We start from the raw sequence: 72,089 nt of genomic DNA, 5'->3' as shown, positions 1-72,089 counted from the left end.
CAAGAAATGTTTAAGAATAAAAATAAAGACAAAACATGTAAGGGAAAAAGTGAATGAAAACCGCGCGCGCGAGTGATGCGCAGATACTTTTGGGACACAGTGTACACCTTTACCTACCTTGAAATCGTTAAATTTTTCCAAGTTTCTAAATCCACGTCACTTGTCACTCCGGGGACGGTGCACTAAGGAAAATTATGTAATAATTTATAATAATATTCTGCGAATTAAATTTAAAAGTAATCGTAAATCTTAATCGTTTATATAATTAATTACAACAGTAATTACCCAATGATCAGGAATATCAAGTAGGAAAATATTATTAAGGACGAGGAACGGGGAAATCATAATGAATGGGCAGATTACTCCATACAATAATATTTTCTGAAATTTGCCGTCTGCTCCAACAATTGAAAGGATATCATCAAAATCTGTGCATTTTTGTCTTGGATCTTGTTTTCTCTAATTAATTAAGGCATAAATAATTAGTATATTAATTAATAATTATTTAACTTTGTACATAATTAACTTTCACCTCTCCTTCTATTATGCCGTTTTTTCTCAGTGGTTCCATTTCCGGGCTCACTTTACTGTACAATTCGTCCAGATCTGGAAAAGCTAAGGTCTGCTTTTCATTCTCCTCTGTTGGCGTCGTCATGTTTAGATATGTGAAGGATTTTGACTCTTTCTTATTGTTTTTGTCGTAATAAACAGATCAGAATAATATTTTTGTCCTTATGCAGCCAATCTTACTCCACAGTTAATTATGAATTGAGTAAGTATGAATATAATTAATTATATGATAGAAGAAGATCAAGTCTAGCAAATCCTGTCCAACGTACACTCACTCGTGTAGAGACCAATTAACTCGCACTATAAAAGCTTCATCTCATCAGCATTTATCCTCATCATCATCCTAATTGCCATTGCCATTTATTTATCATTTAACCCACTTTGTTAATACAGTGCAGAGCATGACAAGTTTTTTTCAATGTATAATAAAGTATACGTGATATTGAAGTTGATTGATGACAACAATCTTTGGAGAGTGCTTGTGTATACCATGCTAAAAATAATGCTAATACGAACTTTTTTTGTTACACGTGTACAAATAAGTGCTGCATGATCATACATACGCAGATCATGATCATATAGATATATGTTCAAAGTTAGCGTATGTACGTATGTATGCTAACAAAAAATTGATGTCCTCTGCAATTTCTTTACACGATACGATATATTATATGTTGATGCGCTGTTGCGCTAGCGGGGATGGTTGTGTCGGGTGTGTGTGATTAATTCAGTTGGTTATAATAATAATCTTGCAAAAAACAAGCAATTGTTTCTTCTTCAGTAAGCAACCCTGATTTGACTTTATAAGTATATAATTTATGTATCCTGTGGTTTTTGCACGAGTTTTCCCATCAATGTCACCATTGCAGACTTTTTTTTATATGTGTACAATCATCGTTGCTCTTGCTGCGGAAAGTTTCTACACCGCTGGGGGCCCGTACTACAAGGACGTCATCCAAGAAATAGTGTGAAAATTTGAGTTGGCTGTTTTATACGTTATTTTGGGTAGGGATTTCGAAAATGACCATTATCACACTGTGCCAGAAAAAAAAAGTTGGGAAAAAAATCATTCTTTTTGTTGTTATGTATACTACTAACGAGGAAAACCTTTTTAGTGCCCGTAGCTCCCAGCATAACCACTATATACATTCCACGTATTTTTTAATACTAGTCCGATGATGTGACAAAATTTACGTGTTTAAATGACATTTGGTCACGTGGTGACGACTTTTCTGACGCAAGGAACGGTCACTTTCGCCATGCTTTTAGGCTAAAAGCATGGCAGACTTCTCACAATACGTTGCTCGGTCATCTCGCTTGTGAAATCGTAACCACAAAAAAGCCAAATTTAGAAATATTGACGAAAAGTTTTAAATTTGAAAAAAAATATGAAATTTTGAAAAAAGTTTAGAAATTTGAAGACAATTTAGAAATTTTGCAAATTGTCCAATTTTTAAAAAACTACATAACTTTTTTCAGGATTTCAATATTTTTTTTAATTTCAGATTTTTTTATTTAAAACTTCTTTGAAAAATTTCAAAAATTTTCAAATTTTCAGATTTTTTTTTCAAAATTTAAAACTTTTCGTCTATATTTCAAAATTTTGCTTTTTGGGGTTGCGATTTCACAAGCGAGATGATCGAGCAGCGTATGGTGAGAAGTGTCCAACGCTGATAAAAAGCATGGCCGAGAGTTGCCGTTCCGCGCGTCAGAAAAGTCGTCAGCACGGACCCAAATATCATTTTAACACGTAAATTTTAAAATACGTCGAATGCATGTAGTGGTTATTCTGGGAGCTCATGGCACCAAAAAGGTTTCCCTCGTAAACCCAAGGAATGGTGTTGGGACAAAAGAAGTGAAAAATATCGTGGGGTGTGGCTGTAAGGATTTGATGGGCGTTGTCGTTGGGAAAAAAAATTTTCCCGACGAATTTCAAAATTTCCCGAAATTTCGCGAATTTCAAAATTCCAACGATGGGGACGTATTAGGGTTGTTGAGTAAATCTGCGTAAACCTACGAAAATTACATTCATGGAGAGAACCACTTCGTTCACTCTTACATTAAGTCTAGCTGTACCCTCTGTATTGTAAGCAAAATGGTTGTCTCATATCCTGCTGATGGTTACATCCGTAGGTTATAAACGGACCGCGATTTGAACTTTTTTTATCAACAATTTATGTTGATAAAAATATTCTATTAACTTGTGGTTAAATAATATAGTTGAATAAACCAGACTGAATGTTATGTTGTGTCAGTTGCATGAACTTTTCAAAAGCTGAATTTTATACAACCCGTCTACATAATTCATTATATACGTACGAGTCAAGACATGGGGAAATTCTTTCTTCAATTTAAATTCAGAATTCATTGTGTATAAAATAATCCCATTAAAGTACAATCGAACAGTTCTCAAAGTTACCCAGATACTCAATACAGATTATCTACGAATTTTATATCCAGTAGACAAACCCGTAATCAAATCGAGAATCTTGAATAATATATTCTTAATAAGAATAGCCCAGACTCCGTCTCTCTGTCTGTCCGTCCGTCTGTTTGGCGCAACGCATCCTTTCAATGTAGAAGAAAATTACTATTCCTTCAATGTATAAAAAAATGACTATTAACGGATAGCAGCAAGGATTGAACTTCCAGCTGGATGCCAACACATGTTGTTAACATCCCGACATCCCAACATCCCGCTAGACATCCCAACATCTCACTAGACATCCGGATATCCCATCATCCCGACATCACAACATCCCGTTACACATCCAGTCAGACATCCCAACATCTTGGGATGTCGGGCTGTCTGGCTGGATGCTTAATTCTCGGCTTCCTGAACATCCCGGCTATTCTGGACTGCCCGGTAGGTCAATACAGTCTTGACTACCTATACTGGCGGTTGCCTGGTATGGAAATCGTGTTACCAGGTGTACCAATATAATGGTAGTAAATACCAAATACAGTAAAACTATGTACGTGGACGTCACAAGAAAGGGGAGAAAGAAGGTGGGGCGTGCGGGGGAAGGGGTCGAGTCCCGTCTTATACACGGGCAAATGTCTAGTAAATATATACTTGCCTTTGTAACCTGAATTTATGGTATCCTTGTAAAGCGGCTGGACAACGAAAAGGTAATATTAAATTAAAATCGTTTGAATTTTTTTATGGTAATGCTTTTACATAACCACCTATTCCAAGAGTCTTTTTTCGTCATTAATATTAAAGTACTAACGAGGAAAATCTTTTTGGTGCCCGGAGCTTCCAGCATAACCACTATACACATTCGACGTATTTTTTAATTCTAGTCCGGTGATGTGTCACAATTTACGTGTAAAAATGACATTTGGACACGTGGTGACGATTTGCCTGACGGGCGGAACGGTCACTTTCGCCCATGATTTTAATAGCGTGGGGATACTTTTCACCACACGCCCTCGCTCATCTCGCTTCTGAAATCTCAACCCATTTACTCACGACCGGAAATTTTGAAAAAATATCTGAAATTTCATAAAAATTAATTTTTAACACAATCCTGAAATTTGGAAAATTGTACAATTTTTTTTAAATGCATTTAAAGTTTTTTTAGAATGTCAAAATTTTTCAAAATTTCAAAACTTTTCTCAAAATTTCAAAAATTCATAATTTTGAAAGGTTTGGATCTTGGGGTTTTTGAAATTTTGTGAAAATTCTTTAAATTTTGAAAAAAATTCGGAAATTTTTAAAAATTTTGAAATTCTGAAAAACTCTTCTGTATTTTTTTAAATTGTACAATTTTCCAAATTACAGGATTGTGTTCAAAATTCATGTTTTTGTCGAAATTTAAGATACTTTTACAAAATTTGAGGTCGTGAGTAAATGGGTTGAGATTTCAGAAGCGAGATGACCGAGGGGCGTGTGGTGAAAAGTATACCCACGCTAGTAAAAGCATGGGCGAAAGTGACCGTTCCGCGCGTCAGGAAAATCGTCACGACGTGTCCAAATGTCATTTTTACACCTAAATTTCGACACATCACCGGACTAGAATTAAAAATAGGTCGAACGTATACAGTGGTTACATATGCTGGGAGCTCCGGGTACCAAAAAAGTTTTCCTCGTAAGTATGTATCCAACAATCGTTTTCTTCTTATCGTTCCTTACCATCGATTTTTTGTTTCATAACTATATTTTCCACATTATGCAAACTCGTTTTTGGAATCACAAATAATAAATTTCTAAACATACATTCAACACGGGTTTACTTTCTTCGTATATTTCCTTCACATAGAACTTTTTTCTTTCCTAAGCCTTCCTTGGACATTATACATTTACAATCTTGTATTACTAACGTTTCACATAAATTCCAAGAAACCATGAACACCCCTGCTCTACTAAAATGTCTGAAGGCGTATGCAGAAATTTATGACAGGATAATTCCAATCCCAATATCCTGGAACATAAAGAAGACAAGATTCGATTACAGATTGAAACATGGACAACTTCTAGTGTGGTATTTCCAGCTCTCAGTTACTTTCTTCACTGCATGTTTCTGTGCTTACATCTGCATTCAATCCGTGTTCGTGAAGGACTCCCACATTCCCGTTTATGTCAGCATAGATGAACTTTTTTTCTTTTTGGTGATTGGTGTACTTGGGTTTTGTGGAGGCCTGGTGACAATTTTTTATGGCCCAGTGGTATGCTCTGCTTGGGACAATTTTCGAGTTTTAGAAAAGTTTCTAACATCCGGCACGGTAAGGCGGCCCTACAGAAATGTTTACTTTGATGACTTCTTTAATGTGCTCGCTGTAATAATCGCTTATGTGAGCATCATTGCTGTTTTGATTGGAAGTATCACCATGATTATCGTAGAACTCGATCCTTTCTACTTCGTTCTTAGGAACATTCTGGACGACAACGCGCTCTTACGTAATTGGGGAAAGATAACAGTTATGCGCTACACAATAATGTGGATCAGTTTATATGAAACTTCAAGGATTGCACTGCTAGCGTTAATTATATGCACGACGTTCGCCCTGATACTCATTACGTTGGTTGATGTTTTAAGCAATAGCAAATTAACACTGGTTATGTCGTTCAAAATCCATAATATTGCACATCTTGTGCTCCTGTTGTGACAAGAATATACGGATGTTGTCACTCTGGGTTTATTAGCTACGTTGCAATTATGCGGGATTTTGTCCTTCTTCATCACCGTCGTTGGATGGAAGGTTTTACCCATCTATTTGTACGTATGGTCTCCAGTATTCTCCGTATGTATACTTGTAATGGTTCAAGTAGTCTTTATCCCATTCACCTATTTGCACGAGGGAAGCAAACGCTGGATAATGGATATGAAACTGCAACCCCTTTCCATTCCGCCTGTTGCATTTAGAAACATCTATAACCATCGCAAGTTCGTCATTAAAAAGCTGCACACACTCCGACCTTTCGCCATTTATGCTGGACTGCAAAATCACAGATTATTTTGTCTGAGTAAATCTACGAAAATTACATTCATAGAAAGAATCACTTCGTTCACTGTTACATTAATTCTAGCTGTACCCTCTGTATTGTAAGCAAAATGGTTGTCTCATATCATGCTGATGGTTATATCCGAAGGTTATAAACGGACCGGGAGTAGAACTTTTTTTATTAACAATTTAAAATAAAATAAGATAAAAATATTTTATTAACTTGTGGTTAAATAATATAGCTGAATAAACCAGACATCAATTGAGTTTACCTCAACGCAAGAAATGCATCAAAGAAATTAGGTTGTAATCATAATAAGAGTTAAGATCCGGATAAAATCACAAACCGCAGAAACCATTAACCATTAGATGTGCTACATTACATCGTGCTACATACCTAATTTTTGGACAAATAAATATCAATCACATCAGTTATTGAGTTCAGTAGTGCCGTACTGCACACTATGGCACGGCGGCTTGAATAACTGGCAGAAAATAAGTAGTGTGCATTATCTAATACCTTATCAATTACTGGAATTATATATTAAATTTAAGCCCATTTCGCCAAGTAGGAATTTTGTGGCATTCTTTGAGACACGGAACTTAACACATGCAACATAGGGCGGAACTTTGAATACCTCATAACAAGCCATGTTTGAATAGCGAGTGCTACATCACACCCAACAAAGGGTGCATTTAGTGTTTTTTTGTGTGCGTGTAATTTCTGGACAAATTTTGAGTGAAAATGCCCACCAGCCACCACTACTACCATACGGACGGGGAAACGCCCACAGCCACGATGTCTCTCATCCTCGCATTAATCCTTATTTGGATCTTCGGTCACCTCCCTTCCGGGGCGAAGGAACGATGGACCATCTTCACTCCCCCTATCGGTGTTTGGATATTGGTCATACTTGGCAATATTTGATTTTTGGTATAACAATCTCACCATATGGTTCGGTTCGAGTCAATTTTCATTCATTATGGATTGGTTTGTCTAATATTGTGCCGTGCCAGGTTTTGTCTAACATTTTACCAGCTCCACCGGATATTATCCCGGCCGGGCGGCGTCTCCCTCAACCAATTGAAGCACATTTTCACAACATTTCTGATACGATTTTGGGGACGACCTTGGTGAAGACTCTGGTCTCTCACCCATCCATCCACAATTCTTGCATCCCATGATCATGCCATATTATAAAAATATGTATAATTTTAAAGATATCCTTATCAGTATTATTCATAAAGAGAATGGGAAAGTTAATGTAGATGAATACCAGCAGATTATATCCAACCTTTCATTCGTTATATCATATAAGTAAACCAGTACACTAGAAACCTTTTGTAAATTGAAGCCAAACTAGTGTAAATCCAATCATCATACTACCCACACGTATGTTTTTCACAAAATTAAACATTTTGATTTATTGTCACAAAAAACACGGTAGACCTAAATTCCTAACAGCATTTTTAATTTTAAATCTAAATTTTATAATGTAACGGCATTATGTAATTATAATTTCATTTTTTAGCCTGATGAAGCTAAGATAAATTGCGAAACGCGTCGCGAGTTTATCACAATTTGGTTGGAATTGTTTTCTTCATATATCAAGTTTTAGGAGGAGGTTGACAAAGAAAATAACATCAGTGAAGAAAATAACATCAGACAATAACATAGTAAAAAACCAAGCACCGTACAACCATTAAGCTTTACTACAAGTTATTTTGTAACATAGGGAAGAAGTTGCATGCATGCTGGACAGTATGTATCTTACATAACTGTGTGAGCAAGCAACGAATCTCCGCAAGAAAGAGAAATGCTTGTATGCATTATTAGTGCATTTGTATATGCAAGAACTGGAGGAGAAACCCAACTCAAGTTCTGCATCTCTCACTCAGTCTCACACACACAAATAAGTACATGCAGAGCATGTATTGGAAGCAGTCAGTATCCGTAGTTTCCATTCACACATTACAATTCTATGCAATGTAGTAACTTGTATGTATGTGTGAATGGATGCATGTACATAGAATGGATGTATGTACATTGTATGCAAGTGTGTAGCTTTATGTAACATACAGTTTTCATCTTTGTGTGCAGTTTGCATGCAAAAGTTTGCATGGAAAACTGCATGTGGCCGTTTCATGCCCGCGTCTCTTTCTCGTCCGACCTGCCACGACGGGTATAAATACGGTCACGGTCATGACCACCACCACCACCACCACCAAGCGAGTAGGCTTATATAAATTTAATTAAATTATAAAAATTAATCTCAATTTGCCTCAATGTGAGGCAATTGAGACGAATAAATCTTAACTAAATCTTAACACAACTTAATCTTAATAATGATTAATTGTACTAAAAATAATGTGAAACATAGTTATAGGAACATTGAATAAATTTCATCGTATTATTGTGTTAATTTAACCTCTTGTGTCCGAGTACAATTATTTTGCAACACTTTTACACACAACAAAATACACACTAAAAAACTCATCAAATCATAATATCACTATTTTCTTATGAATTCCAACACAAGTATTGCCACATTCTTCCATTTATAGATAAGTTTAATTGGAATTACATTATTACTGCTTAGTTGGGAATTTCTTTGGGGAAGAATCATTACAAGCGTTAGATTGAAGTTATTTTTATTCTATCTAAATTAAAAAACCAGGAAGAAGAGTAACATGGAAATAGCAAAGGAGTAAATGGATTGGATTATATTAATACGTGTAAGGAATGTAAGGAATGTAGGAAGTATGTATGTATGATTGCACGGAGTTTGTACTACTACAATGTGATATTTAATAAAAGGAATGAATGACTCAAATGAAGTAGTACCGAAATAACATAGTTGTAATGCGGTTGGCCCACTACATACTATGGTAGAAATTTTAAAATTAGACGTTTTCTTATGATTTTTCCAGATATTTAAATTGTCACTGATCAGTCAATTTTAATATGATTCCAAAAACGAAAACGGTTTTCAAAACCCTGGACCATAGGGAAAATTTTGAATTCTCAGATTTTTACAAATATTGCCACGTCCCCTAGAAATTTAGGTCACAAGGTAAAAAAAATTGTAAAAAGCGTCCAATTTTAAAATTTCTACCATAATATCCCATGAGTACATATCACGGGCTAGAAAATCGAAGCGAAAACGGTTTGTCAGCATTTTCTAATAAAAATCGTAATCGAAGTAATAATTGGTTTAACTTAATGGTAACTGTCATAAAAAATCAGCCTGTGTACCGGTACATATATGAAGGGGTAGATTGTATATTTTTGCATCACTACGATCTTGTATTTATTATTATTCTCATCTCATATCGCATGCTTCCAGTTGTGAATACATACTTGTAAGAAAATTATTTTTCTCATAAGTTTTGGCACTGTCGTGCGAAATAGGTTTTGGACGGAAATATACAACCATGGATTTGCAATAAATAAACGATGAATTTTATCTTACAGACTGATAATGCCTGTTGAAGGCAAGAGTTGATAGCAATAAATTTTAGATTGCTTTTTTAACCATTTTTAACCATTATGGCATTATCAGTAAGCTTGGGAATAAATACGGGCATAAATAAGTAATTATCGTTATAATGGACGTCTACTGCTAACTTTATTTGTTTCTTGAAGCGATATTAAATAATGTCTGGTAAATAATAGAAAGTTGGGCAGATGATTTTATACAATATTATATCTATAATCACGTTTTCCGAGAATAATGCTCTTAATTTGGTAGAGTTGTCATGTCCTGCTGGCCCAATGTTCCACATCCTTTTCTTTAAGCAATTCCGATTCTATTCCGATAGAGTTTTTCAGTTAAGATAAAAAGAAGGTGACTTATACTGAAACTATACGTCGTAAAATTTGTCTGCAAATTCCATGCCATTGGAAGTTATTAGGAGATCGAAACGAATGGAAATATTTTTATCAGTTCAAGTTAATCAACTATTCCAAATGTTGAAAACTAATCAATTCAAGTCAACTAAATCGATTTGTGTCGTCCAACAAATAAGCTAGACTGTCGTTACATCCTAAATTTTTTTACTGTGGTCATATGGATGATAGATACGTTAGCTAAAATTTGTCTAGGGGCAAGATTTTGTTTGGGCGTGATAATGTTTCACTTAAAGGAATCCGTAGTGAAATCCAAGTCCCTCTTTGTTAACGTCATGTCCCAGTTATTCGACCCTGTAAACGCATCGTACTCCTCTCTGGTGCGTGTACTCGCAGCAACGTCACTTCGTACCCACGCCTTCACGGTCAAGCTGGGTGGAAAGTATGAAGTACTGAAAGTATCAAAGAGGGTAACTTTTGCCCAAGTTGTTGCCCTTTTAGCTGTCCTACTTCATCTGATTTTAGCCCTGGGATGGGTAAAAATAAATTGGAGTAAAACGAAAAGTTGGCAATTAATATTGGTTTCGTCATTCCTTGTAATATTTATCGGGACGGCTGCTGGTTTATTTGTGCTGGGTCTTATCCGGGAGGAAGTTGTGTTTCTGTTGAATATGGCAGAGCTTCTGGAAAGGACATATTTGCCGAAAGGTATGCGTTTTGGACAACATTTTGAATATTATATTTTAGAATGGCAAAAACTTTTATGAAATTTAAATTTGTTACTCGTTCATACACAGTCACGGAATGAATGGTAACGAATTTCAATCAGAGGTCGACGCCGACCAATTTTCGGCGGTGTCGGCGGCGCGGCGCGGCGTCCCAATGTTAAAGGTATAGGAAAACGGATTTATCGGCGGCGGCGGCGCCTAAGATGCTACCGGCGTACGGCGCGGCGGCGGCGCGAGATCGGCGGCGTCGACCTCTGATTTCAATTTCGTAGAAAACATTGTGCATATTACTTTGGTGACAAATATTGTAAAAAAAAATGTACTCAACCCGTTGGAGTTACTATGAACGTTGACAATTTTCCCTATAGTAAATTGAGTGGGTATTAAAAAATGGTATTTTAAATTCAGTAATTTCTAAGATTGTCGATTTTTTGCAAATTAATTTAATTCAGGTTCACACCGTTACGTTCGCCGCTACTTTATCGTAATTTGGATCCTAGCCATCATAACGATGACTATTAATCCGGCCGCTGTTTGCTTCTCGGCTTTCGCCAAACCTTGCACACCACCAGCATTCATTTCGATGGCGCTTGTCCGTTGTGCGATGTGGGTCGAGGAGGAACCAGGAGATAATATGTTGAAAGGGATCCTCTCCATAATGACGGGTTACATGGCAGCAATTATCGCAAACGTGGCGGTATTCGGGTTTATTATACTTCTGCTTTATCCCGTGGAAGTTCAATTACTTGTAACAAACTGGATTACAAGGTGGGAATAATTTTATTTTTAAAAGAGCTTATATGGCGCAAATAATATATGGAAATGATTACCTGGTACAACTACAGATATTTTTAATTGTGACGCATTTTTTAAATCGGTGTTTTTAAATATAATTAAACATAATGGGGCGGGTGTCCTTCCTCAACAAACCAATAATGACCCCTAAATAGCGACCCTTAAAATAAGGGTAATTGCAAGATTTACATAAATTATAGTGTCATATGACTTCAATCAATCCGATGTGATTTCCGGGACACTGGTTGTGTGGTTAAAGTTCTCTAAAAATTTATTTTTCTTTTTAGAAAACTGGAATCAGAGACCTTCAAACCTAAGATACTTCTGCAATATAGAATTCTCCAATTATTTTCCCGCCTGCATAATAATGTCTGGATAGACCCCATCATTTCGATACAAATCGGTGGGATTTCATTGGTAGAAAGTACCTCACTCTACGTCCTGATCACGTCCCGGGATCAAGTGACGTTATCCATCGTTGGGATGTTTGCCATTATTACGATCGACTGCGTCATTGTGCTTCTCTGCTTCATCAAAATACTTTCGTATCCATTTACAAAATCTGTCGACCTATTGGAGCTAGCTAGGCGGGGAAAGAGCAATAAAATGTCCAGGTGGGAGGACAAATTTCTGAAGTCTTGTACCCCCTTGAAAGTTGGGATGGGAAATGGCGCATTTTTTGATCGTTTAACTTCACTCGTAATTTCCAAGTGGAGCACGGATAACCTTATTACGTTTTTGTTCATGTGATTTTTAAGGGTTATAAGTAGTCCGAGTTTTGAGAAAAATGTTCGTGATTAATGGATGGAATTAATTTTCTAATGGTAAATTGTACTTAAATAAAATTAGAATGGTATGGAAAAGCATGAGAATAAAGGTGTTACCTTATTTATTTCGAAATTTGACATGAATGACTGACTCAATTAAAAGTATCGGCCATTAATTAGTTCAATGAAGTAATTGAAGCCAAATAAAAAAATTCCAGTTTGTAATTAATTGGAGTAATTGTAATTAAATATGATTTGATTAAATATGACCCGATTTTGGTGCCCTTTGGATATGCTGTGGTAGTCGATGAGATTAGAAAAAGTGAAAGGGAGGTTTTACTCCATGGCCCCATTTGCGCCCGCCACACCCCCTTGAATGCGCGCCCCATAGCAAATTGCTTTATCATATGGATATTAAACTAATTTTTTTTGAAATTTTGAATATTTTATTATTTTTTATATTTCGAAAAAATTGAAGTTTTCAAAAAAGTTATAGTAAATTCCAACAGTTAATTACATTACAGATACTAAAGGTGATCACTGATTTTGTGGAAAGACAATTTCGCAGGTTGCATGCGAACGCGTTATCCAACTGGCGCCAAATTTGGTGCACACCATCACCAAGGTCACAGCGACACATGTGCCAAGTGTCGAAATTCTATTTTCAAAAATGGGCCGTAAAATTAACCCCAAAGTGGAAGGGTCGGTGAAGACGCTTTCCGAAGCTAGTTTGACCGCGAAGGGTATCGAAACGATAGTACAAAAATCTGAAACTCATCTTATCGTCTGAATCATATAAGATAGTGTCACTTCACAAAGAAAACGACAACAATTACTTGCATCCGGAAGTTTTGCGGATGAAAAAGCTACCCCTTAAAAATGAAGATTTTTGCTCAATCTCAAGAAAATCAATCAGTAACGGTCAAGAAAAATATCTGGACCAGAAACATGGTTGCAAAGCAATGTCAGACATCCAAGTAATGGATAAACACAAGCAGCAACCACAAATTTCGTAAAACCGTTCAGATATAGGGACAACTTTATGAACGAAAAGTGCGTTGCCGCCCAAGCATAAAAACTGGAGAGATGATGCTCTACTTGCGTACTCATGCACTTAAAGAGTCCAAATTTGTCACGACATTGAACTAGAGGCTTATCTTCCTTGAATACAGCAACGGGGCACCAAAAATTTGCTGTACATCTCACAGGAAATGAGTAGAAATACTCGTGCATAAAAATTTGAAAAGTTGTTGGATCGATTCATAGTGGTTGGTGCAACGTCGAACCGTGGGGTGTAACCACTGATATCCCATCGGTCGAATGCAAAAATTATCCTCATCCAGGTCAAGGACAATGTTTTACAAAAAATTCCAGATTTTTATAATCAAAACCTGGACCGTGGGAAGCAGCAGAGAGTGACAACCCTTCTCCGCGATATGTGCCTATATACAGTCACATTGACCCCACCGTACGCCCAAGATATTAAATGAAGAACCCAATGACTTTGTGTGATTATTCAGGGAACTCCGTTAAGTCACCTTACAACAATTTGGTGGATTTTATCCCTTCAGATAACCAAAACAGAAGAATTTTAAAAGGAAGGAATAAAAATTATCCTTTCTTCGGAAAGTCTAAATGGCGAGTGGGATCTTGTCACCCCTGAAATGTGTCAAAAGGTGTTCGAGAACTGGAAACTAAGCCTCAGACTTGTTGCTAAGATGGGCGGACAACATATTGACAATATCAAAACAATTCGTCGTCGACGCCTTCAGGCGTTGCAGGGTAATTTATGCTTTCCACAAAATCAGAGATCACCTTTAGTATAATTAATTCCAATGAAAATACCGTTATGTATAAAACCGCCAATTCTACTACCAACCATCCATTCGTTTGGAAAATGAGGGTCAATCACTAAACGCACTTAAAAATTCCGCCTCAACCTCCACCCCCAATCCTACTTCCAATCTTACCCCATCAACCAACTTCCGCGCCATTTTAAATCCAGCGCCACAATTAACCTCCATTTCATCACCGAACCGTACACCTATAATAATTTCCACACTGTATCCATCCATAACCTCAATCTCTACACCCACCTCAATTCCCCACGCTACCCCAATACCGCCATATGGCACTATGCCGTCAATTTCAAAATGTTCAATTTCAAATCCACCGCCCACACTAATCTCAACCTGGTCATCTACCCTTATCTTTCTTCCCATTTTTATCTCTAGACCCATACCAACATGAGTTTCGAATTCCAACTCGATCATCCCGCCACTCAATTCAAGCACCAATCCCACTCCGACCTCCACTCCTGCGTAGATTCCTCCTCCTTGAATGGAGGGAAGAATACCGACGTTACTGCAATCAATTAAAAATATAGTATGATTTTGTAAAAATGTGGGACATTGATTATTAAAAATATCTGTATTTGAATGAGTGGTTATTCCAGCCTGAAAATATTTTTCGTAACCTTCAGTGCAAATAAGGGTTTGAAGATAATCGTGTAGATGGAAGGTTTGATACGATAGGATTATTCCAGCATCTTCCGGACTCCAGAAATGGACACCTATTTTTTTAGGCGGAATACAAGAAATGTAAAATCTGTGTTCTAATTGGTTACACACATTACACTTATAATTTACTATGACAAATAAACTACACCGTGTCCCAAATGTATCTGCGCTCGACAGGATATCCTTCTTGTGATAATGTTTGAATCCGCACTCGTATGTTCACGAGATTGCATGACATTTGAGGCCATTGGGTCAAGAAATGTTTAAAAATAAAAATAAACACAAAAGATGTAAGGGAAAAAGTGGATGAAAACCGCGCGCGCGAGTGATGCACAGATACTTTTGGGACACAGTGTATGCATTGCAAAATATATGAAAGAAAAGCTGGCGACTATTAAAATCACATAGCACTGAAATTACAATATTTTGAATAGTGTGCTTATCACAAGTGGGCATTACCTGGTAACACTGCAACAAGTTGGAAAACTGTGGCAATGAATATACAAATTTTTGTGATACTACTCATTAAATATATTTAACAAGCTACTAGCCACTCTTTCACTTAATCATATTTTTAAATAACACAAATCACAAATATTATTAAACTAAAAGCGTAACTAAATAATCTGTACACAAATTACAATACTCTGCACTAACTTTTTTTAAATTAATAAGTAGTTATAATATTAATAATGATTTATTTATTGTCAAAATATATGCCGCCTTTACTGTAAAAATAAGAGCAAACTCCATTAAATGGGAAAAACTTAATCTTAAACTTTTATACATATTTAATAAAAATTCTATATTAATTAGTCACTTAATTTGGTAAAAATAAGATACAAATTTACGTATACACGATCACTTTGTACAAAATTTTGTAGTCTGCATATTCACAACTCGTTTTATGGGAAGGGTACTTTTGGCATATTGTAAACTGAATGGGGGACTTGCATTACTATTGAACAGAATAAAGAGAAGGGTTACCTTTAAATATTTATAGAAACTTTCTCTATTCCTCAGTTGAAGGTGAAGTGTAGTATGTAAGGGTTCATTGTAGGAACTCCAGTGGAGTTTCCACCATGAAATTGCAGGTAATTCCTATATATATGTAGTATATGGCTCAATATAAAAGAATGAATATATGTATAATCGCTATACTAAAGAAATGTTTTATTGCTCGTCTGATAGAGCAATTATATTATTAATACGTACACCACTTTATACAAGTGTATCACACCTGTAGATAGATACATATTTTTATTATAAGCGACGAAATTATGTTACGAGGGAGTATTTTTAAGTAGTGTCCATCTATACCTTAGAGATAAGATAAGAATCTGGAATGTCATTCATTCTAATCCTCGTACCGAGTGTAGATTGTGTACCAAAAATCATAACATTCCCATCACGCATTCTCTCACAATTTTACCCCAAAGTCACATCTTACGAGCAAAAATGGAATTTTCGAAAATTGAGATCCGTTCCACCATACGCTTTTTTGCACTACAAGGTGAAACTGCGATAGAAATTTATAAAAAGTTGCAGAAAGTCTATGGAGAATCTCCTCCATCGTATAAAACTGTTTCAAGGTGGGTAACAGAATTTAAGTGTGGTAGGGACAGTGCAGAAGACGAGCCTCGACCGGGTAGGCCAATTTCAGTTACCCACGAGTTCAGGTGCAAAAAAGTCAGTGACTTTCTACAACTAGATCGACGAGTGACTATCCTTCAGATTGGGGAGGAAATGGGGATTTCTTATAAAAGTGTTAGTGTCATCCTACATGAACGACTGGGTTTGTCAAAGCTTTCTGCCCGATGGGTTCCTTGACTGCTCCAGCAAGCTCAAAAAACAAAAATTGATTATCTTCTATAAATCTCTCTCCTCGGAGAATTTTTTTTCAAACTTGGAAATCAATAACAATCACATGGGGCCAGGTCAGAAGAATAAGGTGGAGTGATCGATCTCAAGCTCGATCTTGATTTGACCCGTCAAAACGGTCCAATCAAGGCAAAAGCCAAAAAGTCGGCGGGCAAGGTTTTGGCCACAATTTTCTAGGACGCCAGTGGGGATATGCTCGAGGATTATTTTTCAAAAGGACGCCAGATGAACTACCAACACTATGTCAGAGTACTGGATTATCCACGTTACCGTATCAAAAATAAGAGACACGGAGCCTTGGACAAAGGTTCCACGACAATGCTTCGTGACATACAGCGAAGATTAAGAAAGGTGCCCTGGACCGCTCCTGGCTACCCGAGATCGGTCACCCCTCTCATTCTCCTGCCCTGTCCCCTTGCGATTTTTATTTATTTCCAAATTTGAAAAAAATGCTCGGAGGAAGGAGAATTATGGACAATAATGAACTAATTTCGCTGGAGCAAAAGGCCCAAAACTCTAACTCTAAACAATTTTATTGTGAAGGAATGAAGCAACTGAGGCACATGATGGAGTGTTGCGTTCAACTGGGGGGAGACCAGGTTGAAAAACCACAAAATGAATTTGACTAAATATGTCTCGTTTTAAAGATAAAATTCCATGGACACTACTTAAAAATGCTCCCTCGTAGGTAAACTTCATAACGCAAATTTTGGCTTTTTTGGACCCCCACCAATCCCCTTTAGCATATGTCGCATAGCCACGATATCATTTACCTTAACCCTCACCCACCCCCCTTTGCGTTATGAAGTTTACAAACGTCCCCTAAATAGATAACATTTGCACGTATATCCCTCGTGCCCTACTATTGATTGATTTATGTATTTATTCTACATTTCTCTATCACACTTGCTTTTATTGCTGTTGCTCCATTCAGTGACCACAAATATATCTGCATAATTACATTGTTTTCATTAAGGGAACGGACTATGTATGTGTGTGTACGTCACTTTTTCATTTTTTGTCTCTCAAATCATCGAGTAAAAACTCGCCGCGAAAACTTTTATCGTGCTTTATTTTGTCATTAGCGGTGGAACTTTGGGGACATAGGAGGACATTAACATTGTGACGAGAGGGTGGGGTTCATATACCATGGAACGATTAATGGCACATCTGAAATCTGGGAGGACAATGTACCCCTGTCCCCATGCTTCCGCCGCCACTAGCACTTAGTAATTAAAAAACATTACACTTTCAATCTTTTTCCTGACGCATTGAAATCAAAAAATGAAAATCCACCTAATTGAGTTTGTGCTATGAAGCCTACTTGATAATATGCAGAAAATATTGCAGAAAAAATTAGCCAATTTTGACACTTGTTAATTCCCTTCAACTAGTCGTCTTATGGAAATTACACTATTTTACGCACTTCGCATTCAAAACTTTTGAAAATATTCAATACATAGCACCGTGCGACGGATTGAACTTTTTGTGGCCACGCGCATTTTCAACTTTCCCGTAAAGATATCATGTGTTCTCTATATCTCTGTTATTCCCCATAATATCCATTCCTGGTAAGTACTAAAAAAAAGTTCAAAAAATTAGAATTATTTTGATAAAAAAAAATTCTGCTATAAGTTTATACTTTTGGCATGAGCGGGGTTCAAAGTTGGGATTTACAAGGGTAGTGTCACAAGTGATAATCGCGGATTTCACATACAACACATCAAAATGAACACAATATTTGTTATAATGAACTACAATTAGCTGAAATATGATTACTAGTCATAATACATGATATTATAGCACGATAGGGCAATGTTCCCCCGATTTTGGTAAAAAAAATAAATACAGGAAATATATAAAAAAAACATTACCTTAAATGTAACGTACGCCTTGTTGTAATTATTTTGAAGTTGTTCACATGTGCAAATGCCAACTCGATTCAAAGATCTGAAAATAGAAAATTTAAGCCAGGTAGGGCCCCTTGTCGGTTAAAACCGCAATACTACCTGGGATTAGAGTATTAAGGTACATGGCTTGGGGCCGCTGAGTAGAACTACATGGGCATAATAACAAACATAATTTATAATCACTCAATTTAACTTTATACCTTATAACATGATCAAAAATGACTAGATTCATAAAACTAAAAACATTTGTTGTCGTTGGTTTTTATCGTTGGGCTAATACTTAGTATAGTTAGAATAAAATAATGGGGAAAAAAATACTTACCTCGTTTTCAAGTTCAATTTCATTTTCGTAGTCCAAACTGTTTTCATCGGGTTCGACTTGTTGATCATCGTCACCAAATTCTTGTGTAGTTGGTACAGATGGGCATTCTAGCATATGTAGGACTTCTTGAGGTAGAGCCAACTGTTTTCGATAACGGGCTCTTTTGTCCAGATGAAGAGATGATAATAGGGGATCTGAGGTATCCATGGCTCGATTGAATATGTCTGTCATAGTGGCTGTTCGACTAATTTTTCGAGAATGACGCAGTCTATCCGACTTGTACATCTTGTTGCTTCTTCAGCAGTATAAGGGGTTGGAGTTGTTGAAGGTTTGCTGAGGGAATCCAGTATTACTTGCTGTTTCGATGGTGACAGGGATTTTTTGATAATTCTGGCTGCCTCAGGATGTCCGTGCTTATTTAACGTCCTAGAAACTGCATGGACAAGATCGCCAGGATCCTCAGGGGACAAGGATTTCTCAAGTTCTTCAACCCTTCGTCGCTTGGTCCTTTCTGAAGGGAAGAAGTTTTTAGGCAAGACAAAATAACCGTCCAAGTATTGTTTTTCCTTGTCCAAGAAAAAACTCATTCTTCTTGCGCACTTCTGATATTTGGCGACTGTTTTGAAGGCCCAAGCTCTTGCTAATCTGTCCAAGTGATCCTGTTGCAGATCGTTCAAACTTGCAGGTAAAGATTCTGATACAGTTGTCTTGATAAAATTAACTCGTTCAGACGGTGTTTTTAAATTTACTATCTGAAACCCATATGATTTTAATTATTTAAGTAAAAAAAACAGTAAATTTTTTTTATTAATTTTGAGAATAAAATAACCCTTATATTACCTTTTCGGCCAAAAACTTCTTTTCTATAATTGTTGGTACTCCTTCCATGTCGTGTGTCCTTGTTTCTGGAGACTTATCACTTGAGGCCAGCGACACCATCAAGTCAGGTCGGTCTGAAGAAGGCTGTTCCGAGTCGTCATTCGTAGATCCACCGGCATTATCTTTAATTGTGCTCATTTTTTAACGAATAGCCCGATTTAGGTCCGTCAGGTTGCTGTGTGGAGTCCGTATGGGAAAGATCATCATACACTCCGGGTTCAGCTTCCTGACTTCCCACCGATGGGCCCCCCACGGTGTTTGGTGTTTCCGAAATTGGTGTCCAATCCATGTCAATGTCCGTGTCGCTACCGTAATCAATTGTAATCTGAAACAAGAATATTATTTTAACTCATTTACCAATAACACCGAACATCCCAACGATAATTGCCAAACATTCATCCTAGATCATTTAACCAAGTAATTTTCATCATGTCCACGAAGGAAGCTTCTCTTCATATTTCGATTCCTCGGTTCTGCGAAATAAATAAATATTTTAGTTAAATTAATCATATATGACACAAATATAATTTATTTTTCCAATATTTATTTTTTTACCAAAATCGGGCGAACATTGCATTATCGTGCTATAATATCATGTATTATGACTAGTAATCACATTTCAGTTAATTTCAGTTCATTATAACAAATATTGTGTTCATTTTGATGTGTTGTATGTGAAATCCGCGATTATCACTTGTGACACTACCCTTGTAAATCCCAACTTTGAACCCCGCTCATGCCAAAAGTATAAACTTATAGCAGAATTTTTTTTTATCAAAATAATTCTAATTTTTTGAACTTTTTTTAGTACTTACCAGGAATGGATATTATGGGGAATAACAGAGATATAGAGAACACATGATATCCTTACGGGAAAGTTGAAAATGCGCGTGGCCACAAAAAGTTCAATCCGTCGCACGGTGCATAGTTTTAATCTAGCAATAGGGAGGTTGAGCAAGAGTCAAAGTTTGTGATTGTTACCGTAATTTTGATTGTAGAGATAGCAAGTCCTGTACTTCTACAATCAAATTTACAGTACAATCACAAAATTTGACTCTTGCTCAACCTCCCTAATAAGGACACGATCTAAAACCTCAATTAGGAAGAATTTTTAAATTTTTTCCCAAACGTGAGAAATAATTCAAAATGTATCAAAATGACGTCATAACAGTGACGTATTAGTGACGTCACACACATAAGTAGTCCGTAACCTTAATACTTTCTATTAAAAATTTGGTAAATTAGAAAATTTCTAATCTACTACATAGTTAAATCACATTGAGTGGTGTTGAAGGGTTGATCAGTACCCAGACCGCACAATCAATGGGTAGTTAGCCACCTCCCTCAATCCATTTTTAGCTACAGGGAGTTCGGTCGAGATGTTCGTCAAGGTAAAAAACCTAAAAGTGACCGATTGTCTTGAAATTCAAAACTTAAGGTTGTAGTGACCTAAAAATATTATTCATGCTATATTTTAATCGCCATGACCTTTTTTCGACACGATTCGACATGATTGGCTAAAATTAACCGATTGACTTGAAATTCAAAACTTAAGGTTGTAGTGACCTAAAAATATTATTCATGCTATATTTTAATCGCGATGACCTTTTTTCGACACGATACGACATAATTGAACCGATTGACTTGAAATTCAAATCGTATCGTGTCGAAAAAAAGGTCCTGGCGATTAAAATATAGCATGAATAATATTTTTAGGTCACTACAACCTTAAGTTTTGAATTTCAAGACAATCGGTCACTTTTAGGTTTTTTACCTTGACGAACATCTCGACCGAACTCCCTGTAGCTAAAAATGGATTGAGGGAGGTGGCTAACTACCCATTGATTGTGCGGTCTGATTCAGCGCATCAGGATCGCCATTCAACGCGGAAGTGTCGTTGCAATTTTAGGAAAACTCCCGCCAGGCAAGGAACTGGAGGAGGTGTTTAATTTGTAACTTTCCTTTTCTAGTCAGGTGAGGGTAATTTTTGTTACGCCGTTGCAAGGCGAAATTTTTTCTGCGATAATTTATACAACAGTGCTATGATTTAGATAAATTACTGAATAATAAAAATTGTATATTGCCATGTAATGAGACTTACCCTACCTAAAGTCTACTTTGAATGCATGCAAATCCTCAACTCAAGATTTCTGGACAAAACGTTCATGTCTGTGAGCCATGATTTTGCACGTAAGACAAAAACAGTTTCATTACTGTATTTCTCCACAAATCGCTATATAATAGATGGGGAGATTGAGACATATATTGATATATATGGATGCTATACCTATGTAGTGTATGTAATGTGATGACTGAATGAATTAGCAAAGACACTAACTAGGAAGACTAGGCATGTGTGACCCGGACCTAGCGATCTTGTTATATACATTCGATGTATTTTTTAATTGTAGTCAGACTATGTAACAAAATTGCCGTGTAAAAATGACATTTGGTCACTTTGTGACGAGCGTAAGGCAGCGTTTTTACTACTTGTGGCGTGCGCTGGGAGTAGTGCTCGCTTCCCAAGCAACGGCTCGTCCCACATCATTTTTCGATATTCCTATTTTTCAACTCATCATTGTAAAATTTTTGTTTGGACATAAATCTGTCCAATATTTTCTAATAAAAACCAAGATCTCGTTAATTTTGAACATAAGTAAATATATCAAAAATAATAAGTAAGTTAGTGTAATTAAATACGTAAATTTTCGCCTTTACACTAATAAGCTGTTTTATAATTAATTTAATTTCAGTAATTAATTAAATTTAGTTCATCAGTTTTAACGGGGAATTTTTTTAATGAGACGAGTTTATATCAACAAGCAGGTTATAAAGAGTTTCGGTTATGCATAATTTACACAATCATCCATTGGTCAGTAGTGATGCCGACAAAGTTCGAGTTAACTATTTAATACAATTAAAATAGATGAAATCCTTAAAGTTGAAAAAATAGGAATTTTGAGCAATGTTGAACGAGTCGTTGCGTTGGTGGGAAGCGATCGCCACTCCCACCGCACGCCACAAGCAGTAAAAATGCTGCCTTACACTCGTCACAAAAGTCGTCATAGAGTGACCAAATGTCATTTTTACACAGAAATTTTGTTACATTGCCTGACTACAACTACAAAATACATAGAATGTATATAATGAGATCGCTAGGGCCGGGTCACACATGCCTAGTGTTCCCAGTAAGTTGTTGATATTCTCAGTATGAGAGATTAATGAATTATTATATGAATCAATAAACCACTTTATAAGTATCTCAATTATTTAACTGCAGATTCTACGGGCACTTGTTGGAAACGATTGTGGACCATTTTTACCAGAACTGGGCATATTGTATGGAATTCTATCCTATTTCACCAGTTAACAAAAACCTCGCCAACTTCTAGGATTTATGTAAAATTATTTACTGATAAAAATTTTACCAAGTGATTATGGTTTCGACTATGATCATATTTTACAGATAAGATGAATCACCCTTTAGATTCTAAAATTACACTGTTTACCATAATATTGGCAACATGACAAGTCAAAATAAACACAGGATGTGGTTCGTATCCTGTGTTGATATTTCTGGTTGGTGTAGACGTAAGGAGATACCAACTTTCTTGCAACTGTTACGAATATGTAAGCTATGCAAAATAAATATGTATCCAACACTTTCGTAAGATTGGTGTTCAAATCTCTTTTATTTATATCTTTTTATATAACGAATTAACGTACTCTTAACCTAACCTAAACCCTACTCACTACAAAAACTCATCCAACCTCACAATCTCCGTCTCTCCCTTCTCACTTGGTCTATTTTTGTCCGAAGCCCAGACTTAGATCTGCATCATTGCAGATCCAAATCCGGTCACGCAACAGAATTTTATTAATTCCGTGTACAAAAGTGTATCAAATTGTGCTAACTTAGTTATAGAGGAATTATTATTTTTTATATAAGCTTGTAGTAATCTTGATCATTCGCTATATATTTCTTTTATATGAATTTAAGAATCATGCCATGCATTATGGCTTTGTAGAGCTGGCAAGATAGAATAAATTAATCAAGATTTTTTTTTCATTTAAACGTTTATAAATCTATGACAGCGTGATAACTTGTCATTTAATTTTCGCCGCATTGCAGACTTCAAGAATAACTTAAAAACTTAAAAATAATTTTAGATAGAATAAATCGCTCCAGATTTTGGAACAAGTTAGCAGCCTCCAAGTATAATTTGAAATCATTTTCTGAACTGTTTCGTAACCGTGACAAAACTCATTTGTAAAAATGTCAGACATTATTACGGTAGGGCAACTTGTTGGAATGTTTTGGGAAGTTTGGGAACCCGGTGATGAGTCCCACGTAAAAGATTTCGCAAATGCATTGGATGGTACACTAGATGTGTTTAAATAAGTCACAAATCAATGCAATACAGTGAGCACAGATAGTCTTTATGCCCTTAAAAGCTTGAATATCTCGCGCATTGGTCGAGATAAAAATTTGAAATTTTGCAGAATGGAAATTAAGAAAGATTGTGGTTGGATTCCGCCCCAGTTTTTGAAATACGTCAAAAAGGTGAAAGGTCATGACCTTTTCAAAAAAAGCTCACATGATGAACTCTGCGAATACACTACTTTACTCAATTGAATAAATATTTTAGATGACCTTTTAGAAAACCAAAAAAGCTCACTTTTCAGCTACCACTAGTGATTTTTTTCATTATTGGCTTTGTTCTGGAATCCATAGGCCAAATATTTCTGAAAATTTTGACATGCCATTCAACTCTCTATGATTTTTTTAACAAAGTTATGAATTTCTGAAAATCAGCTCACCGACGAAATTTCCCATCAGAGCAATGTTAAACTTTTACGGCGAGCATTTTTTCAAAAATTCATAACTTTGTTAAAAAAAATCATAGAGAGTTGAATGGCATGTCAAAATTTTCAGAAATATTTGGCCTATGGATTCCAGAACAAAGCCAATAATGAAAAAAATCACTAGTGGTAGCTGAAAAGTGAGCTTTTTTTGAAGGGCATAAAGACTATCTGTGCTCACTGTATCAATGATATTGCATTGGTGATATTATATCATCAATGTGATCCAATATGTAATTCTCACTTTAACGAACTAGATGACGTCCAATCCCACCATGAACGGCAATTCGAATTACATCGTAATCCTGGCATCTTAGTGGACATTTTACTTCGATGGTTATCTCGTGAGGGAGAACGTGCAACGATTGAGTTGCTGCAGGAAAGGCTGAGCAAGGGGAAAGACTCAGTAAGATACTTCCGATACAGAGACAGAGACAGAGACACAGACTTCAGATACCCAAGGGAGAGTTTCTTGAAGGATTTGAAAGGTTTGTAAGAAACTGATCAAATTATTGACTTACATGTTCGCAAGTACAATGATGTTATCCGTAAATGGCAATTTAAGCATTTATGTAGTTTTAATTATTGGTACTCCAAATATAATTATATCGTTAAATTTAAACCACATTACAAAATGTATTATAATGCAGATACTCTGAGGCGTTCACACCTAGCCCCAAACACAAAGATCGTCGTATTAGACCCTGCTTACAGTTCAAAGATTTGTAGTCCTTTACCAACCCCCTCGTCTTCACAATCAATAGATAGCAAGCAGGAGGAGACAGCACTCATGGGACGAAAACCTGTTTATAATTTCGACAATGAATCATACATTGTAATAGGGGGGAGGAACGATCTTACTACAACTTTTGGAATTAAAGTAAATGACACTGATGGCGGCGATTTGGAGGGTTACATCCCTTGGAAAAGGATCAGTAAGTATTATATTTGTCAACAAAAATGACAATCATTCATTAATTACACCTTTTACATATTCCAAGTTGGACATGGGCGACCATATCGGAAAGTAAGCACAAAATTGATCATCTCCGAAGAAATGTTAAGCATTATGCCAAGAACGGCCATTATATTTTTATCTCCGCCACGCGACGCGACTTCCACAGAGGAAAAGTATCGTGCCTGTGAGTTAAATTGTCTAAACGAAATACTGAACGAAATCACTACAAATTTTGTACACATCAAGACATTCAAGATTGACTGGCTGCGCCAACTAATTATTTACGATATGAACTTCCCCGTCCTGAAATTTCTAGCGAATGCGGATTCAGTTCTTTGCAATTTTGTGTTGGACAACCCCCAAAATATTGCGGAGGGGATGATGTATCCGAATGCGTTTCGCTGCCTTGAAGATCGCACAGATAGATACTTTAAACGCTTTCAACAAATTGGTCCACAGATTACCTTTTACACAAGAATAAAAAATATGCTAAGCTGGCTTGGTGGATATGGTGTAAAAGTTGGTGGTCAAACTGTTAAAGTAGCCTTGTTAGACACGGGTGTTAATTTGGACATGTTGCCGGATCAACGATGTTTTACTTCAAAAATGAAGACAGCGAATGATGGAAATTTAGTTGCATGCGTCGACGACTCCGATGTTCAACACGGCACCAAAGTGGGATACATTTTATCAAGGACATGCCACCCTTGTACGAAAATTTTACCAATAAAAGTCTTGGACAGCCAAGGCCAAGGCGATTTGGCTACGATAACTCGCGGACTACATCACGCAAAAGAATATGACGCACAAATTATAAATTGCAGCTTCAATTTCAAAGTAACAAACGAGTAAGTATATGTCCACATATACAGTAGCTAATTTATTGAATAATTTCAAATAAATTCATAAATAACTCATATGCCAAATAATAAGTATGGGGAGTATCAACCTGTCTTTCGACTAAAGGTTGGCCACTTATGCTTGGTATAAGTAGAATTAGTAGTTAGAGCAAGTAGCTTGAAGCTTGGTATTTCAGCTCTTTGACAGACTAACAGACTAGCGTATTGTTGTCTTTACTTATTTAAGCCGGCTCCATAGTCACGTATTTTCATGTTATGCTCCCTATCCTCTAATGTTAAATTTAGCATTACAGGATAGGGAGTATGACATGTAAATACGTGACTATGGAGCCAGCTTTAGCCTCTCATATAATCATTGTCATTTATTAATATATCAATTACAGGGTTGCGATACTCTTGATAACTAACGTCTTTAACGAGTACTACAATCAATGTAATGGGAAAGTGCTTCCTGTTATATCCGCTGGAAATTCGTCCAACCCAGACGTGCTTCCTCCAGGTCATTTGAATTCTGTGATATCAGTCGGTGCATTGACGTGGGATCGCACTTGGTGTGAATTCAGTAGCGGGAAATGTGCCGCGGATGTTGCAACTTTCGGAGAAAATCTTATTCTTAGACTAAATAGGCAGGTTAGTAAGATAATCATAATAACGAAAAATTACATTGTTTTGCCTACGAAGTGGACGCATACCCACCTGCCAGAGTGGTTAGGTTGGTTACATTTTCAGTCTACCAGCTCCATGTTAGGCTCTAAAGCAGCGACGGGCTATAACACGGTCGTATCCTCATGATATCCTAATGTCCATTATTTTTGATAAAGGCCCCATATTACTTAGGGTGTAAGGCGTCTAATACATAGACATCTGCATGATATCACCTTTGTGGATATTGGGATATCCTAGGGATATTTTAAGGACAAAGTACATGCTCGTGGCTGCCTGGGATGTCATACACACGAGTGATTATTTCGTATAAATGATTTATATAATGTAAAGATATTTCTTGCTCAATATTCTACATAATTGGAAACGTTTTAATTAATTACACTTTAAAATTTTGAAATTGTTCTAAATTCGCATTCTTTCGTCCACAATTAAAACAGGAACCTTGCACTGAATTTGGGACTTCTCTCACTGCATCAGCGGTTTCCGGGTTGCTAACTCGGTTGGTTTCGGAATGGCCGGAACTTATTGAATTTCCTAAAGCTAAGGAACTCCTAGTAGGAAATGCAGATAATGTTGAACAATGTGCGAGTCACCCTGTATGCCAAAAAATGTTAAATCCTAACCGGGCCTATACAGGTAAATGTACGTCAATTAGAATTTAATGACAACCATAGCTGTTCATAAAGTGTCATCGTTTATAATTGGTCAACTCATATAGGTATGAATTTCATACCTATTTGAGATTACGTGAATGTTTGTCGCTCACATGTGAGGCAGCTCGAGACAACACGAGTTTAGTTTTTAATTTTTATCTATCGTGTCTTGATCTGAAAAGCAGTGTATCTGATATTCCGCGACACATGAATAAACACCGGTACACAGTAAACAGTTAGGTCGAGCTACAATTTTTATTATTCAACGTAAAATTGGGATATTGAGACTTGTAACAATTGGCAAAAGGTTGTACAAGAAAGTCGACGAGTCTGGGCTTTGAACAGAGAACGTGTTGTATATAGTGCTCTCAATGGTCCGGTTCTTGGAAGAACCGGGACCGTACCGAGAACCGATAAGGGTGGACCGAAACCGGAACCGGCCCGACCGATAAGAAAGTTTTTAAATCTCAGTCAGGGCTTATTGAACAACTATAGCTGTTCATATGTAGGCAGGGTAAGGTCAGAGACGGCTTAAATTTCTCATTTCAAATTTTAGCATGTGAGCATTGCGGAAAATTAGGATGTGAGTTTGGAAATGGGCGAAATTAGTAAAGTGATAAACCGGCGTAGGTCATAGAAATGGATTGACAATCATGGATTAAATTTTGAAACGTGTGGAAATTACTTACAATTGGGGAAAATACTAAATTCAAGTCAAGTATTTATTTCAAGTACTTACAATGCGAAGGTGTTAACGGCTAACCTCAGAATTCGACCGGACCAATTTTATTTGGTAGTGCAGGTCATCCTGACCAACGTTTGGTTTTGCACTTTTCTGAATTCGCGAGTTTGACCGCGTGGCGGGATTTTTTAAACACTTTTCAGCCAAAACCTCAGTTTTTCAAAACGCGTTAGTTTTTCAAATTTTGGCGCAATTTCAAAAAATCCAGAACATGTATTCTTAGAATTACGTACTTGAATTTCTAAAAATGCATTTTCAAAATTTTTTGACAAAATTTTGCTGAGATTTTAATTTTTCGAAATTCAAAAGTTGACACAAAAATTTCAAAATTTGACAAATTTGAAAATGCATTTTTAGAAATTCAAGTACGTAATTCTAACGGTCGTATTCTCAATGCAAAATTTTTACCCTGAGTATGAGTGGCCACTCCCACTCACACTCAAAATTTTGCATTAAGAATATGACCGTAAGAATACATGTTTTGGATTTTTTGAAATCGCGCCAAAATTCGAAAAGTTAAAGCGTTTTGAAAACCCGAGGTTTTGGCTGAAAAGTGTTTAAAAAATCCCGCCAGGCGGTCAAACTCGCGCGTTCAGAAAAGTGCAAAACCAAACGTTAGTAAGGTTGACCTGCACTACCAAATAAAATTGGTCCGATCGAATTCTGAGGTTAGCCGTTAACACCTTCGCATTGTTAGTACATAAACCTCTGGTACAGCTTTGCTTAGCCCGAGTTGGTTACAAATCTTCATGTGAAGTTGTAGCTTGATTAGACGATTTTTAAAAATCGCTATGGATAGCCCCATATGGTCCCTCCACCTACTTTTTTTTCCAATTTCCCTTCGTATTCTTTCATTAGAAGTTATTACCAACCTCTCTGCTAAAATTCAGCTTAATTGAGTGATTTTACAAAATCAGTATGGGTCACCCCACAGGGTACCTCTGGTTCAAATTTTCAAAATTGTACATCATAAACTCCCATTATAAGCTGTTATCGGCTTCCATACCAAATTTCAGCTTAATTGGACGATTTTGAAAAATCCGTTTGGGTGACCCCATGGGGTCCCTCCGCATAAAAATTTTCGCAAATTCAATTCATATCTTTCAATTAGAAGCCATTAGTTACCTATGTACCAAATTTCAGCTTTCTACAATTTTGAAAATTTGATGCATAATAACCCCACCACCCATATGTCCCCCACCGGCCAACCACTCGACCGAGTTTGCTCATCTTCGAGCTCGATTTTTCGATCGGTTGTCGATCGGTTGAGTTTAAAGAGAGTTATCGCGAAGACAGACGGACAGACAGACACACAGACATAACGGCAACATAAGCCTTGACTTGGGCTAAAAATGATAAGAAACTGAGCAGAAACTCAAAATTTTATCGATGTATACTCTGGGCTACCATCTTCCCTCATTTTTACCCCCTTCCCAATTAGTCAGTGTGTTAATCATAGGGAAAAACAATGTGGATTGAAGGCCGTTCTTTCCAATTAAATAATGTGTCTCATCTTCATTCACACTAAAAGTTGAGATGGACCTATGAAATTGAAGGGAAATTCATCTCAATTGCCCTCAAGGCAACTAAAATGAGTGAGGGTGCAAAGCTCTGAATGCACCTGAATGAATCGATAAATGGTGCGATAAACAAATTTCAAAGCTTATTGAATAAAAAAAATTATTCGGTATTAATATAAATATTTCTTTTAGCTGCTGAAGCGCGAGTACATTACCCAGCAGCTAATGAATCAGTGGGCTTTGTCGCGGTCGATTTAAGAGGCGCCTTCCAGGATATGTTCGATCCTTAAAATGTTTATGTTCGGTTTGCACATAAAATGGTACTTTTGGTAAATTTTACTAACCAAGTAAATCAATTAAAATAGGATTGGCTTCACCAGGCTGGTAGAATGTTATAGCATTAAATTCAAATGTTCACCTTTATTTCTTGTGGATTACAAAATTGATACACAAAATTTGTAACATATCTTATAAAAATTATAATTCATTACTTGTTTCCAATAAATTTTATCATTCATAAATGAACGGAAATTCTTGATATACGTACACTTAAAAATAATTGTCTCCCGTTTTTAAAAATTAGACTTGTAAAATTTAGACATAGGGATTCCGCGGGTAATAATTTATCACGTTATTTTAGCTGTACTTCCAATCCGAGAACTTCAATTCTACGTCTGATATTTGTATTACCTATTTAAATAGTTAATAAAATTTTGCAAATAAATTCCTCTTAATCATTTGCATGTGACCACAATTTTTATTGTATTGATTCTATCTAATTTTTTTTTAATTCTTGTCAAAATTTTAAAACAACGGACTGGTAGAAATACTCCAAACACCTGACTTGGGCTACATGAACATGGCACACGGAAGGGTTTTGATTTGTCGTTAGGAAACTGTGATAAGCTCAAATTATGCGTGCTTCAGAGGATGACTGAAAATAAGACATTTTTAGCCTATTTGGGTTTGCAACTATTTTCCAATTATGAATTATATACTACACATGCTATGCAATGATTTTTGTTTTGCTGAAATAAATGTTCAGCGGTCGTTCAGTGGCATAAGTCGTAGTTGGAGGATTATTGTAAGGATGCCGGTCGTAGTGTCGGTTTACCTATCTTTTCGACACGTTCATACTTTGTGTTCTACCATTTGAAAATTAAGCGTGATAATATGTGTCAAGTTATGCAATTTTTTAAAATGCAATACCAAGTTTATTAAAGAACACCATCCACATTTGTTATTTTGTAGTTATGAAACGTAAATTTTAACATTGTTACTACCTAACAAGAAATTCACTAGATTGGCCCTGGTAGTTTTGCAGATGGCCACCAATCTCTAGTCTGTAGTAACCAAAATGGCGGACTGTATACATACACCCCTAACTTAACAGTAGGATCGAATACCCATCGTACCTCGACTTCCATGGTTTCATGACCTCGCCAGAAAAAGCTGTAAAGTCAAGAAAATAAAAAAAAAGGTTTTTATTTACAAAAAATTGGACAAACGTTAAAAGAGGAAGGCATACAGGGTATCTAGATCCGGATCAGTCCTCCAAATCTCCCACTTCTCTATGGCACTAGCTTTCTTCTCAATTAGAAGAAATGTTCCCTTTCTCAGGGCAGAATTACGTGGAGAAGCTGCCCTAAATATAACGGATACTTGGGTATCAGTGGCACTATAGTATTAGGCATTTGCATCCACAATGATGGAGCCGTATGCTTCTGGTGTTACGGTATCCACCCAAGGCATAGATCGGATATTTTGCGTACTCCGTACTCCGAGTACTCCGTACTCCGGCAAATCTAGCGTATTCCGGCAAATCTAGCGTATTCCGGCAAATCTAGCGTACTCCGGCCTCCGGCCTCCGGAGTACGGAGTACGTACTCCAAGCCCGGAGTACTCCGACCTATAACCCAAGGTCCAATTTCTGCCCGTACCAAATCCAGAAATGACGGTGGCGTAGGGCCGTCCGGTATTCTTTCCGGGGCAAGCTGAGAACGTGAAGTTTATTACTTAGACTATTTAATACTTGTGCAAAATGGTGTAATCATTTGAGATGATACCTCCACAACAGCAGTAGCCATTTGAGTCATCCAATAAGTGACAACTGGTACCGTATTCCGGCCAAATATAGTGGCTACCCCTTCATAGTTCTTCGTATCATATTCTTGAGGAGTTGTAACATAATTAATATAATTATTGGTAAGCCCGGCAAGAATAATGTGGGAATCTGGAACAACAGTTTGAATATGCCGAAACACTTGCCTGCCCGCCATTATTGTGAATTCACCAGGAAATCCGACCAAGGATACCGAACCAAGACGGAAATACTGCACGGAGAAGATGGATGGCATCCAGGGCCAGAGATCATTCATCTCTCCACCAGCTAGCATGACACCTTTGGGCCTAAAACACCAATAATTAGTAACCGGAATGACGGTACCAGCGTTCACATATGTCGTACTTGCTCTTGACATCATACCATTTCATCGGAAGGAACTTTTATCAAGTCCCTTATAATTTTCCAAAGTTCCCCTTTTGGATAAAACTCCTTAAAATAAGCGACGCCCATAGCGGCCTGGCAAAGCCAGACTTGCTCAACTTCTCCGGATGTTTCATTAAAGTGCGGAACGTTCTCTACGTCTACGTCAACAAAATGATGAGCGTAGCCAATAGAGCCTGTTACTTTTTGGTGGTTTTGTACACTATCACACAAATCCTTAGTGTGGACCAACTGTCGTTCGGCAGCGTACCTCATTCTATTAGCAGGAGATATGTTCAGTTGAAAATACAAAATTACTCTCATTTATGTGTACATTAAGTTGTCATTGAGATGAAATAATATAATATTATGAGATGAGATTAGACGAGATAAGATGGCTACTAAATGAGATGAAACGTATGCATGAAGAGGTGAGATGACGACTAACTGGGATGAGACATATTAATTATGACATGAGATGAATTGTTGAGTCATGAGATATGCTAGTTCTTAGTTGTCTCATCTCGTCTCATCTCAAGTTTAATAAGACGATATGAGATCAGTTTCAACTTGGAGCATATCATTTAGTTTTGGTCTCATCTCACCAGATGGTGGGACGAGATTTACATAGATGGGAACATCGTCTTATCTCGTATCATTGGGAACCCTATTGTGCCTAAAAATACCGTTTGAGCCTCGGTGTAATATCGGGATCCTGAGGTTGTGGTCGTGGTGGCACGTCGCCTTCTTCGAAGGATGTGTACACCCCGCCCTCATTTCCTTGACAGAACCCATGGCAATGGAGCAGAAGGAATGGCTTGGGAAAGGCCAAATCGGTCCAATCAAGGCAAAATCAGAACGTTCGGCGGGCAAAGTATTGGCCACTATTTTTTGGGATTCGAAGGGATAACGGACTATCTACCAAAACACGAAGCACAATTAATATTCATCATTACTTGGAAAAACTGCGTTCCTCCGTCAGGAACAAAAGACGAGGGGCTTTGCAGAATGGTTATTTTATTCTTCACGACAACGCTTCATCGCATTCGGCTAAGATTGTTAAAGCAGCCCTCGACAGATCATGGCTCTGGGAAGTCGACCACCCCCCGTATTCTCCAGACCTAGCACCCTGTGACTTTTACCTATTTCCAATTTTGAAAAAAAATCTCAAGGGAGAAAAATTTAACCATGACAATGAGGTTATCACGATGGTGCAAAACTTGTTAGACGGATTTTCTGAAGAATTTTTTTGTGGGCGAATGAGACAACTGAGGTACTGAGTTGAGCGATGTATTGAATTGGGTGGAGATTATGTTGAAAAGCCACAATTTTAAGTTGAATAATGTCTCGTTTTAAAGATAAAATTCAAAGGACACTAATTAAATATATTCCCTCGTACTATGGAAGCAATGATCTGTTGTGAAATTGTGGTCACTAAAATCTGTATTAAGTACATTAAAATTTTCCATTTGGGCAGTTCTTTCCTCGAACAGTCTAGTCATTCAAGAGAAACTTATGGAACTTGAAAACATTTTTTAAGTGGTTAATGTATGATTTGCTTGTAAATAAACCACAACAATGGACACAATTATGTGAATTAGTTCCCAGTAATTTATGATTGTCTTTTAAGTGGTCAGAATATAATTTTAATCATTTATATCCTTGCCCACAAATGAAACAAATATGTATATACCGAACCAGACCGCAACTTGGTTATTCCATTCCAAATTTGAATCCGGTCACCAAGGATTGGGACGATGTGGAGTACTTTACAAATACTTTTGAAGGTTTTCCAAAGAATCGTCGGTTAAATTATTATCTGTAGAGAATAAATGTGCAAAGATAAAGATTTGAATCTGCAAAACCTATAGAAAGAAATAAAAATTCTCACCTTTAAACAATGTGCAGTACTTCCTGAGATTAAGCTGGATCAATAATCTCTGAATTTCAGTATGACACATTTTTAAAATACTTTAAAATATCTGTAATATATGTATGTTCTTTTAAATAATTGCAACTGATAATTTCTTACTAAACGAGGGAGATTGTGAATAAAGACTTCGAAGCAACCAAACGGTAAATCATAAAAGGCGGGTGCAGAGCGGTATGCATACTTTCATAGAAGTTTGTCCAACTTTAATTGGAGGAGTGATGAACTACTTTATGGGTTATTTCCATGTTTGATGCTATTATAATAGCATATAATAATTCTATAGAGTTATGAACATCCCTTACTCTTAAAAGAGCAAGTGGATTTACTTTTTGAAGTATCTTCGCATACTTAGTCCAGGGTTTTGACCATTTTTACTTTTCAAGAAGTATTCGACAGTTTTGAGAGTATATATAAACGCCCTGAGCTTATTTTGAAGTTACGATAAATAAACTTAGTATTATTAGTTAAGTAAAATTGTATACAGAAAGCAGTGTCTTACATCTCCCTCAGCCTCGTAAGAATTCAAAAATCTGAGATTATACCGTTCACGATGTCCTTAAAAAACACCTACATTTTGTGTATAGATTGCGCAAGGTTACAGTTTGTGGTTAAAATTTTTAATGTAATGTATTGTGCAGACCTCTGCCAACATGTTGAGAAACTGGGGAGAAACTATTCAGGGTAATAATTAGAACATGAGGCTTTTAATGGAAACGTGATGCGGAAATAAGAAAAACAATTAGTACAAAATTAAATCTTGTTAAATCCATTGTCAAATTTATTTATTTATACATTGTCAATTTTTCCTTACAGACAGCTATATCTAGGTGTTCAGCAGAATATTGAATTTTGTAAAAACACATTAATCAATTAATAATTTGTTAATTTGTAATTGAGTTTTCTCGACTGATTGCTAAATTGAAACAAAATTGTGATTGTGATTGTAATTTGTTGACCAAACGATTTGGATATTTCTGAGAATTATATCCTTTGATATTCTCTTGTTTAAGTAGGAATTACAAAAATATTAGCGACGAACTATTACATGCAAGTTATTCCAATGGAAGTGATGAGATCAACAATAGCATCCTGCCGGAGCTGGTCTACAGTCCAACGTGGGCATCATGAAACCCAATCCGGCACAGGTTCGGAGTCTTTGACAATGCCAAGCACACTGTGCGGACGCCTCGTTTATTGAAATCATTAATATGATTCCAACGATGATAAGAAATGAGATAAAATTCAGTTTTGCAAACATACTGAAAATTTTTAATTTTTGTAGCGTTCTGGAAATCTGCGAGGGAATAATTTCAAATTATTTTATTTTTTATTTTTTACATTCAATGGAAAATGAAAAATGAAAAATTTTATTTACCTGAAGGCAGCTCGGTATGAGGTACACGTTAGGGTGTCTTATTCCAGGTTTTATTTTACTTGATTTGATCAAAAAACATGTTTATATACTAATATGTAAATTACCACAGAGTAACGAATAATCAGATTCTTTGTTAGGGAAATAACAAGTTAGGTGCCGTTACGGCTGGGACGAACTGGATATTGTTTTCTGATACGAAGAAACAGACAAAATAACATATTTTTGCAAGGAATTGCGACACGAGCTGGTATTATCAAATTTATTCGTTATATGTGTGTAGTTGGATGCATTAATTCAGTACAATCCAGCACAGACAGGAATCCTATCACAGGATCAATAACAGATCACAAAACTACTTCTGAATTGAACTAGTTATTTGATGAATTTATGATTTATGGAGGTACAAATGCTGTAAAATGACGCAAAGCAGGCCTGTCCGGAAGTAATGTTAATGCAACGTCGGCTGTTGGTCAACATATCAACTTACGTAAATAAAATATGTAGGTATTTGTGCTTTATGTTTAAGTAAGGTTGAAAATATTGACCAAAGTATTTATGTACATACATATCTCAAATAACATTACTCCAACTTGAATAATTAAAGTTTTGTCGACTCGCATCATTAGTAAGGACGAGACATGAACGTAAATGGGAATTAAATTGTTGAGGCATCTGTGCAAAAAACCATTAAAATCTGGATGGTACTGACAAGTTAACTTTATATAATTCAATGCGTCACAGATTAGAAAAGTTATTGTTATGCAGAAAAACCAGTAATGACTGGGTGTTTCTTCATACTTTTATTGTCGAGTGTGTCAAACGTTATCAGTTTGCAAAACCAATAACTGTTGTAAATACAGTGATGAAAAAGGTGTAGTTATGGCCAGTTGAAGTAGACGATGGACACTGTACACGATGGACCATGGACAGGGTTTTTTTACCGTCTCCCAATAATAATAGAGGTCATTTGACAGTTTTTTATCATGAAATAGTACACTCCAAAAATTGTGGCAACGGGTTACCGTTTGTACTATATATATGACTATTCCGGGTTGGTAATAAAATTGCTACCTAGAGGTTATAAACTGTTACCGGACTTGACATGAATGGGACCAAATTTCAATAAATGAAATGGAAATGGAACAATTTCAATAAATTTAGCAAACTGACTGAATTATGTGTCCAAATGATGCGTTGTATGTATTTAGATATGTTGTTCATCTGGTAGCCTGGAATATTTGACGCAATTTGCATAATAATAGGTATGTCATTTGGAAGTTTTAATTTTGTAATTTGCTACAAAGATAAGTAAATAGGGGTCAATCTGTATTCATATGAATACAGATTTATTAGATTTATACATAAAGATTTATACTTATGTACCTATAGGTACCTAAGTATACTTCAGTGCAAGTGTACTTATTTTTTCCCAATATCTTGACACCTTGGACGCACATACTTGTACATAACATGAGTCGATACCTGTAAGGTTTTCATAAAGTACCTACATACACGAGGCAAATAAACATTTCGATTAATTCATCACTGATATCGGGGTTACGTTATATAAATCCCTTAACCTGTAATTGACGTTATAGGTTTTGTAAAAGTTACCAGTACTGAACTCGAATGGAGCTTTAAACTATATGTGTGTTTAGAATTGATTGGGAACATGAAATTTAAATATGAATTCAGTATTTTTGCAACAAAGAAATCTTTGATTAGTATCAAACTGTTGTCTAATTGGATTATTGAACGTATCACATAACGGGTGTCTAGTATTAGCTCGATTAAGTCGTAGCAAAAACATGTCGAAATTTTATGTTCACGGGAATAATTGGTATTAAAGGTATAGATTCAGATTCATGAAATCGTTGTTATTTCAATGCACGATTCCCCGTGACCGTGTGGACGAGGTCAAATGGAAAGAAGAAGGGTTTAAGGCGCGAAGCGCCCCGGGATATCAATCGCCCGATTGATGGGGGAGGAGGTTTAAAGGCGCGAAGCGCCGAGAGGAAGGCTAGTGTAAGTTTAACTGGCAGAACTTTATTTCCCCTTTATCTCATTCAACGAGAAACCCAAAAATCTCTGCTGATAGTAAGAACATCGAAAAAATTGATAAATCAAACTTTTGTCACTAAAAGTGGGTGGTACATCTGAGTATGTCATGCCAGTATCTTAACCTAATCTTATCTTAACCTGCCCTCCGCCCTCCGACAAACCTCGTGCCCTCCTTAAATATAAATATCTCAGAAACGGACAGTACTTCCTGTGCAATAGCTCGTTTTCAGATTATACATTTGTACATCCCAATAAATGAGCATTAGCATTTCTCGACTTTTTTCAATTAGGGTTTAGGATCTTACACTTTAAAGCTAAGGTTAGTGAATTATTTTTGTACGACTTCCGCATAGTCAGCTTTTTGATGTATTTCTTTGTAATTTAATCAAACTCTGCAAACACATTGCTTTACTACAATGAATAAATTACAGTTATAAATGACTCTGGATACTTACTTTATCAAAATCGGTTCATAAATGGCAAAGTTATTGCCTAATCTAACTTTTTAAAACCCTACTGAATGCTTACTTCATGCAAATTCGTTTCCTCTTAAATATATTTGTCGAAGATTCATGTCGTGAAGTTACATCCTCATTGCAACTATTAGAATTTGAAGTAACAGAAGGCGTTACTAAATTTTACTTTTTTTAATCAAACTTAAAATTTAATTCATTATTCTTAAATTTTATTTATTCATTAATTATGGCTTTTATTTATTATAGTGTTCATACTTTGTAAACTAATTTGTATTAGCTGATCCCCGTTGACACTTGAATAAATGATTACTTGACTTGACTTGATTAACTTATGTATGTGTCAAGAAAATCGGTGTAATGCTATCATCATATAATTATTATGTATTACATAAACATTAAGAATGTTAAATTTATAATTCTAAAGTAATTTGGTTTACGTATTTGTTTTCGTTGAGCAAAAGTAAACATAATTTCATGTCTAAATGCATAATTTTATAGTGTTTTAAAGTTTTTTATAGCGGAATTTGAAAATTCCCTCCGGAACGAAACAGGTTTGGTAACGTATGTATTTCGATCCAATATTGAAGTATACATATACAAATCAACTAGGTACCAAACCTGATTATCCGAACGACTGACAAAGTTCTCCAAGAACTCCAAAGCTCTTTTATTATTACTAACCCTGCAAATACTATCAACAATGCCCACATAACAAAGATAGTTTGAATACTCCCGCCAATCTCCAACCTTTTAACCTTACTAGCTTTTATGCCCCTGCCCCAACTATGCCGTCTTCTTTCACGATACTTGGCAGCAGTTTTATAATCCATCAACCTAGTTACAATGCCACCTTCAATAGTCCTCTTCAAATGTGCTGGCATCAAACTAAATCCTTTAGGTTCGAAATGCCACCCAAAAGATGTTGCTTCCACGGTTTCTTTAGAAACCGTAAATTTACTTGCCAAGTAGAATCGTGATAAATGTTTCTGCTCGTTTAAGATGATGGATGTTTTCTCCAAAAGCGCCCTTCTCCCGCATTTTGTTATTTCGTCTTCCACAGATTTCTCAACTGTTAGACTTTCATTGGAATAATTCGTATTTAGCATCAACCCTGGAACTTCAACGTGTTGTGGATTATGCAAATTAACTATGGCAATGGCAATCTCGGACAAATTTCCGGGTTTCTTATCTGTGTAGTATTCCCAGTATTTTCTGCGGTTGTACTCGAGATGGACAAATTCCTGTAGAAACAGGAATGCTGTATAACTCTGAATATTGGTTACATTTCCGTTGTATCTTCGCAAGAACGAATAGATTTTAAAGTCTTTCCGGTTATTAAACCTTCTGAGGGAGTTGGTGTTATTCTTTGCCAAATCGTAACCCCCGCTCAGCCAGTCATAGTCCCAATATGCTTTGGCACGTGCCATCCAATCAACGGGACAATCGGTTTCTTCATTGCAGTAATTAACCGTAAGTCCGGTAAACTTGTCGACAACAGAAATCGGCAATGGGCTAAGTTCTGATATGGCTTCTCCGAGATAAAGGTTGGTGAGAACTATCCCTACCATTAAGAACCAGGCGGCACAGATTACCCTAAATGGGGTCCTGTTTTCAATCCAGCGTGGAGCATATCCTTCTTCAAAGCGGGTGGAGATTACGAAGAAAGTCGGTGAAAAGTTAGAAGAAGTAGTTAATTTGGTGTTCTCGTTGCGAATGAGTAGCGTGATGACAGCAGCTAGAATTGACGATGAAATGAGAAGTGTGATCCATACCTTGATGTGGAATGGCTTGAGGTACATCATGAAGCTTAAACCTTGTTCGACAAAACAGGACAAGAAAGTAACGCTGTCCTCTCTCCATGATACCCAATCCAAGCTCAAATAATTTGAGGCTTTTCGTAGATCCACATCGATTTTTAAATGCATGTCTAGACCTGAAATGCCAGTGTCGCAAGTGTCTCGAAATATGTCGAGATCCAAGGGACAAACTATTCCCGATGCGTTTTCCTTCTTGAGAAGCATGATAATCAAGTTCAATCCTAAGTCCTGATTCATTTTCTTATTTTTTGTGGGCTTATGTTGATCTTGTATTGGTCCAATGTATGTGGTAAAGTCCGTTGACGCACGGATATGCCAAATAGCCGGGTTTAGCTTCATGGAAATTTCACGAAACGTCTCAGCCTTCAAGACATGCTGCAGCTCCGTTTCAAAATATATAGTTTCACCAGTATTGCGTTTGTTTTTGGCACACACGTAGCAAATTAGGTGTGTCGAATCGTTCAAAATATCAGGATCGGTTATATTACGCAGTGAGTTTGATGAAATTTGCAGGAATGCTGCCCTTCGAAAATTTCGCAACTCAAAAGAACGCCAGTAAATATCAGAAATATCAGAAATATTGTAAGTAATCCTGATCCATAGTAAATGTACAGACGCTGATATGGTCACCCAGATATGTGGGTTCATTTTATCAATTACATGTGTGAGATAACCAATTCCAGAAATACTGCGTTGAAATATAAACGGATCGCTGCCCAATTTTGATGAAATTTGCAAAATATACAAACATTCATAATTCATAATTTGAAGTAAATTCAGACGCAGGCGCTGCTCGGAAAGAAAATTCAAGTCCATCGATTGATTTGAAATATCGATAAAATTTAAGAAAAGTCCGCGTTCTGGGGAGAATTGTAGGTTGGATGACTTTATCAAGCCATTATGTCCAACGTATATGTGACATTTGTTAATTGTTCCAAGCAACATATCCAACCGGAAATTTTGGATTGTTAAAAATGTTAAAATGCTACTTGAAATGGTGCCTGGCAACATGATGACTATTACTGATACGTTGATCGTACAAAGCGGGCAACGGCGAATATTTATGATATATTTATGAGGCTTATTCTGGCACCGAGAAAAACTAATTTCCTTTCCAACTCGATGTATGTAATTATCTGTATGACCAGAAAAATAGTAATATCTAGTAATAATCAATATTTAATGAAGGACAACCCGATTGTGTATGTAATATTTGTGCAGATAAATTGCCATAGAATTGATTAGTTTCTGTGTCTATTAGCGCTTTTAAACTTAAGAGTATATCAGAGACATCAAAAACAGGCTTGATATAAGATATACCACGTCCACACCTTCCTGCGACATCTAGTCCACCAACTCCCAATGATACTTGGCGGGTGTTAAAAATATTTAATTTCATTAGCATTGTAGAGTAGATATTTCGAATAAATTTGTTTTTTGAATCATCAAAATCGTAACAGGGAGTCAAAAATGCGAACGGTTGAAAGTCAAGAGTTCGCCCGTCAAGTTTTTCACTACTACGAAAATGTGACCGAGTGCAATTTGAAAAACACCTTTCGCCACTTCACCGAAGAAGGGAAGCATCGGGGAACAATTTTTAATATAGTGCAAAGATACAGAAGAGTGGAATCGCGGAGTACGGGACTGTCAGGGGTTTTGCGCCTATGAAATTATCGAAGAAACTGGTGGAGAATGTTCAAAGAGAGCTCCAACTCAGGCCGTCCATATCGGTCAAGAATGTAGGTTCAACCAACAGTTGAAATTGACCAAATCAGCCGTGAGCAAAATTAAAGTCCATAAACTTGTGTTGAAGACCAATGTCAAAATGAATGTTCCAAATCAAACACCGGACCAGGAAAAACGATCAAACACGGCAGCAAGGAAAATTTACCAAAATTTATTTGCAAAGTTGTGGTGATTTGTGGTGGAAAGTGCGTCGCACAAATTCCCGAAAAAGTCGCAGGATGCAATTTTTGTAGTACTTCGGATCCTTAGGTAGTTACTTTTGAGCACAAATTCACAAAACAAAAATAAATTTTAAAAAAATCAGGTGAAGTAGGCAATGGATGAAAATGGCAACTCTTCCAAACCCTTCATTTCCGAGGCCAGTATTAATGCTAAAGTAAGCCTGGAGAAGTGCGTATAAGACATTTTGATACCCTCTATAGTTGACCATTATGGAATTTAGATCGTTTTATTTTGACCTGATATGTCCTCTTTCCATTATACACAAATAATGACAACATACTGGAGGTGAAAGTGGAATATGTGAGTAAGAAGGATAACGCACCAAATGTGCCTCAAACAAGAGGGATCGAGATATTTTGGGCATTATGCAAGGAACTGTATTCTAGACGATCAAATAAAACAGTCCGCTTGACGGAATTTCCAACCGTTTGACAAATTTAAGTAACGCAGTAGCTGCGGAGTCATGAAAAGCGGTAATGGAGAAATATGGAAGGATGCTTCGAAATACTGGATACAAAGGAGTTCGGAGGGCTGTGTCGGAAACAATTAATTTTTAGGTACCCTCGACTACACACACGTATAAATGCTAAGACTTATCCTGCCAAACTTTGGAAATCTGTAATTAGCTTTTGAAAATGTCGCAGGAAGGTGTGCACGTGTCTTATAGATGCTGTCGTACCGATGTATTAGAAGTTGACAAAGTTATTATGCTCCCATTTTTTACGGTACCAAAATATCATATTAGATAAGCTTATGTCACTCAAACAGAATCAATATGTGTATTACATGCCAATATTTATGTTGACAAGAGTATTGTCAAGAAATAAATGGCAGAAATTAATTAGACTTTTTTATCTTATTTATTGTGTATTTCGTAATTATTATGTAATTCCACAAAATCCAAAAACTTGACTCCAAATATGAAATTAATAGTACATACCAGAAAATAATGGTAATTTTTGCTAATGTTTTGAATCCTACTAAACCTGTGCTAAAGCTTGAGAATCATTAACGAAACATATTTCTCCTTTCCATTCTCCTCCGCAAAAAATTTGGAACCATCAACATCCTCATCTACAGCGTCTTTAAAATATGACCGTGCCATTTCGCAATATCCCACCTTATCAGCAATCCTCTGCGATGTAGGGTTTGTAAAGTAACCCATTGCCAGATCCAGGTATTTCTTCCTCATTAATTGGACCGACCTTATCATCAATTCTTGCGCTAACCCGATATTTCGATGTTGACTGGATGTTGCCAATGCATAATTCCACACGACCTCTTCAACAGACTGCGTCCCAAACATAGCGAACTAAAAAATCATTAAAAATCATTAAGATACTTATATTAAAAAATAATCATTTTATTCGTATAATTATAAAAAAAAATATTTCTAAAATTTTTTATCACCATTTAAAAAATTATTGATTCTCAAAGTAGTAACTTGCATGAATATTTTTGATAAAAACAATTTGACGAAAATGCTGAAATTATGAAATTGCAAGATTACCTTCGTTTCGTCCATCGGTTTAAACAAAGCATTTTGAATTCGATAATAAATTAAGGCAGGTTTTGACGCCAATCTTTTATACCGAATTCCATTATCCACGTATTCACTCATATTTTTCCTTTCTTCTTCCTTCCTTATTTCTGCCATCTCTTCGTCAGCTTCTTTCTTAGTCCATCGATAATTTAGGAGAGCACCAGCAATTTCACGAGAATTAAATTCTATCGCAATCAGACAAATGTCCAAGTTCTTTTTTAATTTTTCGGTGGTTGACCAATCCGTCGTTTGGACACTTTTGAGCTTTCCAATTTTGCAGAGGTGTTGGCCGATTGGTTCGTCGAAGTAAAAATGGTGAGCTAGGAAGTCTTTAATTTTGTCGAGCTCGTCCACTCCAGGGGGACGAATGTAATAATTTTTGTAGGACGATTCGTAGCTCATTTTAGTTAATAAAATAATTTTGTGATGATTAGTTTGCTTGATAAAATGTTTCAATGGGGAATTTCTTAAAGTGGAATTAGCGAATTGTGGAATTTCTTCTGCCAGATGTATGGATAATAGAAGATATGAACTGTGTAATATATGCGGTGGAGTGGAGCGAACTTAATTACCAGTCTGACATAGTGATATAGAGATAGTGTTATCTATAACCGTGTTGTTGTTATCTTTGCGAATCCAGGGGAACCATATCGCGACGGATCTTGTCCATTCTCGAATAGAATTGAGTGTATTTGAGAGGACACGAACAAATGTATAGATCCGTCCTCGAGACCTACGAATGCATGTGTAAATTGGGATTTTGAAGCTGGCAATGGGGAAAAAATTATTTAATATGAATTGTGTGGATTCCCTTGAAACAAAAGTTACACATTTGTCACATAGATAAAATAAAGGGAACCTTCCCATATCGTAGCAAAAACCTGAAATTTGTTGTCTTTGGCACTTACCCCAATATATGTATCATGCATTAACTTTCTCTACTAATTTACATGCAAAATACGTAACGTATGACGTAACGTGACCGTAGCGATGTTAGCGATGTTAATTTATCACTTTGAAAAACTTTATCAATTTAAAAACAAAACACTTGATGCTTTCTCCTAACGAGAAACAATCAAGTGTACCCAGCATATCCCATTCTCATACATATATCCCCAGTGGCCGCGGAAGCGTGGGGACATGGGGACAATTTCCCCACGGTATTTCGATGTCCCCATAATCTGCCCATGTTATAAAAACCCCACCCTCTCCTATCCTGCAATGTTAATGTCCCCAGATGTCCCCACAGCTTCCGCGGCCACTGTATATCCCTAATTCTGTGGTGGCCAATGGAACCTCCAATTTATGTAAATAACAAATTATCAAATTATCAAACACCACAATACCTCAAAGTTTGTCCATCTTTACATCGCGAATAATCAGTCCTCCAGTTTTTAATAATATATACTACTTGAATGCTAAAATTGCTACCTGACTAATCTGATAATTTAAATGTATGTATGTACCAACTTGATTATAAGTTCCCGAAATGTAATTATTTAGCGATGATGGCTGCGGCCATATCGTACTTATAATAAAAACACGTGATTGGTTGATTAAACTTATGTAAATAAGTAACACATTTTCCAACGCGAATTCAAGAAATGGAAATAAATTTATTATTTGTCATACTAAGGAGGGGAACCCCTCCACATGCCACTCTCAGATCCAGATTCCCTTTTGCATATGTGGTAGCCCTAGGTGAGTGGTGGATAACACCCTAAAGTGGTTTTACTCCATGGTCCCATTTGCGCCCGCCACACCCCCTCGAATGTATTTCCAATGCTAAACTAGCTGATTTCAAACCTACGCCAAAAATCCAATTTTGATCGGATTTTGATAATTTTTTGGATTTTCTTGATCCCAGTGAGTTACTTTGTCATACTCGATATCAAACTCAGCTTTTTTAAAATTTTGAAATCTTCGAAAACACACCCCCAGTCAGGAAATTTTTAAGAACACAAAAGTTTGTAAACTTCGAGTATGGTATCAAATATAATAAAGCAACTCTCTGGGATCAAGAAAATCCAAAAATTATCAAAATCCGATCAAAATAGGATTTTTGGCGTAGGTTTGAAATCAACTAGTTTAGCATTGGAAACACATTCGAGGGGGTGTGGCGGGCGCAAATGGGGCCATGGAGTAAAACCACTTTAGGGTATTCCACCAGTCAACTAGGGCTACCACATATGCAAAGGGCATTCGGATCTGAGAGTGGCATGTGGAGGGGGTCCCCTCCTAAGAAGAAACGCAATTCCGTATCGTACAAATTTAAATACTTAAGGCACAATAGATGTACTATTTTCTTCCGATTTACGTAGGATGTTAGAAGCGCAGCAGTGATACCCGGCGTTACAGGTGCCCAAAATAGCCGATGAAGTTGGACAAGGCCCAGCAGTCTCGATGCAAACAGTGAGGGGCAATGGCAGACCTAATAGTCCGCATGGCTGACCATCATCTAAAATTAGATTGAGTTGTTAATTAGTTAAGTATTGTATATTTTTAATGGACAATTGATTACAATTATCGAATTGGATATAATAGGGAGGTTGAGCAAGAGGCAAATTTTGTGATTGTGACTGTAATTTTGATTGTAGTGATAGGAAGTCCTGTACTTCTACAATCAAATTTACAGTATAATCACAATATTTGACTCTTGCTCAACCTCCCTAATATTTTCTGATTTTTGTTGAAAAATTAACTATTGACGAGCTTCTAATAATAATAATTGTCATTGATAATTATAACTTTAATACGGTAATTTTAATTGTCAATATTAATCAACTAACTTATAAGGAATGAGTACGTGAGAAATTAATATGCACTAACCTCCACTCGAAAGTAGCGACTGACAGAAACTTGTAGGTAGGAGGACAGCCAAGAGGAAAATGGGGATTAAGAGACGCGCCATTTTTTAAATCCTGATTTGCGAATATGCTGAAAATTAATTTAATAACTGAAATATTTGAAACTCTTTATTATACTTTGAATTGTCTGGTACGTTGTCAAACTTACGGATCCTGAGTGAGTACAAAAATGTTGGTTTAGTTTGTTCCGAAAGTTTACCCTGGAGTGAACTGAGGAGTATGAACCTTAGAAAAAGTAGTCATATTAGAATAACTACGGACTAAAAGGGTCGACTTATGTATAAAATGCGTTAGCTTACAAAGTGCCGATATTTAAAAAAAATAGTGCTCACAAAGAGAAGGAATGTTGGCACCCTTTCTAAAAAAAGAAGGATTAAGTCATAAAATTTTCTACACCCGCAGCGTTAATGGAAATGTGTACTTTAAGTATTCTATCCCTTCTAAAAAAATGGGGATTCAACCACGTCTACTACATAATCCAGTGCGTTTAATAGAAATGTGGAAAAATGTAGTTCTTGGAATTTTATTTAGTATAATTTGAAAATATTTTGGGTTTGCGATGCAATTAATGAAATGTTTATTATGGAAATAAGCTACCTATGTATGTTGTAGCTAATCTGAAGGGTAGACAAAGTCGATAATAAGGCGCCGATGCAACCCACCTGGCGATTCCAAGTTACAGGCTGCCGCTGGCGGTGTAAATTTATCATCGAAAGGAGTTTTTAACAAACTTTGTGGCTATTTCGATAAACTGCTTTGAATACAATTTCTACGTAAATTTCTTACAATTAAGTCTATGTCGCTGATTTAGACTTTTTTGGGAAATCGTCTTTTATTTATGTTTATATCAGTTTAATATTTCTAATCTCAACAATTATGGCATAAAAGATGATTCTATGCAAAGCTATAAATTTAATTATTTTGTTTACAGTGGTAACAGAAATAATAACATGTGAAGGTTCTGATATGATAGAATACAAGTGTTACGAAATTAGCACAAGCGGCTGCAGTTTGTACTTTTTTTTTACTTTTTTTTAAACCACACTAAAAACCTTATTACGTAATGTATTTTTGTTCTTTAAAAAATAATTTGATTGTATAGTTATCGAACAGCGAATCGAATTGGATTTCATACAGCTTCACTGGACTCAATCTGTAAAATATATATATTTTTTTGTTAATTTGTTAGTAAGACATTTCCTTGGAAATTTGATTTTTACTTAATTTCTCATTACATACCTCTCTATCTGACCCTGTTGCCCAGATAGGGTGAGAGTAAATGACTAGGTTTAAATCATCCTGAAACAACATGTATGACCCCTTTCCCGTAGTCCCGCTGCTATAGCGTGGCCTTCCCCGGACATCATAAATCACAAAGTTTCCATCCCTCTGAAAAATTGCGTGGTCACCAACCCCAGCCGTGTTTGAGGCCCACTTAACTTTTCCAGAGTTATCGCAGATGACAGCATTTCCGTCAAGTTGGAATTCAAACCAGCCCTTAGAGACACGGCAGGTCGTCATCTTTGGAATTATTTCGTCGGCATTGTACTGACATGAGGATAATGCCCCTTGTACAATGGAAAAAATGAAGAGGGTGGAAATAATGAGGGGTTTCATTTTGTAAAACTTGAAAGAATTGAATTATTTGTCTTGTGTGGAATAATGGTGCAATCCTGATCACTTAAATACTTGATGATTTGCGCAATACGTTGTCAAGAATTTACTAATTATTATATGAATTCAGGTACTGATAAGGTATCATAATGACGCTTGTTATTCAGTGAACGCCGACACTTAAGATTTGTAAATAATTAAAATTCTTGTTGAATCCGATGGTCAGTAGTGTTGAGATAAATAACTAATTAAATTTTACAGTATCAATTATGCATACTTGTATGTACTAAATTATTTACACGTTTAGGATAACCTCACGTGTCACAGTTGTTTCTCAAATCTGAAATAAATCGTAGCATATATTCAAATCTTCTATTTAATACTTTATTGATTGCGAAATATAAATATCTTAATTTAAATGCAATTTGCAGCCTAGTTAATTGGAAACCTTTATTTACCATAATGGCAGAATTAAGTACATGGATTTGAATTTGCCAAACAGCATTACTCCAGTCGGATCACTAGGATCAATTTTTAGCCCTAGTCAGGGCTTATGTAGTCATCGTGTTCGTCCGTCCGTCCGCACGATAACTCTCTTTAAACTCAACCGATCGACTTGAAACTTGGCACACATGTAGTATCGACAAAGTTAGGAATCGAGTTCCAAGATGAGCCAAATCGGTACACTGGTTGGACGGTGGGGGCCATATGAGTGGTGGGGGTCTTATGCATCAAATTTTCAAAATGGTCGTAGAAAGCTGAAATTTGGTACATAGGTAACTAATGGCTTCCAATGAAAAGCTATGAAGTGAATTTGCGAAAATTTTTACCTGGAGGGACCCTATGGGGTCACCCAAACTGATTTTTCAAAATCGTCCAATTAAGCTGAAATTTGGTATGGAAGTCGATAACGGCTTACAATGGGAGTTTATGATGTAAAATTTTGAAAATTTTGAACCAGAGGCACCTTGTGGGGTGACCCATACTGATTTTGTAAAATCACTCAATTAAGCTGAATTCTGGCATAGATGTTGGTAATGACTTCTAATGAAAGAATACGAAGTGAAATTGGAAGAAAATTCAGGTAGAGGGGCTACCCATAGCGATTTTTAAAAGCGTCTAATCAAGCCTGACCTAACCTGACTCGGGCTATATGGAGTCTGCACTGCAGGTTTTTAACGTTTAATGGTGAAATGAGAAAATTCCGTTGAATCTTTTGTGAATGTACTCTGATAGTGGTGCACATATTAATGTGTGAATTATGGGTATCTTATGTAAAAAAAATAGGTCAAACTTACTTTCAGCAATATATGTATAATTTTAGCAATTTCAGGAAGATAACGATCCATTCATTATATTTATGTAGATAAGAGCTCGCGTAGGTTGTGATTATCTCTCGTCAGGTATGTAGCTACGAAGAAGCTACCTATACATACGTATCCAATCCAAGAACGAAATAGTCCGATTCATAGTAAATAATGTGTTAAATTATTAAAACTTGTTTTGGCAAGAATTGTATGAGTATTTGTACTCGCAGTAAGAACAATGCTAGTATTTTACATTAATTACTTTAATTATCTTGAAAAGGAAAACTACGTATAAAATTGCCCATGCCTGAAAATTAAACTTTACCCAATTGCATCCAACATGACTTTTAAACATATATGTAATTCAAATCAGTCTTCATACATATATTCAAATTAGTGCCTTCCTAGGTATATCTTCCTGTTATGGGAAAATCAACGCATTCTGACATTTATTGGCACGTAGGTGTGAATCAAAGCGTTGAAGCAGATTTACTTTAAATTTACCCGTAATTTCGATTAAATATCACCTTTACCCTGTGTAAATATTTTATCGGCGCGTGGCATTAATTAACTTAATAAGCGTATGTAACAGATTAATTAACTGATAACACGTGTGGATGATAATCAAGTGATTAATGAAGAAATCACGCATGTCGTCAGTCACAGAAGAGGCATTCATACTTACTAAGAGAGGAATCTCATCATCCATGGTGGGCAGTGGTACTCCCCATAAATCCGGATTCACCTGGATTCGAACCCTAAGATTCTGACGCAAATTAAGGACGTGATTCTGACCCCTCCTACACCCACAACTTTACACGATATCACTGAGACCTTAGCCTCCCTCGCGTTACATAATTTATGAACAGGCCCCTCGCAGAATAATGTGACAGAGCAAAAAAATGTTTTACCCAGTAGAAAATATCTCCTCTTTCGTATTTAGTGTGAATTTGGCTATCGATTTTAACTTGACGCTGCGATTGTATTTATGTGGAAGCAGAGCGAAAGATAGTAAAAACAATTTAATAAAGTTAGATAAGTTCTGATACATATAATCCACGCGTTAACCCACTTTAGATTCAGTGGGAGGCTAGCAGAACCCGCAAACCGTAGGATTCTCTCTCTAGTCATGTATTCCATCCAATTTTTACCATTTTTAATTCGCCACTTCAAATTTGCTCGGCGAGGACGATTCCTTCCCTTCGAATGGGATGAAGGCGAAGGAAAACTTTGTCTTTGTAAATCGCAGAGGAGAGTCCGCCTCTCCCAAATTCAATCGGTCGTGGCTCTGGCTTACTTTCTCGTCTTGTTGGGTCATTTTATCCTGGGCAAACTCACTTTTCTGAAGCGCCTACAAGCCATTCCATTCCTGATCTGTTACACAATCTTGCTATCTGGTGGATGGAATGTGGGGCTAAATATTGCTCCGATACAAACGATTAATTCAATCATAACGTTTGAAAATGAGTTTCTTGCAGGTTGGTTGAGCTAATCCGTAATCTCAATAAAAATAAATGTACTTTTCAACGAATTTTTAGTATTAGCTGTTTTAGGAGAAATTCCAAATTTTCTGAATAACAAAAAATTACTGCAGTTAAAATTTATGCTTTTATCATTCAATTTCACATAAAATACCAATCCAATACACTGTGACCCAAAAGTATCTGCGCATCACTCTCGCGCGCGGTTTTCATCCACTTTCTCCCTTACATCGTTTGTGTTTACTTTTATTCTTAAACATTTCTTGACCCAATGGCCTCAAATGTCATGCAATCTCGTGGACACCCGAGTGAGGATGCACACATTATCACAAGAAGGATATCCTGTCGAGAGCAGATACATTTGGGACACGGTGTATTCCAAGTTTTTTTTAGACAGGCTGGGAAAAGGAATGAGTTTTTATGTATATTTTGTTACATAGCAACGAGTCAAAAATTATATATGTATAATATTCCATTTTTGGTATATTTGGGACCCGTTTTTAAATAAGAAGGTCGAATTACTTAACAAATTTTTAATTTCAGACAAGTCAAGCATCACCAAGTCCATTGAAGTGAAAATCATCTCCTTGTTTCTGTACGTGTCATCGTTTACGGTTCTCGTCGTTCCTGCCGCCGTGTTCCTTCTTCTCACCTATGACCCATGCATGCCCCCATTCCTCCTCTCTATGTCGGACAACTGCAAGCACATCTCTGGGCTGGAAATATTCGTCATCTTGTTCGAAGCATGGATGGCTCTGCATATGTTCTGCTCCGGTACGACGTGGATCTTTTACATCCTCTCTGTCGGAATTGTCACCATTCTCAACTACTTTCAACTTTTGGAAAGGTTATACATAGATAAATACACACTAAAAAATTTGGAGGCAAGCAAATCCTCAAGCACAAAAGTACATGATTAAGTACTTGTTGAGAATGGATTAAGACGACTTAACGGCAACGTCATCTATGAAACACACGTGGCATCGTAAATTGAACATTACATTTATGATATGACCAAAATATGCGATTTTTTTACACAGACGTAGCTTAGTTTAAACAGTAAGCACACATCAGCTTGGTTCACAAGTATTGGATATATATTTGCCCCTTGGTGAAAAAATGTGACTTAAATCAATCCTCATAATCTTGAAATATTGCACTATAGCCATTTCGAATGTGTCGATTTACATCCTAATTATTTAAAGTGTACCAGAAACAATTAAGGTTTTTCACCGTATTTGCATATATTCCATTATACTCATTTTCTGCGCTACATACTTTCTCCGTTCCAATATTGAATATCTAAATTCTGTCGGTCACACAAAATTCCAAATATGCAAATGAGTTGACAACCAGTCGCAAATAATTCCACCCCTATTTTATGTATTACTTTTCTATTGCAGGCGAATTGGAAAATCTCAAACCATTTCCGAACATCTAGCCTGCGTGAAACTGTACCGGTGTATTCAAATTTTGGAAAAATTTTTGAATGGATTCCTCACGGTGCGCATAGTGCCAACGATGATATGTTGCACCCCCATGTTGCAAATTATCTGTCAGTACGTATGCGTCAAACTTCATGGGAACATTCCAATGCCAGGATTTCTCATATTTCCCCTCATTCTGCTCGACACTGGGATATTTAACGTTTTCGTCTTCACTTTGGCCTCCTGGGTGAATTTCAGATCGACCAAAACGCTTCAACTGCAGGTCCGAAATACAACAGGATTTGGTGGGAAAATGTCCCTTTTAGCGAGAGAGATAAAGGCCTGTGGCGTACTAAAGATCAAATTTGGCTCAAACTTTATCGATAATGGGACCCCACTAGTAATTCAGGACTTTTGCCTGAATCAGACCTTAAATCTGCTGCTGATTAGTTCAGGTAGGGTGGCAAGGAGAACAGAGTAGAGAAAACTCTACCTTCAACCCCAGGGGTTTGCCACTGACGATACCCTGGGTTATTGGGGTAGTCGGGGTTTATTGGGACAACATGAGACTAGTTATTTCTGCAAACATAGTTTTTAGTATTCGTGCCAAAACGCAAAAAGTTATAGCCATTTTAATATCGGATGTTTTGGCTGAAAACATATTTGAAATGCCCGCCAAGCGCTTAAATTCGCGCATTCTGGCAAATGACGAAACACGTGTTCAATAGTATTAGGGGGACTATAAAATAAAGTTGGTCCGCTTCAATTTGGAGCGTATCACTTCACGGCTTCGCATTGTTAGTTCGGTTTTCAATGAAACTTTGTGGGAATATGTGGTAATAAATTACTTACAAAATTGTAAAATTTCATGGCACAGAACAAACGAATTAATGCGAGCTTTTTAAAATATTATCTCTTACTTTTGAGACAAAGTGTAAAATAAATTTACAATAAACAAGGTTCTTCTTGACGAAACATAGTTCAACGTTAATAGTACATTTTTTGTCCGTGCTATCAGTTGCCTTTAGTGGCAGCATGATGTTAACTTTCTGCTGCAGAAGTACAGCTTTTCATGTCTGAAAGCTGCAGATATTCAGTTGCCTTTTGCAACCAAAGAAGCAGACCTTCAGCTGATGTCTAGACTGACAGTTTTATATATTTATATACCTGGCAGTAAACTTGTTTAGGGCCGCAGTCCAAGTCTTACAGGACTTCTGCTCTTGAAGGAATTTGGCCCATTTTCCTTCACAGGATTTGTCATCGCTAGGAGCTCGGATAGCTTTATGACTAGAGGAATCAAATAGGCAGGAGTAACCTTGCATAATTTGGTAGTTGTGAAGGTCAATTTCAAATCCAGACATGTATGGTGAATTTTTCTCCTGCTCTTTCATACACAGGCAGACCATGTTGTGTCGTCCACATCCATTAGTTATCATCGTTTCAAATGAATCGACGTCTTCCACGACGCCACCGACGTCTATCACAATATTTGAAAATGGGATGGGGACCTTGTCTGCAGACCAAGAACGCCAACATGTTGTCATCACAATTCATATTAAATACTAGGCAGGTTAAGTGGATACGCCCGATTAGTAATTACGCTTCGAACACTGGCATGATATTTAATTTGTATGATATTTAACTGGAATCGCGTGTTCAGGTGAGGACTAAAATTACATAGTCACCTGAACACGCGATTCCCCAAAACTCTGGCATACACGAGGATTTCATATAAACATTAAACTCATGTAAGAATATTGTATGTATTTATGAGCCCTTTACTGAATATCTAATTACTGTTGGTCCCATTTGGATTCCATACGGCCAATCTTATTTTGAAGCCATATATAATTCACAATCTTATTTGGAACAGGACATTCGACATAAAAATTCCGATACAGTCCGATAGAAATTTGATACAAAAAGCCCTAAGGAAAATTATGATCCAGAAAAATCGTGAATTCAAAGGTATCCAAGTGGCTCCTGAATTTAATATTGTGCAAATTAGTGAATACAATATGGAAGCTGCTGCTTTGTCAAATGCGAGTCAATTCTTATGGATATCTTGTACAATTGGGTATTATATCGGAATTGTACCATTTCGATTCGCTCGAGTTGATGTAGGAAGAGCAAACCTGCCATCAGCAGATGGAACACACTTCGAAATTACGATTTGTAGAAACAAATTTCAAAAGGTAAATTTATGGTATTCTGATAAATACAAGTTGCATAATTTTGATAATAATAATAATAATAATTTATTACAATGAGATATAATAAGCATTTGTCAGGTTATTTGTGCCATCCTGACTCTATCCAGCTTCATGTTCTTCCTTGCCGCATCTAGGAGATTTGATTTTTCGACTTTGACCAGAGATGCAGACCCAGTTCTTTACTTTCGTGCATTGATACATTGGGGATATCTGCTTTGTATAGCAATATATACCTTTGAGTTTTGGTTCCATGCAGAGAATTTCAGAAATGTGGTATTATACATCCAGCAAAGTCAGGAGTTGTACATCTTCAAATATAAAACTAAGGTTTTTACCATTCATTTTTAAGGTATTAAATTGCTACACCGTGTCCCAAATGTATCTGCTCTCGACAGGATATCCTTCTTATGATAATGTTTGCATCCTCACTCGTGTGTTCACGAGATTGCCTGACATTTGAGGCTATTGCGTCAAGAAATGTTTAAGAATAAAAATAAACACAAAAGATGTAAGGGAAAAAGTGGATGAAAACCACGCGCGCGAGTGATGCGCAGATACTTTTGGGACACAGTGTACTTGTATATGACGTAAAAATTGTACCTTCCCCATTCTGGATAAGCGTGTAATGCAGAAAAAAGTTTTTATTGGAAAGTTATGTATGTGTCCATACAAATTGTTGAATTTTAGCCCTACATATCTTGCCTATAAGTCTAGAGGGTCCTTTCCGTCCATGTTTTCTGTACCCACTCATTTGCATATAATTATGCTGGCAAGCCCCTTGTCAATGACTAGAATTTTGAGCCCCGTACATAAGGCATGGCCAGAATACTGCGTTGAATAGGATGAAACTCAAAGGAAATCCAATCCTTGACATCTTGTCCATCCTTTGGCAAAGCTGAATGTTCGCCCCCTCATTGTTGGGCGGAGTTCCATCAGAATAGAATCTACCCTTAGAATTACTGAATTTGCACTTTCTGGTTGTTTCTAAAATAATGAAAAATAGCTGTTATGAGCTAGGCAAAAAACGTAATAAAATCTTTTAAATTAACAATGACCTCCGTATCCTTAACATCCTTCACATATTTGACAATCACCAGAGCCGTACCGTCAAATTCTCGGGCCTGGTATGTTTCCTAGGTCCGGGCCTTTAATAAACTTATTAAATCGAATGAATTTTAACGCGAACTTATTCCACAATTAAGCGGTTAAAGCTTTGTTGCGTCTGCATACTAACACACTCTGTTGAATTAAAAGTTGTAATTTGCAATTAGTATCGTACGCCTTCTTATAATAAAAGTGTTTCATGTTTCCTAATCAATCCATTCTCCACTCATTCCATGTAATGTGATTTTTCCTTGAAAGCAATCATAAGGGAGCCGCAGCTTTAGCTTCCAATCACTTTTTCGTGAGTAACAAAAAACAATACATATGTATATATGTACATATGTATGTATGTATTTGTACATATATACATCTAAGCACATCATTATATATTTAACAAGTAGACGAACTTTAGGCTCCCACAGATGTAATATAATAGCTATTCGTTATTAAAAAACGGAATAATAAAAAAGCTGAATAAGAAAGAAGCGATTTTATCAGGCGACTGATTAAGTAAAACGTAGTACTCATAAAACTAACGTGCCTATATTATGGTTGAATTTTTTGGGTCAATTTTAGCTAATTTTGAATGCATTTAATCATAAAGATTTAAAGCTGGAGGTTTTTTTCCTTGGCATTAGCTTTGGTGGTCGTATTTTAAAAGTTGTATTTCAATTTCCAAATCTTTGCCATCGACTCGACCTGCTTTGATTGACTTTATATTTTGTATCCACAAACAGCTTTTTGCTCATTGTTTATGATTAATGTAATTATGGAAATATTTTTAAGATGGACTCCGGATGAAACATTAGATTCAGTACCAAGTTTGTTAAGTAAATTTCATTCCAAAATTGTATCCTATATCAAAGGTATGAGTTATTGCAAGTGTTGATTGTAATAGATCCCACCTTGTATTCATGCTGAATGATTTATGCATAAATTTCATCAGATATTATAAAATAAAGTAAAATTTGGACGCCGTGCTCATTAAGATCTACTTTGATTTATTTATAATGCAAATAAAATTAAACTGCGAGACCAACAGATATAACGTGCCAATTACTCCAGCGAGACTCGTCTACATTTTGTGTTTGCAAATACGGAGATCATTTCGTCAAATGAAATATTATCAGTAACCCGGTGTTCAATTGAAAGAATGGCTAGGCTTGATAACTTCTCTTGACTCATCGATGAGCGGAGATAATTCTTGATTAATTTTAATTTGGAGAATGATCTCTCACTTTGGGCAACAGTAACAGGAAGGGTTAAAAAAATTGAAGGGCACACGCGACGTTTGGGAAGCATGATTCTAGTTCGTGCTGATAGATAATCTGAAGTAATTCTAGTGGAGATGTATCACACAAGGGTCTCCCGTCGGGTAACAGTGCAGATATCTGATGCTGTATGTATTTGAAATCATTGTTGAATTTACTCTCGTCAAAGTCCCCAGGATATTTTAAGCGCAAATTTTTTACACATTTTAGAGAGTTGTCGTTAGTTCCAGCAGAAAGTCCAGCCCCCCAAAGAAATCCAAAATCTTCTTCACACTTCCTTAACTGAGCAAATCGGGAACTCATTTCTGAAATCAAATTATCCAGTAACTCGTTGAAAAATTCTAATTTAAACTTTTGAAGATTGGTGAGTTCTTTGGCGATATCTTCAGATAATTCCCCCAATTTTTTTCGATTCACTCCTCTGGTTTGCCGTTTATCGATGAAGCCAGAATTAATGTCGATGTCATAATCTTCGGCCAGTGTACTTGATTCCGATAAGCATTCTTCAAATCCATTTATTCTAAACTCTTTTAGCCAGGAGAGAAGTGCTTCCAATTTCTTCGAAGCGATGGCCAAGTTATTACTCTGCTTTTGCAAAGTAAGGTTGCAAATGTTGATGTTGTGCAAAATATGATTCCAAATCTTCACTGATAACAAAAACTTGAAGGTTAGCATTGTGTTAAGGAGTGAATCGGCCCCCGCAACCGAATCCGCGTTGAAGTTATCATTTGTAGTTATCTCGACTAGAGCTTCGATCACATTTCCCTATTGCGTCGCTAATGCTTGGACGGATTCAGCTCTTGATGACCAAGGAGTTGTGCAATGCCCTTTAAGATGATAATTTAATTTTGAATTCAACACCTGCCACCGCTGAGTCGAAGCATGGAAAAACATGAAGATGGTTTGGATTTGACCAAGTGATAGTTTTGCTTGAAGCACACGCTCGGCAGCATTTACCCCTACCAAATTGAGCGAGTGGGCAGCACATGGGATGAATTGAAAAATCTGACAGACTGTTCTGCCAATTTCGCAACAGTTTCTTGGTCTTTTTGCTTCTTTTTGCGCTTGTCGCTGCCACATACGTACTTGTACTCCCCAGGTAACTTGTCTCCCATGATAAATTATTCATTAAAAATATGAAAATAGTCTAACTTTTATTACAAAATAATTCAAGAGTTATAGAATATTTAATGATAAGAAAGATCCCGCATATAAACATTGATTTGAATACCCGGTAAATGTTTGGGGTACAAAAATTCACAACTTGAGTTTACGAGGTAACCCTCTCAAGTGTCTAGCTCTTATTAAAGATTTGTTTCCTATATGCTATAAATTACGACAAATTTAAAGCAATCGCAGCTTAACCAAATAATTTATCTACAAATTCAGTGGCAAGCTGACAAACATACAATTCAAAATATGGACAAATGCATGCTTCATGCATTCACTTTCCCACCATCGCAGTTTAATAAAACAATTTGTTGATGAATTGTTTTTCTTTGAATTTTTTGTTTTAATAAAATTTAGAAACTTTCAGTGAGTTCCAAATTTTTTGAAATAAAATTTCTCACAAAGTAAAAAAGGCATGGACTTCAAAGTTGCGAAATCATTTGAACTTACAATAGTTTCAAGTTCAAAATTTTCTGAATTTTCCTTGTTGGTGAAAATGAATTATCATTGCTGGTTGAATAATATCTAGTGTAAACGTCGAGGCGTCCCCGGGCCCGGGCCTGGTTTTCCATACCACCTTATACCACTAGCGGTACGCCGCTGCTAGTATTAAAAAATACGTCGAATGTATATAATGGTTATGCTGGGAGCTCATGGCACCAAAAAGGTATCCCTCATTAGTCATATTTTTTATAATTCGAAAGATTTGTAAGTGATTGGGTAATACGAAGATTTCACATTTAGTAATTTCGCAGTCAGCTTAATCTCTAAATTAGTGTAAAATATGTAGGTTTCGTTTAACCTTAGTTTAATGAAGCCCATTAACTTTGTTATCGTGATTCCGTAAATTTGCAAACGATGTAAACGATGGGACCATTACCTTACAGGGGTGCTTATCCTTATTTAGTAGAGCTAAAAACTGACCTAATTCCGCGCAAAAGTAGTTTTGCGTATTTATATATTTTTTTATAAAAGTCGAGTTGTCAGAGGTCTATACAAAAATTGGTTCGAAGAAATTGGTAGAAAAATGCCAAAGATATGGCCCCTCGAAGTCGACCATCTCATCAAGCACTTTTCCGAAGGAATAATGTCACACACAAAATTTTTTAACAAGTTGAAATCATCCGGATATAGTATTTCTCGAAGAAAAGTGTCTAATGTAGTTAATCCCGTTGGAATTAGAAGAAAATCTTAATTAGCAGGACTTCTATCACCAAAAGAGTTTCAGCCCCAAAAAAAGGTGTCGCGTACCGTTTTTCGAAGAATTAACGCCCTGACGAGGAAACAAAACCTTTCGACCAAAAGCAAATTGCAAAAGTCGTGAAAATATCTCAGTCACACGTGAGTACGGCCATTAAGAACAAACTTCAAAAAAAGGTGACGAAAAAGACCCAAGTTCGCAGACTAAATGCTACTCACAAGCAAAACCGGGTGACCAACTTTGGTAAGTTGTAGGAGAAGCTATGTGAGAAGAATATGGGAATTTTTTAAAATTTTTGATGAGGCCCTTTGTTATGTTCAAAATTGTAATGGAGAAAGAAAAATATGTTACTGCAAGGCTGGAGAATCTGACGCCGAATTTTTGCATGAAAAAAAGAGAAGTTTTGCAAAAAATTTATGGTGGTCGCTGTTATGAGTGGGCGTGGTGTGTTGCGTCTGATAAAAGTTCCAGAAAAAGTGAAGATAAATGCAGACTATGATATTGGCAGGTTTTAGAACCAATTTTGGGAAAACAAGTTTTAAAGTTTCGTCCTGGTGAGACGGACAAACTGTTTGTCCATCATGACGCCGCTTCCTCGAATGCGTCTCAGAAAACGACACAGTATGCAGCCGAATAAAAACAAAAGTATGGGACTTAAATTTTTCCTAACTCCGAGATACCTGTGAAGAGTCCTGATGCCAGTCCTTTTGATTTTTATGGCTTTGGACCGTTCAAACAGAAGCTTCATTCCACACGAGGGACAACTTTGGAAGACTTTGGAAAAAAGTTAGTGATGAGTGGATGAAGATTACCCTCGAAAATATAGGAAAAGTAATTGATTCGTGGAAACGGCAATGTAGGCAAGTTAGCTAGAGGCCTTGGGAACACGTTGAACATACGAAACAAAAACAAAAGCGGAGCAAGCGTATGGCTTGACTTAATTTTTAAGGTCAGTTTTTAGCTTTACTAAAATAGCGTAAGCCACCCTCGGTAATTGCATATAAGATAATCTTAGTCATAGCTTTAATTATATATCTATTTTACGTAAATAATTGAATAACACTAGGGACAAAAGTAAGGATACCGTGTGTTGCATATAGATCAGCGGTTGCGTTACCCGTTTAGCCGAAAGATATTTTGTTTAATCATTGCATCCTGAGTGAGGTGGACAACCCGCGTGACTTTGAATATTTTTGACGTTTGCTAAACCACCTTGTCAAATCACACTTTTTCCCTATCTTTCCTGCTTGTATCTTAATATCCTTCTCGGCGAGTATCTGATTCTATGCATAATTGTAGTCTACAATTATAGAATATTGTAAACTCTAGTTTTCAAATCCATATCCATGCGTAGAAAATAGTCAATTTATAACAGTGAAGCACGGAAACTGCCTTACCATATATATACATCGGTATTCATTACTTTCATACATACACTTCACCATTTCGAACATCCAGTTTGATAGATTATGTATATAGAACTTCGAATATGATATTCTATTGAAAAATAAAAACTAAGATATATTTTGATTTTGGGTCACCTTGGAAATATACAAGTTTTACGGCCGTATTCTTAATGCAAAATTTTGAGTGTGAGTGGGAGTGGCCACTCACTTTCCCTATCTTATAACATGGTGAGTGGGAGTGGCCACTCGCACTCAGGGTAAAAATTTTGCATTAAGAATACGGCCGTTAGTCAACACAATTTGAGACGCAAATAGCTCAATGTTCCGTATGTTTTCAATGTTTTCATCTTAATATAAAATGTTCACGAAAGTAATATTAATAATAAGTAAAACAGGTAAAAATATTCAGTGTCGTTGTTAATTATTTGAAGTAAGCAAAGTAAGATATTTAAAATAAAGTGTGTTTCTATTAATATACAAATTTTTTAACTTGGTGTATCTTATTTATTTGTAATTTATCTGATTGGTTGATTGATTGATGCTTTATTCAAGTATAGAACAAGTTCACAGTCATAAATGACGAGTGCAAATGTGTCAATGATGATAAAGGGTGTTAATAAAGTCCGATCCCATGCATTTTTTGGAGCGCGGTTGTTACAAATTCAGCTGGAACTTTTGAACCAGTGAAGTTATTTATTTCAAATTTTTACCATGGGAGGAACAACTAAACGTGTAAGTCATGAGCATCTTAGAGTTAAGATACAAACATTGCATCAGCAGGGGTTTAAACCTGCAGAAATTGTGCAAAAATTGGGCTGCAGCCGCAGAACTGTTTGGAAATGGAAGAACAAAAATTTTGTCCACGACAAAAAGCGACCCGGGCGACCCAGAAAGGTGTCACCTACCACAAAGAGAATGATTAAAAACAGACTTTACAAGAAAACCGGTAGTTCATTACGTAATTGTGCAAGGGAGTTAAATGACTCAAAACGCTATAAAGAGAAGAAGAAGCAAATTAACTATGTGACCGTGCAAAAATTTGTGAAATCTACGAGGTGGGGTCACACAGCTTACAAACTAACCAAAAAACCTCTCATGTCACAAAAAAATATCGATGACCGTCTGAAATTTGGAGAACTCCTTCAGAAAAGTGGCCATTTGAGTGAAAAAAGACTTGGTGAAGAATTGCGCAGTCACATCCTTTGGACTGACGAATCTATTATTGAGCTATATCCAAAATTGAACCAACAAAATGTTCGTTACAGGACAGAAAACAAATCGGATGTACCATCAAGAGCAGTCCCAAAATTCGGGCTTAAAGTTATGGTAGCGGGTGGATTTTGTGCACGTGGCGTGACTCCTCTACATATCATACCAAAAGGCCAAACAGTCAATGCAAAGTATTATATGGAAAAAATATTACCTATCTATTTCGATAGCATGGGGAACAAGGAAATATTTCCGAATGAAAGAAAAATAGTTTTCATGCAGGATGGTGCTACAGCCCATACAGCAAAAGCGAGTTTGAGTCTCATCAAGACGCAAGTTTCAACGGTCTGGAGCAAGGGGGTGTGGCCCGGAAACAGCCCAGATTTGAATCCCCTGGAGAACCTGTGGTCCATACTTAAGGAAAATGTATACAAAGAACCACAACCCCGGACGAGGGAAGAGCTAGTAAAAAAAGTTCAAGATGTATGGAATTCGATTCCCACAGACACATTGGAAAAATTAGCACAGAGCCTTAAACAAAGAGTTGAGGGCATGGTTAAAGTAAATGGTAACAAGACCAAATACTAAGGTAAATATGTCGAACATTTTTTGTAAGTATCACGGGTAGTTTTTTTTATACTAGCCTTCACTTTTTTATAGGAAAAATGGGATCGGACTTTATTAACACCCTTTATATATGGTACGATTATTAAAATTAGATACTCCTTTTTCTTAAAAGGAAAAAAAAGAAAAAGATTAGTTTAATGTTGTATTTGGAAGCAATAGATATAATTCGAGCTCGCTCAATCTTCCAAATTTGCACACTTTCCTAGCACTCGATTCCGGATTGTTGCATGGGAATCGAATTATGTCTCACGAGTCAGGATTACAATAATGCTTAATAAGTGTGTCTGATATTCACACTGCATTTTTAGTACTGAGCAAAAAATGCATAAGCAAACATATGTACTTAGTTACATCATCTTACTACCATGTATGTACTCGAGCCTGGAGGTAGGATATTGTCAACTATCACTGTTGATACTTGTACATAATTTACATCAATTAAGTACATGGGGCAGAATATTTTCCTGCTTATAACCATGATATGGATGGATGCAAAATTAAATGAGGACATTATTCCTTCACTAACTTTGTCATCTGTATATAAGGATGGCCGAAAAGTAAATAAAGTCTGATAAATAAACAAGAAATTAATAACATTCAGATAACGATTATTACAGAGTATGTTTATTGTGTTGGATTTCGTTGGTACTTTACAAATTATAATTTCTGAGGTAGCAACATTTTGGGTAAAAAAAACAGGATGAGGATGAGGGAATTTTCAAATTTTTAATTGATACGGTGTAAAATGTCAAGGTTGGAAGTCCATGGTGGTTGAATGCTCGTGCATTGTTTGCCAAATCTAATCAGCAGAGAGTACAATTAATGAGAAGAGTGACTGATACGAGACGGAAAACGTTGACGGGTGAGATCATACCTCATTCCAGTTACGACGTAGTTGGCACCATGCAGTAGACCTGAATCATTATTACGCGCAGTGTTATAATCCATGTAGGGCGTGATTATCAATCTAAAACTAGAATTATAAATCCTTACGTTCAACATTTTGACGTATTTTTTGCGATATAGAATAATTTTACGGAACTGGTAAACTAATAAAACGCAAGACCACATGCACTTTCAAATTTATCGATAGCTTCTATTGAACTATTATTATTTTATTATTTTTATAGATACTGATCCACAATAGACATCTACAACGGCAAAACCACTTAATTTGCAATGTTTCGAATTGCAATTATAATTTGTGTTTTGTATTCCGCTACAACCAGAGCGAATGAATTTATTGGGAGAACGAGCCGAAATTATATTGCGAGCCGAGATTCATGGTCGAGTACAAGACATGACGATTCATTTAGAAATGAGTACACCTTCAGTGATCCGGAGTGGGAGAAAATGTGGCACCTGAATCGGGGACAAGGCCAGGACATGAACGTTATTGAGGCATGGAATGAAGGATTTACTGGAAAGGGTGTTGTCGTCAGCATACTGGACGACGGTTTGGAAATCTCACACCCAGACCTTAGCAAGAACTACGACCCATTAGCCAGTTATGATTATGTGAGCAACGATCCAGATCCAACCCCAGATTACAGTGATTCTTCAAATTATCAAGGGACTAGATGTGCCGGTCAGTTTTTTAAGAATGTGCCCACTTTTCGGTAGCAGTATTCACCAATTTTACATATTATTGTCGCAGGTGTGGTCGCGGCGGAAGCTAATAACAGTATTTGTGGAGTTGGAATTGCATACGAAGCATCCATCGGCGGTATACGAATGTTGAATTCAATGAATTCAACCCCATTGGATAAAGTTGAAGCGGCCTCACTCTCCCATAATAATCAACACATCGACATTTACTCCGCATCCTGGGGACCTGACGATTACGGCCGAACCGTGGATGGACCTGGTGAGCTAGCACGGAACGCAATCTTTCATGGCGTAAACAAAGGGCGGGGCGGATTAGGTTCTATATTCGTGTGGGCATCTGGGACTGGCGGGCGATGGGGCGATAACTGCAATTGTGATGGATATGTGAATTCAATGTACACCATTTCAATTAGCACTGCCTCAGAACGGGGAACGGTTCCCTGGTATGCGGAACATTGTAGCCCAAGTCTCGCTACGACATATAGTTCTGATTCATGGAAGGCGAACGATCGTAACATTACAACAACGACAATAGGAGAAAAATGTACTTCTTCATTCGACGGTACGTCTCCTGCGGCACCGATCGCCGCAGGAATTTTAGCCCTAACCCTGCAAGCCAATCCTACCTTGACGTGGCGTGATGTTCAGCATATAATCGTTCGAACATCCCGCTCTGCACCTTTAACTTCCCAAGACTGGGCTACTAACGGAGCTGGTTTGAGGTACAGTAACTTCTTTGGATTCGGACTAATGGATGCTGGTGCCATGGTCAAACTAGCTCGTAGATGGATCAGTGTTTCTGAACGGTTCGTATGCCAGGTACCCGTTATACGGATAGATAGTGAGGAAACTATCGCAAGATATGGCACATTGCGACGAAAATTCAAATTGGAGGGGTTAAATTGCCCAAATGTGGGGCATCTTGAGCACGTCCAATTGATAGTAAGTACAAGGTCTAATCAACGCGGGAATCTTGGGATGGTCATAATTTCGCCATCCGGCACAATATCTACCGTATTAACACCCCGCCCGCGAGACATATTTGGTAAAAGTTTTATTAACTGGCCCTTCATGACGGTTCATTTTTGGGGTGAAAACCCAATTGGGACATGGACACTGGAATTTCAAAATAACGGCACGTTCAATCAGATTTTATCCAACGTGACGTTTTTGGGGTATGGAACACTTTCAAATCCAAATCAAGGCGATTCAAACTTTCCTAGTGGATTATCCAATAGGGATGAAATTCAGGATGAAAAATGGCCATTCTACATTTCATTTTGGACGATTTTGGAATTTTCGATAATTGTGTTTATTATTTGGCAAGTTGTTAAGTGGATTGGGGCACGAAGAAACGAGAATAAATTCACAAAGGTGCAGATGTAAAAAAAAAAAGTATAATCAACGCGAGCCGTAAATCAATAATATGTATTGTTTTTATTGAATATCCATATTTCTAAATATGTATCTTAATAAAATGATACCAAGCATCGTATCAAGCATCATAACTATTATTTCTCAAGTCGAAAGTAGTGTGTGTCGAAATTTATTATTACACTTTTAGTTAAGGCTAAGGAAGGTTTCTAGAATCATGATGTGGAAATAATTCAAAAAGTAAAGTATTCCCACATAGCCAATGTTCACGATCTCAAGGGTTCCAGAGACAATCTCATGCCATACCATCCAAGTTTCCAAAGCCTGAACGACAGCTTGAATTCCAATCCAGTTGTTTCCTCTTTTTGACCAAAGGTTGACTTACACGTGGGCAGCATCGATAGTAAGAAGGGCTTGGTGCAAGGGAGGAATATAAGAAGAGCGAGCTGAAGAAACGGAACGATTGTAATTGCTGCTTCCAACATAAACGTTTTCATAGTCTTTTCTCGAAGGGACCTTGACCGTGGTTCGAACGCTACAACAATACTAACCTTACAACAATTCCTAATGAAAATTTCTATGAAATAAACTAATAATCAGTTGTTACCATGACTGATTTTAGCATCAAAATCCATTAGAGAATTAATCGCTTGCAAAGCAACTAAATCCAAACTTCCAGCGCAAGCTAGCTGCCGTGAAGTGCATTACGAGGAAATAGATCCCTCGCCATTTTTCGATCACAGAAGCCTTGTCAAGAACCTGATTTAGTAGCATTGCCGTACAATAGAAAACACACAGGACGCACTGAAGCCGAAACATACGCATGTTTCTTGCGGATGCACATTTTGAGAAACGCCTTGAAGATGTGTTGAATTCAAAGAAAATACATTACAAAAAATTGCAAAGCCGTAAACGAAATTGAATGAGGGGGATGCATTCTGCGAACGGCATGTTGTATTTGTAGTCAGTTTGAACGTCAAACTGGTGCTTCAATTGGTAAATAGCGTTTGCCTGTCCTGCTGGAGATATAACTCCAATGATTATTACAGTTTTGGGTTATGAATCATAACCCAAAATTGTTTTCATAGCATTTAAGTTTTCAAAAATTTAAAAAAAAACTGCACATTTTTCAAAATTTTAAAACTTTTAAAAAATTTTGAAATTTTCAAAATTTTTTGAAATCTTGAAATTTTTTAGAAATTTTGAAAATTTTAAATTTTTTTTGAAATTTCGAAAAAATTTGGTGTAATTTTTTAAAATAAATGTGAACAGCAAAAGGTTATCAAAATATTGGTGAGTTTTGAAGATGGGTTTGTAAATCAGCATGTCGGAGAATGTGGGCGGAGTCGTATTTCTCAAGCTGGAAACTGATGGCCCTGGATGGTCAGACCTTCGTCACAAATATCGTCACAACTTGACGAAAAGTGAATTTTACACGGAAATTCTTTCAGTTCGCCAAAGAAGTCATGCATTGTGCATAGTTTGGTATAGGTGGGAACCCTGGGTTCGACCGGCACCTTGGAAGGGTCCCTAGTAAGTACTTTTATATTATCATCTACAAATGCATGCAATTCTGAAAACTGCCTTGTGTTCTTACTGTCTTTCTTTATTTCCACTTCATCCAACATGATTTTTGAACCTTATTCCAACTAGCCTATAACCTCATGACTTTAACAATATTACGGCTTCGAACCTACAAAACCAGTACAACACATATGCAGCGTCGAGACGTGGAATTAAAACTTTGAATATTAAAATTGAAAACACATTGATAAATTGACACTTTTTTCTGAAGTTATAAGATTGGCTTTATGGAGGAAAATTGTTTCGAGCCCTTCGGGGAAAAATTCCTGGGCCGTCAAAAACCATCGTAAGGACCTGAGCAATACATACATCAAATTGATTGGGATACCAAATAAAAAATAAAACTTAAAAAAATGCTTATGGTAGCTGAAAACTTTTTAGGTGAAAAACTATGACCTTGTTGAGATTTTTTCAAATTTTGACCGGCATCCGTTGACAATTATACTGGACTTCAGCTGTGCAAAATTTGAAATTATTTTACCCATAGATTAACAAGCAATTCCAATTCTTCTCTGCGGGGCCATAATAATTTTACATACTGTATATGGAAAATGGCTGTAACATGTGTGTGAGAAAAGATGTAACCGATATGATGTCTTTCTTTCCAAGATTCGTGGACTAAAATCAAATGATATGGACTGTTGAACATTCCCTCTGCATTTTTTCATGACGAGTTAGAAAATGCTTATGAAACGAAGTCTTTCCATCTGATGGAACATTTACATATTTTAATCCTTATCCGGGTGACTGGATCTGCTAATAGTGTGCGAATCTAGTTCATCGTGACCAGCAAAATCAATGACACACCGGACACACGGAAAAATTTCCTACATATGCCTCATGTCCAAATATTTCTCGAGTTCCGCTTTTTCTGTAAATTTTCTACTTTTATTACGACAAACGCGACAAGTAAATACATACTAAAATACGCCTTTGCAAGTTTCCTTGAACAAACCATTAATAAAACACTAGTTTTGCTAAGATTTTCTTCATGTTTGTATTTATTTGTCATCTCAGATAGCATTGTTAAAATAGTAATACACAAATGCTTTTTAAGGCTTTCGAATATTTGTGTAGCATATGCTCTGAGTTTCTGGAGCATTAAATGCTCCAGAAATTCAGACATGCTGCATGCATTTCTTCCCCTTCTGCTGAAGAAATTCGCGTAGGCATCCCATTGCTCAAACGTAGATTCCAGCTTCATGTATGTATTGTAGGTCTGTTAGCAAATTTTATCGATTTGTACAGTGTTACTAAATTATTCAACGTGCTCAAATTCAAGTAAAAAACTTCTGGTTGCATGCAGCAAGGAATGTATAGAATAAGCAGAACAAAACCAATTTCATTAAGTGAACCATCCTAAACATATTCGGATCCATCGAAAATACATAGATGAGTTAAGACAGCCACAAGATGACATATGTGTAAACCGTTAGTTTTAAATCGTATAAAAACAGATTTGTTCTGTAGGAAAGACAATTTGATTCAATACATACTTCGTATAGAACAACCCATTGCGAATATGCACAAATAAACCAGCATAGTAGTTTTCTATCGTTGATTTTACAAATACAGACAAAACTATATAGTAGACAGCTAGACAGGTTTAATTTGCAATACAAAATGTTCCAAAAAACCATACTTGCACCCCTCCTCCTTGTAATTACGTCTCTTACATTGGGCAAGTATTATAAACGCAACGGAAATTTTGAGCACTTTGGTCCATGCGTATTAAAATTTGTAAGATTGAGCGACAAACTTAAATACGTCGATCTGACCGAACAACTCATACACGTCAACAATCCGGCCACCCTTATCTACACGATCAGCCAAACACCAAAATTTTTCCATCAAAGAATACATGACAAATTGAATGTAATTGATTTTAAATTCTACGAGGTCTGCACGATCACCATTTTCGTACAGTTTAGTAAAGATGATAACAAATTTCGCTCACGATACCTCGCAAATACCCGGGACGTTCTACGAGACGAGGAACATTCAACACTTATCATAATGACGAGACACCTCCCGAAAAACGTAATTAAACTTAGATGCCCTGACGATTGTAGGACGCAACGTAAAATATTTGGTATACAAATAAAAGGGAATTTTAATTTTCCCCGGACTCTTAAATCCGTTAAACTAAAATGGTTCTTTATATGCCCTTATTGTAAAAAGCCATTTCAATCAGTACAATACACCCACAAAGTTAGGACACTTACGGTAACTGTGTTCAAGAAAAGCTGGGGTAAGCTGAACCACAAAATTGGAGTCTACTTAGGATATTCTGAAAGAAAAGTTCGAATTTGTGGCAAAGGTCAATACTATATTGCACAAGGGTCGATAACCTGCTACGCACATGACCGACTATACATAACTATATCTAATATTTTAAATGTTTCCTTCATTGCCAGCTCAAGTAAAAACTTGCATTCGCAAGATTGGGGTTTTTTCGAGCAGGGTTTTATACGAGGGGCCTCCATTTCCATGAGGTATATGTATTCCCAAATTAAATCACTGTATTTTTATGGGTATTCAGGCTCAGACGCGATCTATTGTAACTTTAATGTATGGTCGGAAAATTCGGATTTGGCCATGTGGGTGTCACCATTTTCACTAGGGGTATGGTTGGTGGGCTTTGGTTTCGTCGGACTCGCAGTCTCCCTACGAAGTTTTTGGGATATATTAAAACTTAAAAGATTTGCTGTTAGTTACGAGATTCTTAAAGGTTTGGGAGAGCTAGTGTTCGTACTTTTTGTAAAGCATGTTAGACAGGAGCCGCAAAGTAAAGGTTTCTCCAAATGGATCATTGTGTCCTTGTTCTTCTCAACTTTCATGCTCCTGGCGCAATACGAGTTCTACTTAACGTCTAATCTCATAGTGCCACCGGCTTTCAAATTATTTCGCACCCTGGAAGAATTTTTTGATAATGGTTATACCCTTGTATATGATTCGAGTGAAAGTCCCCACCTAATTTCAACCAAGGCACTATTAGTGGATGAATTTACACGGAAGCCGTGGGGCAATTTCCCGCATGATAAAACCATCGTTATCAGGTACATAGACATTACAATATGTAAATGTATAATTGTTAATGTTCTATGGTGTGTACATGCATACACCGTGTCCCAGATGTATTTGCTCTCGACAGGATATCCTTCTTATGATAATGTTTGCATCCTCACTCGTATGTTCACGAGATTGCATGACATTTGAGGCCATTGGGTCTAGAAATGTTTAAGAATAAAAGTAAACACAAAAGATGTAAGGGAAAAAGTGCATGAAAACTGCGCGCGCGAGTGATGCGCAGAGACTTTTGGGACACAGTGTATGTACATACCATAGATATATAAATGGCTGCCAAGGATATTTGTTTTTTTTTATAATTCTAATAATTTAAATCGTTTTCCATAACAAGGCCCAGCTGGAACAATATGACTAACTACATCAGGAAGCATTCCTCTCGAAGAGTTATCCTAGTTCAAGATAAGGCTTTATCATACAAGTACTTTCTCACCTTGGAAAAGAAAGAATTGAAGAGTGAATATGATTGTTTTGTTATTAACGATATAGCCCTTAGTAGACCAATATTTTTCCATGTTGAGAATATTTTACGCCTTGAAATTCTGCGCAGTACCGATGCCCTTCAGATGGGTGGGTTCATAAATTTGTGGATCAGGCAACGGGAACATCTCCACAACTTGAAAACGATGAAATGGCCTAAAAAGAAACCTCTGCCGTTCTTCATTTCGATCCACACGTTGGAATCCTTCTTCAAAACCGTTGTTTTAGCAGTGGTCTTGTCCGGAGTAATTTTTATGGGAGAGGTTATATCAGACGTAGGCTTACGGGATCAGCTCCGTGGCAAGGTGAAGGGTTTTGGGAAATTTTGATTTGGTTTTGTAAATGGAAAGTTTCCCAAATTATGTACCGATCCACTCTAGTTTTCTACCCTTTGGAAAGAGTTCAGGGTCCCTTTTCTACCTTTTCTTCCACACGCTTTCAGAGAAGACCAGACTCCACTGTGTATGTTTGTAGATATGTTAATATTGAAATGCGCAGAGTTCAACAACACAATAGGGGAACGTCCATATATTACGTCATTAAAAAGTGGGTGAGTGATTTTGGACTGTCGCCGAATATCTTATTTGTCTTGAACCTAACCTGAGTAGGATAAAGCAGTGGTCTAAAAATGGGCTTTTTTGTGACATAATGTATGTATCTTCCCAAGATTTGTGTTCTAAATTTGTTGGTACCTGAGTACCCCCGACTAAATATTTTCACAGCACAACTTGGCGAACAATGACCCAAATACACCCAAGTTTGTGTGCACCCAGTAAACCTATAACTTGGAGACAAACCATCAAATGCTGGAATTCAACTGCTTTTAAACCCTTGTTAGCTGCAATAATGCAAATAATGCAAATAATAATGCCGATAATGCAAATTGTACATGTACAGTTATCTAGACTCATATTTTGTGTATCTTTCTTGCTGTTTTGAAATTTGGCAAAAATTTAGTATTTATTAAAAATCTGATTCGTCAAAAATAAATTCACCTTTACCTCCAGATCTGAGCATTTTCATATATGTGCATTTGTTCCTTCATGTGCATTAATTGACTCGAATTGTTAATTACTTTATGTACATGCTGGCGGACAAAACGATTGCAGTAACTATTCACTCTAAATAAATTTGATTAAAGTTTGATTAAAATTGCCACCAAAGCAACTATTGAGTGAAATTTACCCTGACAAAGGTAAAATTTACTCAAGGTTGAGCAAAATCTTTCAACCTTGAGTAAATTTTACCTTTGTCAGGGTAAATTTCACTCAATAGTTGCTTTGGTGGCAATTTTACTAAACTTTATTTACAGTGTTTACATATCAGTTTCAATCTTTAAATTTTACAGTTATTCTGTTTCCATGTTAATGATAGTGCTATTTAATTAAAACATTTAAAGACCGTCGAGTAAAATTTATAGCTCCCCCACATTGCATGAAAGCTCTTGAATTTTTTTATCCGTCTGTCTGT

General features: G+C 36.6%; 5 protein-coding genes and 2 long non-coding RNA genes across 11 annotated transcripts in view; 2 read left to right on the top strand and 5 right to left on the bottom strand.

Annotated features, from left to right (window-relative positions):
- The window catches only part of LOC110861267 (carcinine transporter), a 5,546-nt gene extending 4,704 nt beyond the window's left edge, over positions 1-842 (bottom strand). For 2 of the 3 annotated variants that reach the window (XR_004833154.1, XM_035844591.1), the window contains exons 1-3: positions 533-841; positions 286-459; positions 118-182 (exon numbers count right to left, since the gene is read on the bottom strand). Coding sequence is in view for 2 of the 3 variants with exons in the window: in XM_035844591.1 (XP_035700484.1) it covers positions 118-182; positions 286-459; positions 533-655 (362 nt within the window). In the remaining variant the exon portion in view is untranslated. Of the gene's footprint in view, positions 1-117; positions 183-285; positions 460-532 lie in introns of all 3 variants that reach the window. The other variant, XM_035844592.1, reaches the window with a different exon arrangement.
- A 22,037-nt stretch (positions 843-22,879) lies between these two features.
- Positions 22,880-30,685, top strand: LOC118433047. 3 transcript variants are annotated; one of them, XM_035844593.1, is made up of 7 exons: positions 22,880-24,048; positions 24,790-25,020; positions 25,183-25,467; positions 25,534-26,338; positions 26,734-26,980; positions 27,454-27,658; positions 30,124-30,685. In XM_035844593.1, exons 1-7 carry the CDS (start codon positions 23,946-23,948, stop codon positions 30,219-30,221), a joined length of 1,974 nt encoding a protein of 657 aa, XP_035700486.1. In that variant the 5' UTR covers positions 22,880-23,945; the 3' UTR covers positions 30,222-30,685. The 3 variants fall into 3 exon arrangements, with proteins under 3 accessions (XP_035700486.1, XP_035700487.1, XP_035700488.1); XM_035844594.1 differs by having other exon boundaries at positions 22,881-24,048; positions 27,454-27,652; XM_035844595.1 differs by lacking the exon at positions 27,454-27,658 and having other exon boundaries at positions 22,888-24,048.
- A 4,419-nt stretch (positions 30,686-35,104) lies between these two features.
- LOC118433030 lies at positions 35,105-36,983 on the bottom strand. Its single transcript, XR_004833144.1, has 2 exons — positions 35,725-36,983; positions 35,105-35,643 (listed from the first exon to the last, which is right to left on the bottom strand). It is a non-coding gene; the product is annotated as an uncharacterized LOC118433030 (long non-coding RNA).
- Positions 36,984-42,887: 5,904 nt separating this feature from the next.
- On the bottom strand, positions 42,888-44,151 carry LOC110861281. Its single transcript, XM_022110385.2, has 2 exons — positions 43,557-44,151; positions 42,888-43,358 (listed from the first exon to the last, which is right to left on the bottom strand). Exons 1-2 carry the CDS (start codon positions 43,989-43,991, stop codon positions 43,038-43,040), a joined length of 756 nt encoding a protein of 251 aa, XP_021966077.1. The 5' UTR covers positions 43,992-44,151; the 3' UTR covers positions 42,888-43,037.
- Positions 44,152-45,856: 1,705 nt separating this feature from the next.
- LOC110861295 lies at positions 45,857-46,702 on the bottom strand. Its single transcript, XR_002549043.2, has 3 exons — positions 46,605-46,702; positions 46,419-46,526; positions 45,857-46,047 (listed from the first exon to the last, which is right to left on the bottom strand). It is a non-coding gene; the product is annotated as an uncharacterized LOC110861295 (long non-coding RNA).
- Positions 46,703-56,864: 10,162 nt separating this feature from the next.
- Positions 56,865-57,548, bottom strand: LOC110861266. Its single transcript, XM_022110369.1, has one exon. It carries the CDS (start codon positions 57,546-57,548, stop codon positions 56,865-56,867), a length of 684 nt encoding a protein of 227 aa, XP_021966061.1.
- Positions 57,549-63,383: 5,835 nt separating this feature from the next.
- Positions 63,384-65,608, top strand: LOC110861229 (furin-like protease 1). The gene is made up of 3 exons (XM_022110334.2): positions 63,384-63,530; positions 63,617-64,074; positions 64,144-65,608. Exons 2-3 carry the CDS (start codon positions 63,666-63,668, stop codon positions 65,478-65,480), a joined length of 1,746 nt encoding a protein of 581 aa, XP_021966026.1. The 5' UTR covers positions 63,384-63,530; positions 63,617-63,665; the 3' UTR covers positions 65,481-65,608.
- The last annotated feature ends 6,481 nt before the right edge of the window (positions 65,609-72,089 follow it).

This window comes from Folsomia candida, unplaced genomic scaffold, assembly GCF_002217175.1.
Source record: "Folsomia candida strain VU population unplaced genomic scaffold, ASM221717v1 Fcan01_Sc039, whole genome shotgun sequence".
In the NCBI taxonomy this organism is placed as follows: domain Eukaryota; kingdom Metazoa; phylum Arthropoda; class Collembola; order Entomobryomorpha; family Isotomidae; genus Folsomia; species Folsomia candida.
Note: the sequence above shows the minus strand (reverse complement) of the source record. Positions and strands in the feature narration are given on the sequence as shown.

What these genes read in the sequence shown, in the direction of transcription:
- LOC110861281 (XM_022110385.2), bottom strand. Translation starts at nt 43,991, where the DNA reads ATGAGCTACGAATCGTCCTACAAAAATTATTACATTCGTCCCCCTGGA. An exon ending in AACCGATGGACGAAACGAAG is followed by an intron (nt 43,359 to 43,556) that starts GTAATCTTGCAA and finishes ATGATTTTTTAG; the next exon opens with TTCGCTATGTTTGGGACGCA.
- LOC118433047 (XM_035844593.1), top strand. Translation starts at nt 23,946, where the DNA reads ATGTCAGACATTATTACGGTAGGGCAACTTGTTGGAATGTTTTGGGAA. An exon ending in TTTCTTGAAGGATTTGAAAG is followed by an intron (nt 25,021 to 25,182) that starts GTTTGTAAGAAA and finishes ATTATAATGCAG; the next exon opens with ATACTCTGAGGCGTTCACAC. An exon ending in TTCTTAGACTAAATAGGCAG is followed by an intron (nt 26,981 to 27,453) that starts GTTAGTAAGATA and finishes CAATTAAAACAG; the next exon opens with GAACCTTGCACTGAATTTGG.
- LOC110861266 (XM_022110369.1), bottom strand. Translation starts at nt 57,548, where the DNA reads ATGCTAACCTTCAAGTTTTTGTTATCAGTGAAGATTTGGAATCATATT.
- LOC110861229 (XM_022110334.2), top strand. Translation starts at nt 63,666, where the DNA reads ATGTTTCGAATTGCAATTATAATTTGTGTTTTGTATTCCGCTACAACC. An exon ending in TCAAGGGACTAGATGTGCCG is followed by an intron (nt 64,075 to 64,143) that starts GTCAGTTTTTTA and finishes TTATTGTCGCAG; the next exon opens with GTGTGGTCGCGGCGGAAGCT.